Consider the following 72,089-nt stretch of genomic DNA (forward strand, 5'->3'; position numbering starts at 1 on the left):
AACACACAACAAGTTGTCAGCAACAAATATAAAACAAAATAACTACAATTATACAACAACTTTTCTACAATTAACAGTATATATTTAGTTTGATGGAATCAATGATTTGATGTTATTGGCTATAACTTACTCTTATCTTCTGTGATAATGTCATGTTGTTCTCCAACTCTTTGTTGTATTTTTTCCTAAGGTATGTGAATGTACTCTTTGCATTCAATAACTTTTCATTAGTCCAACGTTCAAGAATAGTCCTCATGTACTCTAATAGTTCTACTACGGGCAGCTCTCTTGCATCTTTGGTTACCGCATTCAATGACTCGGCAATGTTTGATGTCATTGTCCACCATATGTTCACTATAGCATGTATCCGAGACCATCCGTGATAGCCAATATCGTATAGGTATGCTTTAACATGTGTGCCGATCTCTTCAATCTTTGACATTCTTTGATAAAATTCATCAAGCGTGTATGATCGTGCCGTGGCAAAGTACAATTCGCTTAACTTTAAATGACCCTTCTTGAACTTTAACCTTACATTTGTCCAAATATGCCACATGCAAGCATAATGTGGTATGTCGGTATAAAAAATAGATGTTGCATTCAAGATACTCTCATTCTAGTCCGAAACAACACACATATTTGGTTTTTCACCATATGAATGTTTGAATTACTCAAAAAACCACCTCAATGATGCGCCATCTTCTGAATCAACAACGGCGTATGCTAGTGATAATATGCTACTTACCACACATGTGGCAAAAAGAAATTCAATTTCTGTAATAAAACTTAAGAATATAAAAAATCTAGTCTCAAAAACAACTTTCTAATAATATTTTTATAATTAGATTACCTGTTGCATCCATTGTGCTAGCTGTTAGCATGATTCCCCTATATGCCGAATTCAAGAATGTGCCATCAGCTACTACAACTGGCCTACAATACTCCCATCCTTTGATGGACGTACTAAGTGCAACACATGCATACAAGAAACAGTCATCTTCAGTCTTCTACAATTTCACTACCGACCTGGATAAGTCTTCTCCAGAATATACAAAAAACTCTGCAATCGGCTGTAGGAATCAGCAAGATGATCTCTCAAAAAATCCAAAGCCTTTTCATTTGCTCTCCAAGCTTGTATGTATGTATGTTAAGTTCACACCATGACCCGACAACATGTCAGTTTGTGTGTCTTTTGGTGTGTATATTGTCTTAGGATTTGCATATTTTGGCATCACCATGCTGCCAACTACCATGGCAGTTGGTTTGCGTTGTATGTATGTGTTGTCCATCAAAGAGTATGTGTGCAAGCTATTGAATTTTTGAACCTTGAATAATGCTAATTCATTTATGCTGGTGGACTTGAAGTGCCACGTACAATTGTCACCAACACATACGAGGTAGTAGCTACAGAATAAAAACAATTCAAAAAATGTTATGAAAATTGTAGCTACAAAATACGAGGCTATTTATGCACAAAAACTTATCTTAAACAATTTATATACAAAAAAACTACAACTTATCCACAATATGAATTTGACAAATAAAATGTTCATACCTTCTTTCACTAGACCTTTTCACCCTAAATTGAAACTTATGCATGACATAATAATGCTTCATTGCACTAACAATTGCTTGCTTGTCTTGGTAAACTTGAGCTAACTTCAATTACATTTGGCGTATGATCTGTTATGATGATACTTTCATATTCCACAATTGCCGGAGATGTTTGCATATCAATCAACTTCATTGTTCATGATACTTCTCCAATTGTGTTACGATTGCTTGACAATTGTACCATGTTAGTATTACGATAATCAGAAGAACACGCACTCAATTAAAAGTATAGCAATTCAGATCTATGTATATTCATGTGTTCAGTATTTGAAATAATACTTGTAGAGACATAACAGTTGAACTATATTTGTTATGTAGTAAAATTGTAGAAAAATTGTAAAATACTTGAAATTGAAAAAACATCAGCATTAGAAAAATAGAACAAACCTGTAATTGTGCGCGCATTCGACATACTGCATTCCAAATCAAAATCACGCACGGTTATACACAACGGATACACTCCTAAGTTTTTATTTTCCTTTTTCGTCTCCATATACACTCGCACTCCCATATCGCTCTGAATTTCCATTGGAGGACAACGTTCATTGACAGTGTATTTGATTTCGATGATTTTTGTGGAGGTATCGATCATTAGATGCTCTGCAATTGCGAAATTCAATTGACTATAATTTGAATCGTCATTAACAACAATTCCGTCAACATCAAAATCTTTGTATCTCCCAACGCTATCCCACCGCCCATTGAGTTGAAGCATAATCGCTAATTTTGACATTATGTCGTGAAATTCAATTCGATTGTAGCAAATTTGCGTAATAGAAGGATTCTATGAATATGTTGCATTCATAATTGGTGCGAGAATTACGTCAGTAAAATTTCTAAGCGATCTCAAAAATCTCGCACCTAAATAAGGAAGACTATCGCAGAAAGGATTCTAGTTTAAACAAATGTATAGATTTTGTAGATAAACTGTGTTTAGGTCGGGTAAATTCATAAACATGGATATTTTTCGTAATAAAGTTTGAAATGCTGTATAGAAACTAAAAAATCCCAATTTTAAATATGTTATAGCCATACAACAAATATTATGACATGTTTCTATTTTTCTTTTAACTCAACATAAATTTGCCAGCGAAATATATGGCAACGTTATAAAATTTGGGAAAGAGGTTTCTAGGGTTAGGGTTAAGAAGAATATCTCTCACATTTTCAGCAGCTTCCGATTCCGATTGCAGATGGCACCTCCAGAGAATGATGGCCGAGGGAAAAAAAAGTTGGAAGAGGAGAGTAGTAATGGAGTAGTTGGGTCAAATGTCGCTGATTCTGATTCTGATTCTGATCACGATTATGGTATGTATGTCGACGGTCGCAGTATGTCCCGGAAACTTCGGGAGGAATATAATCGGCAGGTGGATGAGAGCGAGGTGCGTACCCTGCCCTCCTTTCATACTTAAGACCTCTAAATTCTAGGATAATTATTGAATTTAATTTTTTTTACTTATTTCATGAATTTCTAAATACAAATACAACATTTGGACGAAAGCTACTAGTTAGGTTGAGCCCGTAGATAACCCTTCGTACTTATTCGTCTGATGCATGTTTTTTATTTATTTTTTGACTCGGCCCTAATGGTAAGAAATCACCTTGTGTTTTTCTGCAAGCATATCGGTAAATGTCTGATATTTGTACCAAAAACAAGTCGATTCAAGCAATTTTTGATTCCTTGACTGTCTCAAACAGTAGAGCTAACAATTAATGCCAATGTAAAATATACAGTATTCTTGTAGATATATGAGGTCTTTTTAGGTTTAGTTTACTTTAGACGACGTGTAGGTCTCTGTAGTTTTACTTTATTTTAGACTTGAACTCCTACTCAACAGTAAGTTCATGCAAGGAATCTGTTGATGAAGGGTGATGTGACTAAATTTATTACCCTATTAGGTGTCGGTTTAGTCTAATCCGCTAGACTTATTGAAACTGAGACCTCATGGTTCTCATTCCACTTCATTGACTACTAGACCACACCATTGGATGTGTGCTTTTTCTACTTGTCTAGTTTTTTTGTTTTTTTTTTTGATTTGTCCTTTTTGTTCGTGTATTATGCAAAATAGGGGTTTGATATCAATTTGGGTTTGCCATTGGAGGTTAGTGTGGTAGCTCCAATTAATCCACAATGGGGTTTCGAGAACATCCCAAGATATACCGAGCTGTCTCACATGGCCATTGATGATTTCAATTCACAGAATGTAAGTAAAACCTTCTTATATAATCGCATTATCCTTGGAGAAAAATGTTATTTTGTCTGCCCCTTTTAATTTGGCTTTCTTCTATTTGTTAGAATAAACGGTACGAATTTGTCAAAAATTTGACTGTGAACACATCACTTGCTGCTGGGTTTTGGTGTCGTATCACCTTTCAAGCCAGGGATGCTGATGCTGCTGCTTCTGATGCTGTAAAGACCTTTCAAACATTGGCATGGTGGGGAATTGATGGAGACAAAGAAATTATATTTTGCAGGCTTAAGAAACAATCCAGTGGTGAAGGTAAACCTTTTAATATGCATCTTCTCCCTTGTTACTTACAATCTTATATATGCAACGTGATTATGCTAAATATAAATAAACTTCCAATATTTGTGCGCTCTTAGGATTACCTTGTCCCTTGTGGGGGTTTTTTCTTGCATTGACCGGCATGTGTTTTTTTTTTTTTGGGGGGGGGGTGGTGGTGGTGGTGTGGTGTATGTTACTACCCATTAATTTATGCATGTGCATTTTGCTACACACCAAATTACAACAACTATGCCTCAATCCTGAGGTCCGTCGTATTGCTATCCATTTCACTCCATTTGGATCTGTTATATTCGAATATGCCAAAATTTATTGCCAATATTGTAAAAATTATGTTGCTATTATTGTGTGTGCTTGCCGGCAACATCCAGTGCACCAAAAGGATAACTGCTCAAATCTTCGTTGTCAGACCCAACCAACATCATGCATTCTTTCCATATTGTTAAATGAGAGAGAGAATGAAAATAGATGCATTCTGATCTTTAGTTATTTAGCAGCAAGGATGTTATCTTATTCACTTTTAAGAGCTTCGCTTCCTTTATAGGCTGCGGGTAAGGGTTGGCGGCCACGCGAGTTTCTGGGTCACCAAAAAAAGTATCAGTAGTCCAATTGACGATAAGTTTAACATCAAATAATTAACATCTCCGTGATGTTTTAGCTCATCAAAGACCAACTTAAGTGAAATCATCTTTGTGGAATATCTTTCTATCAAAATGGCTTCCCAAGCAACTGGCATTTTGGACTATTTCGATACTCGTGGTTTGATCTGGCTTGGTGGATATATTTGTTTGGTCTGTATCGGAACTCACAAAGGCATTTTGAAGTCTTTGGTCTCTTTCACAATTTCGAAATCTAATGCATAGCCTTCTTTTGCTATGGAGACTTGAGATTCTTGAAAATTCATGTCCATGTGCATAAAAGTCGTGGGTGCAGCTGAGTGTGATGTCTTGGACTGTTGATGGCTCTTTTAGCTGTCTCTGACCTTACCTCGTCTAATTGCACTACAAGAAATGAGGGCTTTTGTGCCAACTAAGTCATTACTGAAGCTCAAAACTTGCCTCGAATGACCTTTAGTGGCGACTTTGCAGTCGCTATAGTTGAGTAGCTTTTAGTGGCGACTTGTGTAATAGTGTATATTAGCTGCGACATCAGTTGCCACAAAAAAACATTCCTTTTCAGTGGCAGCCCTAGTCGCCACAAATAAACCTCTGTAGCGGCGATCCTATGTGGTCATGGGTATTTATTGGTTTATTGTAGCATACATTTGGTGGCGCCTGCGGGTTGCCCCAAATACCAATTTCATTTTAATTAATTTATATCAACTGTATGTTCCTATTAGTTTGCCCAACAATATACCAGCGACCATCACCAATTTGCAGACATTTCTCAATAAGTCTTTTATGAACTTTTCATTGATAAAAGTCATGATATAGAGTACACAACACTTCATAGTATAATTATCATTATAGAGAAACTTCATAATACATTTTAATTGTATGTACACAAAAAGAGAACCACAAAGCTTTCGAGGATCTTATAGACTTAGACTTAGCCTCTTTCTTTGTATTATGGTCAAATTGATCTGGGGAATTTAGTACTTAGAAATTGTATCTACATTTTTTCACTTTACCATAACTATAAGTGCCCTTGGGAATATTCTTGTTTATAAGAGAATTCACATGATTGCATTGATCAATGCTGTTGTGATATGTGTTATTCTTTGTTTTGCCATTCTTTGTTGTGTCAAGAAATGAATTTTAGCTGCAGTTTTGATGTTGTTCAGCTAGAAACATTACAAGTCTCCCATGAATAACAATTTTTAGGAACACTGTCTCCTCATAAATTAAAGGGGAGCCTTGGAGCAACGGTGAAGTTGCCTCTGTGTGACCTGTACGTCACGGGTTCGAGCGTGGAAGAAGCCACTAATGCTTGCATCAGGGTAGACTGTCTACATCACACCCCTTGGGATACGGCTCTTCACCGGATCCTACGTGAATGCGGGATACTTTGTGCATCGGGCTGCCTTTTCTTTTCTTTTTCTTTTTTTTTTTTAAAAAGCTCTTTGCTCATAACAAAGTGGATTGCTCTGATGGTAAGCATCCTCCACTGCCAACCAAAAGGTTGTGAGTTCGAGTCACCCCAAGAGCAAGGTGGGGAGTTCTTGGAGGGAAGGATGTTGAGGGTCTATTGGAAACAGCCTCTCTAACCCAGGGTTGAGGTAAGGTCTGCGTACACACTACCCTCCCCAGACCCCACTAGTGAGATTACACTGGGTTGTTGTTGTTGTCTTTCCTCATAACATTTCCCTCTCTTTGCTATAAATGTGTATTTCTATCTGTCTTTTGTCAAAAATTTCTCATTTTATTATGAGTTTGAGCTTGTCCTTGACGGGCAATTTTTTTTTTCATTTTCATCATGATTATACCCTCCTAGAACCAAATGAAAGATCTCCACTTTTTTTTCCTTCTTGATGATGGCAAGGATCTTTTGGTACTGAAGAAAAAAACAATTCATTCAAGAGTAGAACTAAGAGAATGTGTAGCTTTTCTTTTCCCATCTCATTTTTTCTTTTCTACCAGGAAATGATTACTCATTCAGATTCTCACGAAAACTGTTTTCTAACCTAGGGAATCTGATGTTATAAATTACTCAAAGAGTACATGATTCATTGCAAGAGCTTCTTGCATTAGCGAAAAGATTCCAGCTTAACTGGAAACAAGGACCAAACGAAGGGACTAGGTCGCCCCAAATGCCTATCTTGGTGACTTTCGGCAGGTCACCACGAAAACTTTCCATGCCGAATATTTCAAAATATTTCGTTTTCAGGGGACAAAAATTTAGCCTATAGTCTCGATGACATGTGACTACTTTTCAGGTCTAAACTCTTTACTTTTCATGCAACTACATGTCACGAAAAACCCTTGATTTCGTGGCGACTTCGTGGGTAAAGTCTGTTTTCGCGTAGTATAGTTAGGTTCCTTTGGAAAATTCTTTAGTAGGACAGAAGTTTTGTTTCACATCAAAATAATGTTATACCTAAAACATTCAACTCCCTTGTCGTTGCAACTTGTCTACTCGATCACAAGGTCTGCATTTTCTGGTCAAGCTTTCAAGGTGTTTGCTTTGTGCAGTTTGGAACTTCCAAATTGTTTGCATTTTCTGGTCAAGCTTTCAAGGTGTTTGCTTTGTGCAGTTTGGAACTTCCAAATTGTTTTATATACAGAAAGATGAGAAAATTGATGCTTTAAATTTATTTTGGGTCTGCCCTGCTCTGCTTTTCTTTGTTGTAATTATCATTTTATTTTTGGCAGGTGGTGAGCGGCCTCCGGATTCCAATGTTGATGTGAAAGCTATGCAGTGACCTAGTCCTCTCTTTAAACTCTTATCTACCATCTTAATTATTATTGAGAATGTAGTGTCATTTAGTTGTGTTATTACTAAGACATGAAAAAAAAAAAGTGTTGTGATTTGTCATCTACGCTCCTAGTTATGTCTTTAAGAACGTAGGGTTATCTGTGTTTTATTACTAAGACAAGGAAAAATGTGTTCTGATATGATTCTGGTTATGTTTGACGATGAAGCTTTTATTAGAGTAACTTGGTGTTGAGAAATCCTCTGTAGATGGTTGGTTGTTTCGCTTTGATCTATGGTAGTGCACTATTTTGGTTAATTTTGGGTTCTCTAAAGTTGGCCTATACTATACTGCTCCAAGTTGTTTATTAGACACATATTGAGTGAGGTTGGGGTATCTAAAGGTACATGACTCAGTTGAAGTAGCTAAATGAAAATAGTGGCCTACTTCAGGGAGATGTCTATACTTTGCCTTAAATTTTATTCTAATCACGAGTACGTGGATGGTGTGATAAAATAGCTACTGTTGAGTGTAGTCTATATAATCATTGGAACACCTCAACTGTTAAAATGAGATATTTACTCTGTTTAAGCCGAAAATTCAAAAAATAACTAATGATACTGAATCTTTTGTGTGTAAATAAATGTTACTGATCGCGGACTTTTAATGATTTTGTTTTGTTAAATGTAGCTATCCCTAATCTACAAAACTGAGGAGAGTGATCTTAGTGCAATTGAGACGTCTTTTCTGAAATGACCATGAACTAAAAGAAACATGGAAGTTTTCACATGAAACATAACTTATAGCAGTGAATGCCGAAAGGAGGGGAAAGAAAAAGGCTCGCTAGAATATTCATAGGGTTATAACGCAGATAGACTGGCTAAATACTAAATAGTAGCCTTTTTAACGTTGGTACACGATAGGTTTTTTTTTTTTTTTTTTTTTTTGGATTTCTCGCCCGGTGTTCTTTATTCTCATTGGGGCTTAATTAAATTTGGATTCATGCCGAAAAATTGTATATTGGGATAAAGTGCTTCCTAATAAAAAAAATTTATATCTAGGTGTTCTGTATCCGCATTGCCGAGAGTTTATTGAAAATAATCTCTCTATCTTCACTAGGCAGGGGTAAGGCTTGCGTACACACTACCATTCTCAGACCCCACTTATGGGAATACAATGGGATTGTTGTTGTTGTTGTTGTTGTTGTTATTGTTCTGTATCTGAATTGAAGCCTAACTAAATTTGGATTTGTGCCGAAAAATTGCATATTGGGGGTAAAGCAACCTTAAACTTATGGCTTGAAGCTGAGACATCTGGTTAAGGATGAAGGGGTATACATATACTATTGTAAAAGCAGAAAGCTCCATAAATATTTTTGCTTTGAATAATCTTTAGGATTTTGGAGTTTATTATGAATTTTTCACGTTGGTTTTTCTAAACTTATGACCCTTCAAATAAAAAATGACCAGAAGTTTACTTTTGATGTTTCGTTGTATGTGTTAGTTTTTCTAAAAGGAAACTGAAAAAAGTCGAATAAATCTATATGAATAAAATATATTATATGTATTAAATTTAAAAATGACAAAGCATTAATAATTTTGACATTGAACCTTGGGATGGATTCTCTACTACTATCGAACTCTATGTGTCTAGTTTCCAACTCTTCAAACCGTTCGGCATTTGGACACTCCTACACGAAGTTATGACCAAATTACCAAAGTCTGGAAAAAATGCAATTCTGCGACCAATTATGCGATTGCAAAACTGCTTCTATGGCCGCAAAACTGGTCGCAGAATGGACCAGAAGAGCCCAGTTCTGGGAACCAATTTTGCGATCAGTTTTTCGGCCCGCATTCCCATTCTGTGGTCCATTATGCGATCGCAGACCTGCTTTCGGAGGGTTAATTTTTTTATTTTCATAACTCGACCCCATTTTGATAAATAGGCTTTGGGCTTATTTTGGGATATTTTTCTGAGGGTTTTAGAGAGAGGTGAGAGAATTTTAGAGAGAGGATGAGGGAATCTAACATTCTAATCATCCAATCTTCAAGAATCAAGGAAGCTATCACAAGATCTTCATCAAAGAGGTAAGATTCAACTCCTAGTCTTCAATTTCGAGTTTGGGGTAAATGATTGGTGATTGGGAGTATGATTCTTGGGTGTAAGAGTATTATTTATATATTCTTGTAACAATAAGGTTTGTGGGAAGATTGTTGAGATCAAATAAGTAAATATTGGGTTGTGGAATGAAGGAAAATCTTGTAGAAGAACCTTGTAACCAAATTTGCACACCTAGTGTTTGATAAAATGCTCAAATGAGCTAGAACCATGAAAATCTTCCTAATTATGGTTCACTTTTGTTATGCTTCTAAATAGATTGAAATTGCTAGAATTTTTCGGAACCTCATAGAAATGTAAGGAAGGCTCAAGAAAGATTGGAGCCGTCCGGAGGTCAATTCAAGCAAGAAGGCGATTTTGGAATATTGGCCTAACTTTTGTCACGACCCAATTTTTCCTCTGTCTGGGTATCGTGATGGTACCTAGTCTTAGAGACTAGGTAAGCCTAACAATAATTAAAACAATATTATTTAAATAGAATCTCTTAAAACTCCCAAAACTGGTAGTACAAGTCATAAGCTCGGCAGAGTGTTTGCTAGAAAACTTCTAAATACAACTGTCTAGAAATAAGAATAAACAGTGCAAAATGAAAAGTTGAAGGTGACTCCGAAGCTTGCGAACGCAACAGTGGGTTTACCTTGAGTCTCCAAAGTAACAGTCCACACAGATAGTTAACGAACAAGTACCTGGATCTGCACAAAAGAAATGAGCAGAAGAGTAGCATGAGCACACCACAACGGTGCCCAGTAAGTATCAAGACTAACCTCGGTGAAGTAGTGACTAGGACTAGTCAAGACACCCACTTGTCTAACAAACTGAACAAGTATAAGTATAGGGATGACAGAACATGACATCTATCTAAGGACCCCGCAATATGGCTAACAACATAGCAACTGCAATAAGGAAGGAAAAACATCAAGTAACAGCGGAACACCAGAATAAGACACAGAAGAATGAACGAAAACATAACCCAATCCAAAAATCATAATACAGTAAAGGCAAGTAGTAACTCAGCAGCTGCAATAGTTTTCACATCAGGTCTCAGCCAACAACCCCAATAAATTAGTCAAATCCTTCAAGTGTAAACTTTCACCCGTAAGTTTTAAAAAAAAAAATTGAAGTCTTTAGAATATAATACTTTCCAATAAAAAATTATTTTTTTGAAATATACTTCCTTCAAATAAATATCTTTCAAACATAATTCTTTCAAGATAAAACATTTCAAATATAAACTTTTCAAATAATTAGCCTTCAAACATAGTTCTTTCAAGATAAAACCTTTCAAATATAAACTCTTCAAATAATTAGCCTTGAAACATAGTTCTTTCAAGATAAATACTTTTCAAATATTATCCTTCGAGCATAAGTCACTATGTGACACCTAAGCATGAAAGATTAGCAGCTCTGAACACAGATATAACCACAAGGGAAATCTACCGGAATACCTGTTACACCCTATATTTTCGTATATTTTCGTATATTTTCGTGAAGGTGATTACCGTTCATCAAATTAGTTCCCATTTTTGTTAATTGCTTAGACAATTCTTTTACTATCACATCATTGGAGCTTGCATTATCAACTGTGACAGTGAAGATCTTATTTATCCCCCACTCACGTAAGCATCTACCAATACCATTTTCCATATCTTCACCTTTATGACTAACAATAGGACAAAAATTAATTATTCTCTTATGCATATTCCATTCACTATCAATCCAATGGGAAGTGATACACATGTAATTGATTCTTTGTATAGAAGTCGAAGTATCAGTGGTAATACATACTCTTTGTTTCGTTTCTATAAAAGACCTCTTCAACTTTTGCTTTTCTTCATTAAAAAGATCAAAACAATCTCTAGTTATAGTACTATGGGAAGGGATCCGAAAATAAGGTTACGCCACTTTCATAAAGTCTCTAAAATCTTATTTCTCAACAAAGCTAAAAGGAAGTTCATCAACTATTACCATACGACATAACGCCTTCCTACACTCTTCTTGATCAAATTTCCAAGTAACAACAACTATGTCACTCCCCCCCCCCCCCCAAACATATTTAAAGCCTAAATTTAATTATTTTTTTATCAATAATAGCAGGGCATTTAGGACACTTAAACATATTAGAAATAAGTTTCGACATACCGTCTTTGGTTTTAAAAGAATACTCAATAAAGAAATTGTCACATCTACCGTCTTTCGCCTCATCTACTTTTGTAGTTGAAAATCTGTTTTTACGGCCTTTGAACAGATCTATTCTCTTCATTTTCCCTCTTTCTGTTTTATTTTGTAACCAAGTTGTACCCCTTTTTCCTTTTCGTCGTCACAGGTTCGTAATAAGAATCACATATTATGCTGGGCATGCCAGAATTATTATTGTTACCTTTGTAGAAAGATGTCCGGTTTGAGCCGAGGGTCTATCGAAAACAGCCTCTCAGTGCAGGTAGGGGTAAGGCTGCGTATTTATTACCCTCCCCAGACCCTACTTATGGGATTACACTAAGTATGTTGTTGGTGTTGTACTTTTGTAGAAAGATAGTGAAGTGAAGCTCCCAGCATTATGGACCTAAGGGCTGCAAACAACACACTGCTGAATAATTGGAAAGAACGTTTCAATTCAAGGGGATCTTCCCGAAATCTTTATTGTTCTTGTTCATTGAAGTCCATGTTCCTCGTACATTCTTATGCCAAAGGTTGATGTTTAGGATCCTAGCTTGTCGCCTGAGGAAGGTCGTCTCGTGTGATATATTACATATTCAAAGCTATTGTAAGTACAAATTGTAGTAGCGTACACATGATTTTGTGCAAGTGAGTTCATCCAAAAACTGAGGCAGAATTAGCCATCTTGACAGCAGGAACGATTCCGGCACAAGCAGATTTTAACCACAGTTGTTTTTCCTTCCCAAAGGTAAAAGAGTGTTGTTGAGAGTACTTATAGTTGCATAAGTTTTATCATATTCTTTTTTTCCTTCATATGACTGTCAAAATTGGCTTTACAGAAATTTAACCATTTCTGTGTGCATACTTGTTGTAGAATGTGGATAGAGACGGAGTGATAAAATAACTGAACCTTAATATATTTTTCACTGAGATTTAATAAGTTATTTTATCATTTATTTGTTTTTAAAAAAATTTCATTAAATTGGATAGTTGTTAATTTGCTTACCTAGCGGGTTGGGTTAGGTGTCATCACGACTAGTTGAATTTTGGGTCGTGACAAGGAATTAGGGGTTGGGTTAAAAGATGGTTGGATTTTATCGGATTAGACATGGTTAATTATACATAACGAGGGTTAAAAGAAATGTAGGATCAAGTAAAGAAGAACCAATAATATAAAGACATGTGGCAAAGGTGGGGTCGTAGCTATCACCGAAGGACTCATCTTCTCCTGTGTGATTTATATGGCATTTTCACAGCAGTTGTAAGTGGATACAATAGCGTACGCAGAATTTTGTGCAAGTTCATTTAGCCAAAACTTGAGGCATAGTAAGGGCGACGCCGGCAGAACCATCAGATTTTAACCACTGATTTTTTTTCAAGAGATAAGAGTTTTGCTGAGTTTAAAATTATCTTTGGGGTAGGTTCATATAATTCAGTGTCACAAGTTACCATTATTCTTTTTTACTTTTTGTGGCTGTCTTGAAGCAATAGTAAAGTTGTATCCGTATGACCTATACCCCAAAATCAATCACTAATGTTTATATTTAGGTAAACTGTGTACATCACACCCCTTGGGGTGTGTCCCTTCTCAGATCCTACGTGAAGAAGATGTCTTGTGTACCAGACTGTAATTTTTTTTTTTTTTTTTTGTGGTCATCAATTTAATGTCCGAGAGAAATATCTTCAATGCTGTGTTGCATACTTATCGGATGGAGAGGGATATGTTTATTTATGTGAACTTTTAAGTGACAAATTGATAACATCCGAATTGAAATATGTGAACATGGTTTATTTGCTATTGGACCAATGGAGCTTCTTCATTTAGAAATTGCTTACCAGTTGTGATTTAACTTTTATGTTTGAACGTCTAAATGAACAAATTTTAAAATAAAAAGTGGACGTGTTTGATAAAAAATAGATCAATTACAACGATACAGTATAATTTCACAAGTGTGTCTGAGGATGGTAGTGTATACACAGACCTTACCCTACCCCGATGGAATAGAGATGTTATTTTCGATAGATTCTCGGCTCAGGAATGATAAAAAATAGACCAATTCTACTATTTGCAACAAAGATAAATTGTAACTAACAATGAATTTAATTATAAGAAGACTAGGGATGTGAATATAGTTTTGTTTGTAACGAGTCTCATTTGTTTTACTACAACAGTCCTCCATTATTGTGTCTGATTTTGATAGTATGAACAAAACTTTATAATACTATTACTAGTATTTGGGTACGCTCGTATCTCGAGTTCATTATTCAAATAGTCACGTTCCGTCTTGGAAATTACATAGTAACATCGTGCTTCTTTTGTTTATAAATGAAAAGTCATTTAACTATGCATATTGTACTTAAAAAATCACTCAATTAGATTTCTTAAATTTTTTATGGTCAATTACTACCCTCTAAATTATTAGGTGTTAAATAAGTTATATATAGTCAATTTGTAAAAGAATTAAAATTGGCTTCTTTTATTAGATAATTCGAACACTAAGTTGTTAGTAGTTCTCAACATAAGGGAGCCCACAAATTGAATGCATCTGGTGCGTCTCATGTGTATGTTACACTAGCCTTAACTTTAGTAGAAGTGCATAAGTTGCACCCCGCCCGCTATTTTTGATTGTCTTGATCGGAAAATTGAGATTTTCTTCAGGCTAAGATGTTGACTTTGCTATGGAAAGAGTAATGAGAGGAAAGCCTTGACCTTCCCTTGTTCTACCCTTCGAACTCGGAGATTGAAGAAGATCACTTTATGTAGCGATACCTTTACTTCGATTCCGCTCAGTTGTTTTGAGTTAATTTGGTTAGATTTAATAGGTTTTTGGTGGATTATATAGAAAAATTACACTTCTTCTATATACGATAAAACAAAAAAATATTTTCGATAAAGTTCACACTTATTTTTAATTAAAAACTAATTTATATGGGATATGTGTTGCCTCCCACCAGCAACAAGTACCATGTAACTCTATGGATAGACGAGAAGAAACCACCTAATATTTTTAACCTCTGCTAGGATTTAAACTCGAGATCTTATGATTCTCAACCACTTTATTGATCACTAAGCTACATCCCTAACATAAGGCATCTAGATTCCAAAGGAATGATATTTTTCAAAATTTAAAATAACTTTAACTTTTAAATTTTTTTATTGTACCTTTAATAAAAAACTTTTATAGTTATGTTATAAAAAAGAGCATCACAAATTTTAAACCATACAACAAATATTATGATATATTTCTATTTTTCTTTTAACTCAACATAAACATTTGAACCGCTCATGTAGAAAATACTTATCATCCCCGCCCCCACCCCCCTTGCCAGCGAAATATATTGGAAATCTCAACGTTACAGAATTTGGGAAAGAGGTTTCTAGGGTTAGGGTTAAGAAGACACTCTCTCTCGCATTTTCAGCAGCTTCCGATTCCGATTGCAGATGGCACCTCCAGAGATTGATGGCCGAGGGAAAAAAAAGTTGGAAGAGGAGAGCAGTAATGGAGTAGGTTCAAATGTCGCTGATTCCGATTCTGATTCTGATCACGATTATGGTATGTATGTCGACGGTCGCAGTATGTCCCGGAAACTTCGGGAGGAATATAATCGGCAGGTGGATGAGAGCGAGGTGCGTACCCTGCCCTCCTTTCATACTTATACCTTATAGTTCTCGTTCCAATTTATTGACTACTAGACCAGACCAATGCTTTTTCTACTTGTCTTTTTTTTTTTTTTTTTTTTTGATTTGTCCTTTTTGTTGTTCGTGTATTATGCAAAATAGGGTTTTGATATCAATTTGGATTTGCCATTGGGGGTTCGTATGGTGGCTCCAATTAATCCACAACGGGGTTTCGAGAACATCCCAAGATATACCGAGCTGTCTCGTATGGCCATTGGCGATTTCAATTCACAGAATGTAAGTAAATATTTCTTATATAATTGCCTTATCCTTGGAGAAAAATGTTATTCTGTCTGTCCCTTTTAATTTGGCTTTCTTCTATTTGTTAGAATAAAAGGTACGAATTTGTCAAAAATTTGACTGTGAACACATCACTTGCTGCTGGGTTTTGGTGTCGTATCACCTTTCAAGCCAGGGATGCTGATGCTTCTGATGCTGTAAAGACCTTTCAAACATTGGCGTGGTGGGGAATTGATGGAGACAAAGAAGTTATATTTTGCAGGCTTAAGAAACAATCCAGTGGTGAAGGTAAACCTTTTAATATGCATCTTCTCCCTTGTTACTTACAATGCTTTTATATGCAACGTGATTATGCTAAATATATATAAACTTCCAATATTTGTTCCCTCTTAGGATTACCTTGTCCCTTGTGGGGTTTTTTTCTTGCATTGACCGGCGTGTGTTTGGGTTGGGGGGGGGGGGGAGGTGTGTGGTGTATGTTACTACCCATTGATTTATGCATGTGCATTTTGCTACACAACAAATTACAACAACTATGTCTCAATCCTGAGGTCTGTCATATCGCTGTCCATTTCACTCCATTTGGATCTTTTATATTCGAAAAAGGTATCAGTAGTCCACTTGGCGATAAGTTTAACATCAAATAATTAACATCTCCATGATCTTTTAGCTCATCAAAGACTAACTTAAGTGAAATCATCTTTGTGGAATATCTTCTATCAAAATGGCTTCCCAAGCAACTGACATTTTGGACTATTTCGATACTCGTGGTTTGATCTGGCTTGGTGGATATATTTGTTTGGTCGGTATAGGAACTCATAAAGGCATTTGAAGTCTTTGGTCTCTTTCACAATTTCGAAATCTAATGCATAGCCTTCTTTTGCTATGGAGACTTGAGATTCTTGAAAATTCATGTCCATGTGGATAAAAGTCGTGGGTGCAGCTGAGTGTGATGTCTTGGACTGTTGATGGCTCTTTTAGTTGTCTTTGACCTTACCTCGTCTAATTGCACTGCAAGAGATGAGGGCTTTTGTGCCAACTAAGTCATTACTGAAACTCTAAACTTGCCTCGAATGACCTTTAGTGGTGACTATGCAGTCGCTATAGTTGAGTAGCTTTTAGTGGCAACTTGTGTAATAAGTATATATTAGCTACGACATCAGTCGCCACAAAAAACATTCCTTTTCAGTGGCAGCCCTAGTCGCCACAAATAAACCTCTGTAGCGGCTATCCTATGTGATCATGCCGTCACGCGGTATTTATTGGTTTATTGTAGCATACATTTGGTGGCGACTGCGGGTTGCCCCAAATACCAATTTCATTTTAATTAATTTATATCAACTGTATGTTCCTATTAGTTTGCCCAACAATATACCAGCGACCATCACCGATTTGCAGACATTTCTCAATAAGTCTTTTATGATAAAAGTCATGATATAGAGTACACAACACTTCATAGTACATTATCATTATAGAGAAACTTCATAATACATTTTAATTGTATGTACACAAAAAGAGAACCACAAAGCTTTCGAGGATCTTATAGACTTAGACTTAGCCTCTTTCTTTGTATTATGGTCAAATTGATCTGGGGAATTTAGTACTTAGAAATTGTATCTACATTTTTTCACTTTACCATAACTATAAGTGCCCTTGGGAATATTCTTGTTTATAAGAGAATTCACATGATTGCATTGATCAATGCTGTTGTGATATGTGTTATTCTTTGTTTTGCCATTCTTTGTTGTGTCAAGAAATGAATTAGAAAATCACTTTTAGCTGCAGTTTTGATGTTGTTATTACAAGTCTCCCATGAACAACAATTTTTAGGAACACTCCTTGGAGCAATGGTGAAGCTGCCTCTGTGTGACCTGTACGTCACGGGTTCGAGCGTGGAAGCAGCCACTAATGCTTGCATTAGGGTAGGCTGTCTACATCACACCCCTTGGGGATACGGCTCTTCCCCGGATCCTACGTCAATGCGGGATACTTTGTGCATCGGGCTGTCTTTTTAAAAAAAAAAAAACTCTTTCCTCATAACACTTCCCTCTTTCTTTGCTATAAATGTGTATTTCTATTTGTCTTTTGTCAAAAATTTCTCATTTTATTATGAGTTTGAGCTTGTCCTTGCCATAATCTATTTTTTTCATTTTCATCATGATTATACCCTCCTAGAACCAAATGAAAGATCTCCACTTTTTTTTTTCCTTGATGATGGCAATGATCTTTTGGTACTGAAGAAAAGAAACAATTCATTCAAGAGTCGAACTAAGAGAATGTGTTGCTTCTTTTCCCATCTCATTTTTCTTATCTACCAAGAAATGATTACTCATTCAGATTCTCACAAAAACTGTTTTCTAACCTAGGGAATCTGATGTTATAAATTACTCAAAGAGTACATGATTCATTGCAAGAGCTTCTTGCATTGGTGAAAAGATTCCAGCTTAACTGGAAACAAGGACCAAACGAAGGGACTAGGTCACCCCAAATGCCTATCTGTGGTGACTTTCAGCAGGTCACCACGAAAACTTTCCATGCCGAATATTTCAAAATATTTTGTTTTCAGGGGACAAAAATTTAGCCTATAGTCTCGATGACATGTGACGACTTTTCAGGTCTAAACTCTTTACTTTTCATGCAACTATATGTCGTCACGAAAAACCCTTGATTTCATGGCGACTTCGTGGGTATAGTCTGTTTTCGCGTAGTATAGTTAGGTTCCTTTGGAAAATTCTTTAGTAGGACAGAAGTTTTGTTTCACATCAAAATAATGTTATACCTAAAACATTCAACTCCCTTGTCATTGCAACTTGTCTACTCGATCGCAAGGTCTGCATTTTCTGGTCAAGCTTTCAAGGTGTTTGCTTTGTGCAGTTTGGAAGTTCCAAATTGTTTTATATACAGAAAGATGAGAAAATTGATGCTTTAAATTTATTTTGGGTCTGCCCTGCTCTGCTTTTCTTTGTTGTAATTATCATTTTATTTTTGGCAGGTGGTGAGCGGCCTCCTGATTCCAATGTCGATGTGAAAGCTACTCAGTGAACTAGTCATCTCTTTAAACTCTTATCTACTATCTTAATTATTATTGAGAATGTAGTGTCATTTAGTTGTGTTATTACTAAGACATGAAAACATATTGTTGTGATTTGTCATCTACGCTCCTAGTTATGTCTTTAAGAATGTAGGGTTATCTGTGTTTTATTACTAAGACAAGGAAAAATGTGCTCCGATGTTATGATTCTGGTTATGTTTGAGGAGGAAGCTTTTATTAGAGTAACTTGGTGTTGAGAAATCCTCTGTAGATGGTTGGTTGTTTCGCTTTGATCTATGGTAGTACACTATTTTGGTTAATTTTTGGCTCTCTAAAATTGGCCTATACTATACTGCTCCAAGTTGTTTATTAGACACATATTGAGTGAGGTTGGGGTGTCTAAAGGTACGAGACTCAGTTGAAGTAGCTAAACGAAAATAGTGGCCAACTTCAGGGAGATGTCTATACTTTGCCTTAAATTTTATTCTAATCATGAGTACGTGGATGGTGTGATAAAATAGCTACTGTTGAGTGTAGTCTATATAATCATTTGAACACCTCAACTGTTAAAATGAGATATTTTCTCTGTTTAAGCCGAAAATTCAAAAAATAACTAATGATACTGAATCTTTTATGTGTAAATAAATGTTATCTGGAACTTCAAATTTTCCAAGCAAGAGCATATTGGATCGAGTATATAAAACTTAAAAAGTGAAAATTCTCGGCCTTTTAATGACTTTGTTTTGTTAAATGTAGCTATCCCTAATCTACAAAACTGAGAGTGATCTTAGTGCAATTGAGACGTGTTTTCTGAAATGACCATGAACTAAAAGAAACATGGAAGTTTTCACATGAAACTTAACTTATAGCAGTGAATGCCGAAAGGAGGGGAAAGAAAAAGGCTCGCTAGAATATTCATAGGGTTATAACGCAGATAGACCGGCTAAATACTAAATAATAGCCCTCTAGACCGACTAGCTAGTGTCATTTCTACATGAAACATGTTTAACTTCGGTACCCAATAGCTTTTTTTTTTTTTTTTTTTATTTCTCACCCGGTGTTCTTTATTCTTATTGGGGCTTAATTAAATTTGGATTCATGCCGAAAAATTGTATATTGGGGTAAAGCGCTTCCTAATAAATTTTTTTTATATCCAGGTGTTCTGTATCCGCATTGCCGAGGGTCTATTGGAAACAACCTCTCTATCTTCACTAGACAGGAGTAAGACTTGCATACACACTATCATTCTTAGACCCTACTTATGGGAATATAGTGAGATTGTTGTTGTTGTTGTTGTTATTGTTCTGTATCCGCATTGGAGCCTGACTAAATTTGGATTTGTGCCGAAAAATTGCATATTGGGGGTAAAGCGACCTTATATTTAGGGCTTGAAGCCGAGACCTCTGGCTAAGGATAAATAAGTATACTTATACTATTATAAAAGCAGAAAGCTCCATTAATATTTTTGCTTTGAATCATCTTTAGGATTTTGGAGTTTATTATGAATTTGTCACGTTGGTTTTTCTAAACTTATGACCCTTCAAATAAAAAATGACCAGAAGTTTACTTTTGATGTTCGGTTATATTTGTGTTAGTTTTTCTAAAAGGAAACTGAAAAAAGTCGAATAAATTTATATGAATAAAATATATTATATGTATTAAGTTTAAAAATGACAAAGCATTAATAATTTTGACGTTGAACCTTGGGATGGATTCTCTACTACTATCGAAACTAAATTCATCCGAGATTTTAAGCAGTAAGCTACCAAAATATAAATAAATTGGCAAAATATTGTTTTACTGTTGCCTGAAATATTTTTGTTATTGGTACATTAATACTTAATATAATCTTGTCAACAGTTGTGAGCTAAAATTTAGTCAATTCTTTTTGTGAAAATAGCCAAACTTGGAACGCTTATCCGGCACTTTTGTTGCTCTTTATCTGAGAGATTGAAGAAGAGACGAGGATAATGAGAAGACATGAAATTCGTCCTAAGAAGTCTCAAATAGTTGATGAAAGTAATCAAAATCTTTCAGAAAGTAGTCCTTGCAATGATTTGAACTGAGCATTAAAATTATTTCAAGAGGCTTCGATCTTGAGGTGAATGTGCTTGTTCAACAGCACTTAGAAGACATAAGACATGAAATGGAGCAAAAATTTGAACAAATACCAAAATGTAGCGACATGGGAAGACCTACATATAGCAAGAAAACAAACATCCACTTTCAAGAGAAAAATAAAAATGGTTGTTTCTCAAGACATAGCTAAAACTCCCCGTCATTACATTATTAAAGACCTTGCTTTTACGAAGAATAATGTGTTTTTCATCATTACGTAGCACCAAAAAAACTTAGGGAAATATCCTGCTTCCTTAAATATTTTGTCACAATTGATTCTTACCTGCTAGTTTCTATAACAATATGCATAGTAAGAGTGTACCAGCTCTAACAACAAAAACATAAACTTAAACATAAACATATACTAAAAACAATAATCTATCGGGCTTTCTCCTTCCCTTTTCTGGATCCACCACTGCTAGGAGCACCTTTCCCCTTCTCCTTTTTGGTTTCACTGCTGCCAGGAGCACATTTTCCCTTCTCCTTTTTGGTTTCACTGCTGTTATAATCCTCATAATGGTTACCAACTTTATCAACGCCTTCAGGATAAGTCAACATGTATACTAAGTCCCTTCTTACTTTAGCATATCCTCCGTCCCCCCAGTTCTCACCCCATGTGTTCTTAATCAAGTAGTATTCTATTCCATCCTTAATGCCCCATCCTATTATGAGAATAGAATGTCCACCTTGATTCCTTTCCTTAGCAATGCGTCCCATATAGACACCCTACAATAATGAAAACAATTAAATTTAGCTTACATAATAAAAACAAATTTAGTAATTCTTTTAACAATTAAATACTATGTATAAGAATAAAAATAGTACATACATCTCCCTTGAAGTTGGCGAAACTGTCATAGATATCGATTGCACCAACCATAGGTTGGTATGCCAACACTCGATTAATCTCTTCTGCAGTGACTAATCTCTCAGAATCCTTCCTATGTGGATCCCCAGCAATACACACACGATTGGCATGTCCAATTCGATATCTCGGTTTCTAACATGTGTTACAAAAATAAAGAAATAAGTTTAATATTTTCAGAATATAAAATATTTTTGAAGAGGAAGAAACATACATACATCAGGGATAGGAGGGATATCATCTTTATTTCTACTCCCTCTTCTGGGATAGTCACATTCTTTGAACAAACCAAAGTCTCTTGCGTATAGAAGAGCATCAACATGCGAACCAAAATAACACCCGACTTCATCTGTTCTGTGAAGTCTATTTTCGTAATTAAAGTTTATTGGCAATAGATCTGCGATTTGTTGTATAGAGAGTTCAACAGGAGGTTCACTGAATTCTTTTGCAAATAGAGCCGATACGGCTTCTCCCGTGCTATATGCATAGCACACATCTATAAAATTAAAATAGAAACTAATTAAAACAAAGTCAACTAACTGTGATGAAGCGAAAATTTTCTTTTGAGGAACGGTAACATTTCATTCAAAACAGCAGCACAAAGCTAGTTTGTGTGGTAAAAAACTGAGTTCAATCGCCATATAACAAAATATAAAAGGGCATCAACAGACACATGCAATAAGAACATTAAAGCAGAAAATATGCGGATCAGGTCGGATCGGGTCAAATATGTACGGGTTGACGGGTTATGTAAAATGGACAATATATAAGTATTGGACGTGCCCATATTTAAAATGGATAAAAAATGAGCTAACATATCTTTGTCTGGTTTAGTGCATCTACTCGATCGGAACCATCTTAGTAGTAATTAACTAGTACTATAAAATTTGTATGATTATCAGTTTGCATAAATCTTCAAGATTATTTAATAGTGGGTTAATATAATTACCTAATGAGTTAAATTGATCTCACGTCTAACTGTACTGCTCAACCCATCAATTCGTATTAAAAAAGTATAAAATAATTGATATTTAATTTATCACATAAACATAGGTCATACTTACTCATCCTGCCTTGTTTTCGGACGTTCGGAAGAAGTATCCCACTATCTTTCAAACTAAATTCTACATCTGCCATTATGACTACAAAAGAAAAAGGAGAACGTAACAAACAACACAGAAAATGAAAGAAACGATTCTTGAAAAACACCATAAATGGGTAAGTATGTTTAAGAAAAGAGAAAATCATGAAGCGATGTAGGGTGTGTTTTGTTTCCTTTTTTATAAATCCAAACCATGAAACCCCTTAGTACCAAAACACTACAAGAAATCCATTAACAATATTTTGGCAAACAGATCAGTTTCCAGGATGCAACATGGGTAAGTATGTTGCATCACTTTTTTCTGTTTTCCAGATTTTCGAAAAAAACAAACATTTTTGTCAACCTAAAAGTTTCTACTAACTTGTATAAACTCACAAACCCCAAAAGTTCAAGTAAGAAAGATTGAGCTTCAGAAACAAAGAGAAGAAGTAAAATTTAAAAGGAGAAGGTGATGGTTTTTCTGGACTGCAACTGCAAGTCTGCAATGCAAGGGACGGAATTTTGTGCAGTAAGTAGTAGGACGTTATAGGGGTTGTACAATTCTATTTTGTTTTTACAAATCTTGTAAAACACCATATTTAATTAAGAACAGTGGTTTATAACTCCCCTAAAACATTCTTTCTTTGATATTTGGAAAGACATCTATCTGTATGGCCTAACCACAATCATCAACGTAAAAAGTTGTCTAAATTAAATTGCTTCAAATATTTCTAAAACGGGCAGAGATTATGAGGAGATTCTATAGCTCTTAAAAATAGAAAAAAATGGGGAGTTTTATGACACTACAAGAAATCCATTAAAAATATTTCTTACAATATTCTTAGTGGTCGTCAAGAAACAGATCAGATTCCAGGTCGCAAACCCTAAAAAAAATTAAAGGTGCAGCATGAGAAAGATTGAGCTTAGAAAAGCGAGATAATGTAGATTTTGGTTCAAAATAATACACTCAAATTACGCATGCTAGGAGTATTTTAGATTTTAGCTAGAAATGTGTAATATTTTTTGGGTACCTTGTTAATCTTCCAAACTAAACTGATAATGGTGAAAATATTCAACCTCAGTAGCTTTGGAAAATGGAAAAAGTGAAGAGACATTGAGCTTCAGAAAAACAAAATAAAAAAAATCAATCAAACATTTTTGTCAACCTAATAGTTCAACTAAGAAACATTGAGCTTCAGAAAAATGAGAAGCTCTTGAAAAACAATTCTAGAGAGAGAGAGATAGGAGAGCTTACCACTCAATGGAGTAACCTCTATATTCCTCCGAAGCAGGGGTAAGGTCTGCGTATACACTATTCTACTCAGACCCTACTTGTAAAATTTTAATGGCTTCTTGTTGTTATTGTAATCTTGAAAAATAATACTAAGCCGTTTGTTATGACTTTTAATCAGTTAAACTCTCTTTCCTTTTGGGCTGTTGTAATTTGTAAACTCTCTTTTTTTGGTGTTCAATACAAGGGGGACGCCACCTTAGGCGTAATTATATATTTTTTTAAAAATCAGTTAAACTAGACATAATAAGTATTTACACAGTTTGAGCTATGTCATACTCCATCTCCTAAGGAAAAAAATAGAGAAAGACATATAAGATAAATATTCTAAAGTAGTATAACAACCAGATTGATTTTCCCCTCAATACTTAATTTAATATTTATGTTAAAATTTCTTAGATCAAATTATTGGAGATATTCTTAGTGATAATCAAGGACGTACATGCGTATTTAATTTCAATTATATTTATATGCTATTTGTGTGTATACATATGTGTGTGTGTATGTGTACGTAAACATTCCAACACTATTTCCTCGCTTCAATTCTAAATGATACAGAACAAATTTAGTGGTTAAACTTTTTTAATTTTGAAAACGACTGCCCTGGCTCAATTCATTAATGTTTAAGACAAACTCATTTTGGGGTTTACGTAAAAATAGTGTTTATTTTCGTGTGCATATGTATGCATGTATACATACGTGCATGCACATGATTTTTCTAAGATGAAATAGAAAGACATAGAATATTCAAACAAATTATATTGTTTTTCCCGCTTTTCATCAAAAAGAAAATTGAATCAACTGTGGGATTGTTTGGTACCTTTGGGAAATATTTTCCTTAGAACTTACTTATTTTGATTTGACGTTTGGTTAGGTAGTAAAAAATATTTTTGAAAATATATAATTTAGGCAAACACAATGGGAGACGAAATGGATAAGGCCATGGGAGGATGGTAGGTCAGGATCTATGACAAAAAGAATTCGTGATACATGATAATTCTTCTTTTTCATAAATGTAACAAAATTTTTACATTAATATATTTCAAGCTTAGCTAGAATTTTGGGTCGTGACAGACTCCTAGATAATATGGTTCGTTTATTCTAAGATTGTAAATAAAAAAATATCTCAAAATTGGTAAAGGTATATATACACCATATGTATGAGCTAAAAAAATTCTGGCTTGAAAGAACAAAGAGCTATATTAGAGTATTTAATTAAGACTTGATAAAAAAGTGACCATATACATTAGAATCAAGCATGGAAAGTTTACAATACTTATACAATAAATAATTAAATCCCAAAAATAGATCGAAATATGACTAAGCGAATATTTTCTTAAAAATTATTTAATTTTTCACTTTGTTTGGAATTTATACAGTTGGAGTTGAAGATGGAGTTGTCTTTGATTATATATATATATATTTGCAAAGGAGAGAAAAGAGCACCTTATTTAGAATTTATGAAGATGGAGTGGAATTCTTTATTATAACTGTTGTGATTTTGCTTAATTGAGCCGAAAGTTTTTAAGCTATATATATATATGTATCGGTTTAGTTTGATGTTTAAGTATCAATACCAAATCAAATACATGTCAACCTTTTAAATCAATTTAATTCAATTTGGAACCAAGTCAAACTACTTTAACCAAGTCAAATATATGTCAGCCTTTTAAAGTTTTACCTCTTAAGTCTTAACTAAGCTCTGAGTTTTTTGCTGAAAATCGCGGACAAAGGCTCTGTGCTTAACATTAAAGTAGTACTAAGGTGAAAAGCTTTAGACTTTTCTCTCTCAACATTTAAATTTACTAGTATTATCATCTTCGTTCCTTATTTGTATTAAGTATTATTTTGAGTAAAAGAAATCAACTCCTCCAATCTATTTACTTTTTCAATATTGTTTCATTTAGAAAAACTGCTGACAATTCGTAGCTTCAATGAAAGTTCAATTTATCTACATATTTAACTATAACAAGTTTTTACGCACGTGCATTATATTGTTATCTACTACTATATTCTTTGACAATTATTTTATATGCAAAAAATCTTATTAAATTTATAAAGGCATACATTTATTATGAAAACATTGTTTTGAGTTATAGAAATAATGAAGTATAAAATGCAACTTTTTGCATGGTACTATGATGTAATGAAAGAATAGAAGGTCCCGATTACTGCACATATTAGCTGAGTGACCACAAAGTTCAGTAGTTAAAAATTAGTCGAAAAATTATACTGTTAATTTTATTATGTATGTAAATTCATTAAATTTTTACTTCTTTATATTTTGAATCTCTCTGCCTTACTAGACAAGGATAAGGTCTCTCTGCTTAACACTCTGACTTACTCATAGCCATGAGATACGGTCTTTAAAGGATCCAACTTCCAAGTAAAGATTGGTCAAACAATTATCTTTTGTGAAATAACAAATATGCGTATTTTTATAAGAATTAGAGTTTACTTGTACTGCATTTATTCATTATTATTACATTTTCTTTTGTATATTTGTCTCCTTCCAAAAGCCACCATCATTATTTACCTATGCCAAGAAAGCACAACCTTAGCATAGTCTGCTACTTTTTTTTTTTTGAAAAATAAAAAGTTTGCTAGATTTGTCTTTCTTCTTTTACATTTAATATATTTTTATCAATTGTCTAATATAACTATATTACGGCCAATTTTTATCTATAAAAAATCAGTATCATCATTTGAGATAAAATAGAGTCTATTAATTTGGAAACAAATATGCAAAGGAAATGAAAGCAAGTATGTGTATATGTGATGTTTGGCTATAATTTCATATTTTTAGTGCATTACTTTCCTTACATTTTGGGGCTTTAATGTTAAACTATATTATATTTGTGCTTAATTGAGTTTATTTCATGTGTAGGTTCTTTGAAGACGAAATTGGAATCAAAGTTGAGATTTTATGTGTATTTTATACACTACAAGAATGGTAGATGAGTATTTAATTATTGTACAATGATTTAAGGTTAATATTATTTAAAAACAAAAAGAGAAAAAAAAGACAAAAGAATGAATTGGAAAGTTAAGAAACGAAAGTCATTGGAATTGGGCAATGATTGGCTATGGCTAGGAAATAATGCAAAGGATTTTTGAAAAAGAAGAGAAAACGTGACTTTGAAGAGTTAGGCAGCAGAATTGAATTGATGAAGCAACAGGCGTAGCGAAGGAATTTTCTCGCGAAACAGCTCGCGTCGCCAGGGCTGCAGCGAGATGGAGCTAGCGTTTGAGCTGCGCGGTATGCGGCGAGTGTGTTTCGGGTTTCAAGCCTATTTTATCTCTTTTTTTATTTTGGACTTAGTTATTTCGTCTAGGTCTTTTTCTTACACATATAAATAGTCATTAAACACTATTTTTAGAGAGAGAAGACCAACTTTGGAGAGACTTTTGACGAAGGAAGAGCACGGAGCCGCCGTGGAGGCCGGAATTCATCAGATCCCATCTTTCTTCCATCAGATTTAGTAATCTTTACTTTTTTTCTTGGTGATTTGTTGTTTTGCTACCATGTCTATGTGGAGCTAAACTTCACGTTCTAGGATTGTGGTTGTCATGGATATTGAAATTTATTAATTATATTACCGTTAATTCGAGTTATCATCTTTGGTTGTTTCTTTAATTCTGTGTATAATTGCTTAATTGTTGGCCATCAGTTGAGTTATTCTATTTACTATCTATGCTATGCTTGGGAAAGCCGTGTTTAGATTAGAGTAGAATTTGAGAGAGCTTGTTTCTGAACCCATGGCTCGGGGAAAGATTTCGCAGATAGGATAGGAATATACCTAATAATCTTGCTTAGTTGAATACCATACCTTATTCATTCATGATAGATTCAAGACCATAAGAATATAGGGTTGATATATTATGGATAGACGGATAGTATTGTGGGAACATACTATTTATATAAACGATCCGTCACATCAATAGTTTTAAAAAAGAAAATGGATCCAAATTAATGAAACAAAGGAAAGCTCTTCGAATTTTAAACAAGTAGGAGTAGTAGCTTTCTCTGATATGACACTTTTAATAAAATCTATTATTATTATTATTATTATTATTATTATTATATATATATATATATATATATATATATATATTCTTTTTTTTTAGACAAGAGCATCTTTCAACTAGTAGTAGTAGAATAGTCAAATTGGTATACCAAAATGTCAGAGACAATACCCACTTCACTTATAGTTTGCTCTAAGTAAGACAGAAATTGGTGCTTTTCAGTTTTTTGGTACAGCTAGAAAAGGAAATACTTATTGTCCCTGTAAAAGTTTGCATGCTTTTATGCTGAGAAGCATAGCATAGGTTTCTGTAAAAGTCAGTATCTTTTTATTTTTTGTCTTCTCTTCCTTTATTTTTAACGTACTCTCTCCATTCATTTTACTAATTTCGAAAAACCAAGATAAATATGAAGTTTAAAAAATGGAAATTAACTAACTTTATTGGGAAGGAAAATGAAAAAAAGAAATTCAAATCACCTACTTATCCTAGATTAAAACCAATATTCCTATATATAACATGAAAATTGCAAGCGTCTGCCAAAATTTCTAGAATGATGCAAAATTAGAGAAAATATATTTTTCTAAATTTTCTTTTCCTGGGAAAGCATATATAAAAGGGTAACAACTATAATGATATAAGCTAACCTATTTCAGATTCAAGATACAATCTCAATTTAAAACAATTAAAGAGACGAGATAAGTTTTGTCCTGATATAAGTTGTTGATCCGCCCTGCCCTGTCCTATTTACTAATTTTTTAAACTTTTATCCTGCCCTCATACGCCCTATCAAGCCATGTCCCGCCCCATTTAGACTCTCCTTTATTTTTTATTTTTTATATTTTGTAATATTCTATTCAATTTTTATTAATTTTTTGACCTTTTTAATATAATATTTAAAATTAACATGTGAATAAGAGTTGTCTATGTATATTAAAAAAGTAATATTATTTAGTATAAATATAAATATCAATGTTACAATGGGCAAAAGTGAAACAAAACAATGCCAATAAAATTTAATAACCTTTAAAATGTGATAACTGTTTAACATAAGAGAATTTTAACAAACAAACAAATTATCAATTTTATTAAAGGGAATATAAATCTTATGAAGTACAAGCTTTATTAAAGGGAAAATAAAGATTGTACTTCATAAGATTTATATTTACTTGGAATTATACAAGTAATTGAAAAATATTAGAGTACGTCGGTCAAAAGAACTATTTTTGCTTCCTCCGAAAAAAATATTAGGTTGACTCAACAAATTTTCAGGGAAGTTTAGAGTGAAAAGTGCCAGAATATAAATTGGAAAAGGAGATATGGCAATATTATCTTCTTTTTGGTCCAAAATATTGTAGTATTATCATTTCAAAGACTTGCATGGAGAAAAAAAATATATTTTACAAAAGAGACTATTACAGGATAATTGTCCGTTCTTGAAACTTTAATTTGAAGAATTAATAAAATATTTAAGCCTATATTAAACTAAAATGCAAATAAATAATTAAAAAAAGAAAGAAAGAAAAAAAAAAAAAAGCAAACTAAGAAGTTATTGATACTTTGCCCATTAAGCAACTCATTTTTGCATAGCACAGACCCTGCATTCAAATTTCGTAGTTATAGAAACAAGAGTTTCTTACAATTTGTTTTTGACCCACCCTACCTTGCCCTGCTTTGCCCCATTTAAGTATTTCCCTGCCCCGTCCCGTTTAAATATTTCCTTGCCCTTCTCTCATAGACCGTTTACAGAATTTAAAGTTTATGGGTTCTGAATTTGCAATCAAATTTGTAGCTCGTTAGTTACTGGGTTCGCAATTAAGTATCTATACATATTTAATAGATATTCTAATACAAATATAATGTCTAAGCAAAAAGGTTACTGGGTTCGTCCGAACCCGTAAGATAATACTTTCCCTCCGCCCCTGCCTGCCCCGTTAAGACCCTGCCCTACTTTTGCTTATGCTTACTCTAACCTCATTAATAAAAATAAAAGGGCAGTCTGGTGCACTAAGCTCCCGCTATGCGTGGGGTCCGAAAAAAGGTCGGACCACAAGGGTCTATTGTACCTAGTTTTACCCTGCATTTATGCAAGAGGCTATTTTCATGACTTGAATCTGTGACCTCCTGGTCACATGACAACAACTTTACCAATTACGCCAAAACTCCCTTTCAAAAGAAAAGAAGAATATTATTTTATGATGATACATTGGCAATTCAAGGGTCGCCTTACTTTTAATTTATTTGTTGATAATTAAATTGGACATGTAATTATAGTGTATTCACAAAGAATTTTTGTTCTCTTTTACATTAGCTTTGTTGGGAGCCTTTATATGACATGGTGGAAGAAGGAAACGAAACCAAAAATATAACTAATGTATTCATCCAAAATATGTAAAGGTGATTCTCAAATAGTTATTGTAATGCATAACGTGTTTTTAAACCAAATGTCCCCCTACTGCAGTAAAACTAAACAAAATAAAAGGTGAAAATAATATGGGCGAGCCAATTTTCGGATTGATAATTAAAAAATAGCTGGCGTTTGTAAAGTCATTAAAAAATAATCACTATTTTAGTTAAAATACGGAAAGTTCCAGCATAATATACTAAATTATAGAGTTCTCGCGTATAAACTTTCAACATATTATGTTGGAACTCCATCACATTATGAAATTCCAGGACATTATATTGGAATCTTAAATGTAAAAAATTCGAACTCCAGCATATTATGATGAAATTTTTCCGACTTTTAAAGGATGTTTTTATTTATATTTGATTAAAATAGACTTTGAACACCCTTACATAACCCACTGATAAAGATTTGAATTCCCTTATTGAATTTCCTGACTTCGCAACTGCACATAACCAAAGTAACTAACGAAGATTAAGGCTCAATCATGTTTCAATATCCTCACGTTAGTGTTCAAATTTTCATGTGTCAATAGAAATTGTTCGGAACTTTTGGTGTGAGAAAATCGTTAGTCATTAAATAGTGGAAATGGACATGTCTAAATAAGGTAAAACAATCCCACAAGCTTTGTCGTATTCTTTTACGGTCTTTTACTAGAACAGAACCTATTCTATTGGCTCGTACAACTGTATTCTTTAGTTCTGAAGTTTTGTCATATCCTTTTTATATGTCTGTCGAAATTTGCCGCACAGAAATTTCAGTGTGGACAATGGACATGAATATATTTTACTCTTTGTTCGAATTTGTCAATAACTCTCTAGCAGTGTTACTTCCTCATCGCGTATAACTCTAGCGGTCGTTGCAAATATAATTTGATTTACAAGTCTGTAGTCAAATGCCACAAGGAATTAACCTACTAATCTGTAATAACTCGACTTGTCGTTTTAATAATTAACGCCCCATTCAACGACTTAAGATTCCGGGCAACTTCATAATATGTATTATGATCCGCGGGTGTGGTCGAGTTTGATTTTCGAAGGATTTAGAACTTAATTGAAAGAGAAATTCTCATTTTGAAGCTTAAATGGAAAGAGTTGACTTTTGAGCAAACGAACTCGGAATAGAATTTTGGACTTCGGCGCGCGTTCGGATTTGGATTTGGAAGTCCGTAAGACAATTCGACGCATTTTGGCGAAAGTTGGAAAATAGACGATTTTCGGAAAGTTCGATCGAAGGTTGAATTTTTGATAACGAGGTCAGAATATGATTCTAAAAATTGGAATAGGTCCGCTATGTCACTTATGACTTGTGTGCAAAATTTGAGGTCAATGGACTTGATTCGATAGGTTTCGGCATCGAATGTTGAAGTTGAAAATTTCATAATAGACTAAAGTTCAAGTGAGTTCGCATAAGACCTAACTTCAAACGAACATACCTCTCTTGATATGAAGAGTTATATAGTGTGTTACCTATCAAAAGAAAGGTATATGTGTCTAATTTTCAATGCTTCAAACCATTCGTCATTTGGACACTCCTACACAAAGTTATGACCAAATTACCAAAGGCTGGAAAAAATACAATTCTGCGACCAATTATGCGATCGCAAAACTGTTTCTGCGACCGCAAAACTGGTCGCATAATGGACCAGAAGAGCCCAGTTCTGGGACCGATTTTGCGATTAGTTTTGCGGCCCACATACCCATTCTGCGGTCCATTATGCGACCGCAGACCTGCTTTCGGAGGGTTAATTTTTTTATTTTCATAACTCGACCCTATTTTGATAAATAGGCTTTGGGGCTTATTTTGGGATATTTTTCTGAGGGTTTTAGAGAGAGGTGAGAGCATTTTAGAGAGAGAAGGAGGGAACCTAACATTCTAATCATCCAATCTTCAAGAATCAAGGAAGTTAATCACAAGATCTTCATCAAAGAGGTAAGATTCAACCCCTAGTCTTCAATTTCGAGTTTGGGGTAAAAGATTGGTGATTGGGAGTATGATTCTTGGATGTAAGAGTATTATGTATATATGCTTGTAACAATAAGGTTTGTGGAAAGAGTGTTGAGATCAAATAAGTAAATATTGGGTTGTGGAATGAAGGAAAATTTGTAGAAGAACCTTGTAACCAAATTTGCACACCTAGTGTTTGATAAAATGCTCAAATGAGCTGAAACCATAAAAATCTTCCTAATTATGGTTCACTTTTGTTATGCTTCTAAATATATTGAAGTTGCTAGAATTTTCGGAACCTCGTAGTAATGTAAGGAAGGCTCAAGAAAGATTGGAGCCGTCCGGAGGTCAATTCAAGCAAGAAGGCGATTTTGGAATATCGACCTAACTTCAAAAAGGTAAGTGTCTTGCTTAACCTCGAGTGGAGAAATTTTCCCTTAAGCATTAAGTCTTATGTGCAAATTGTGTAATTGAAAACCATGTACACGAAGTGACGAGTACGTACTTGGTTTATATGTGCGAATTTCATTGATTAAAAATCCTTAGATGCCCTTATGTATTAAATTAGAAATTATTGGCACTTATTAAATCCTCTATTTGTCATGCCTAGATCCTTGTTTGTTGAAATTATTTTAATATGATGATTTGGTGTGATTGCCACCTTGAATTTATGTGAAATATATTTTGTTAAGATTTTGTACACATTATGGTCGAGCCATGGACTCCTTATTGTGGAAAATGATGTATTGTTGATTTATGTGGCAAGTTGTGATATGTGAGCACTTGATGTGCAGTTGTTGAAATCATATTTACTTTGGGACTACGGAACGGTATTCCGGGAGATCCCCCTGCCCTGCACATTTACTTTGGGACTACGGAACGGTATCCGGGAGATTCCCTTGCACATTTACTTTGGGACTACGGAACGGTATTTCGAGAGATTCTCCTGCACATTTACTTTGAGACTACGGAACGGTATTCCGGGAGATTCTCCAGCATATTTACTTTTGGGACTACGAGGCGGTACCTCGAAAGATTCTCTCTGTCTTGCATATTTACTTTTGGGACTACGAGTCGGTACTTCAGGAGTGCCCTTTTGTTGATTTTTTCTATGGATGCATTTGCCTTTGGTTATTTTGTTTTTCCGTAATTTGTAAATTCTTGTATTTTTCGTGATGTATTATTTGACTTAATATTAAGTGTTTTGTATTTCTTGATGTATTGTGTTGACCTTGACTTTTTCGTACAAGACTTTGAGGATTTGTATTTTTGGGTTGTACTTATTTTTGATGATTGAGTTATTTTAAATAAAAGAAAATTTTCTAGTATGTTTAATTTAATAAATTCTATATCCAAATCAGTAGTTTAGTTGATGCTTTATTTTAATGGAAATGTCATTTTTCCTCACTCAAACGATTTCTAAAATAAACTTATCTTTTTATTGATTTCTTACTTGATTTAAAGATTTTTAACCTTACTTTATTGAAAATAAATTGATCATGCGAATCTTATATACATTGATATTTTGGTACGTGAGTTGTCCGTACAGTTATGAAAATAATATAGGCATGAGGTGCCGGAGAAAAATATAATGATTTTATTATTGACACGTGAATTGTCGGTGTGCTGGTGATAGAAATATGGGCACGAGGTGCCGTGGAAAATATGAAGGTGGGCTGAGACCCGTAGTTTTTATGATTGTGAAATGAGGTATCACATGGTGACTTTTACTTGAAAATATATTTATTGAAAAGAATTATATTTGAAAGATAGTTATTCAAAAGAAGTATATTCGTAAGATATTTATCTTAAAGAATAATATGTGAAGGATTTATATTTGAAGGACTTGACTTGTTGATTGTACTTGTGTTCCTTATTCGCTTGAGTAATAATTATGATGCTCTTATTGCCTTGTTGTTATATTACTAGTTGAGTTTGTTGTTATCATTACTAGTTGTTTTCCAGTACTATTGTATACTGCTATATTGTACAGGTTATTTGACTAGTGAGTGTCTTGACTGTACCTCGTCTCTACTCCATTGAGGTTAGTCTTGATACTTACTGGGTACCGACTGTGGTGTACTCGTACTACACTTCTGCACATTTTTGTGCAGAGCCAGGTATTGGAGGTATCGGACCTGGACAAAGTTAGAGTGTGATCGCAAGGATTCAAGGTAGAGCTGCTTGGTCGTCGCAGTCCATTGGAGTTAGTTCATTTTATTGTACTGTTAATTTTTAATCAAACAGTATTGAGTATTCGATCATTGAGATCATTTCATGTATTATGTTAGAGTTCATGACTCAGTACTGCCAGTCTTGGGAGGTTGTTATAATTATTTTCGTTGTTGGTTTCGTTTATAAAAACAAAGTAAACAAAAAAAATGGCTTTGAAATGTAATGGAAATCGGCTTACCTAGTCTTAGAGACTAGGTACCATCACGACGCTTGTGGTGGGATTTTGGATCGTGACAAGTTGGTATCAAAGCTCTAGGTTCATAGGTTCTACGAGTCACGAACGAGTTTAGTAGAGTTTTGCGGATCGGTACGGAGATGTCTGGACTTATTTTCGAGAGGCTACAGAACTGTTAGGAAATTTTACTTCTTTCATTCCTTATCGTGCGGCATTTATTCGGCTTGAAGCATATATCTTATGTCCTTTTGTATCCACTCGTGTATGAAATTATGCACTCGGTATCAACTATGCGCCAATGGTTCATGATACTATAGAGGGGTTATAAGGGAGCTAGGGTTGCTCAACCATTATTACAACGCGTCGTCCAGATCGAAGATGTGAAAGTATTGAGAGATCATTCAGTTGTGTACATTGAGGTGCCGTAGGTTCTGACATCTGGTTGATAAGTATGATATTAAGAAGGTTTAATTAATTACCTAATCATCACAATTGTGATAGGGTCACGAGGTGGATGTAGATCTGAAATAGTTGGTGATATTAGAGACTATGTAGTTAGTATGAGATTTCTATTTAGCGAAGGGTACATACGCAACCAAGGCACTGGAGGAAGCGAGTTTACCTGTCACGAGGATGACATGCGCCAAATAATTGGCTTGAGGTGTCTTATGACTGGTGTCCTACGAGCGATGAAGGTTAGTATTGTGGATCATCGGAATGTGTCATATGGCTCCGCAACAAATGAGGGAGTCCACTATAAACGATCAGATTGAGGGGTCATGTGTTATATGAGATTCGGCCTGAGATGTATTTATGTGGTATTGAAAGGTTCTCTGAAACTTGTATATGATTAAGAGCTGAGATTAGTATGGGATGATGCTGGGACTTGCGGTATCCCCGCGTCGTTAATAATTCTACATTTCAGTATCAACTGGGTCATGAAAACAATTTCAGAATACTCGGAGTGTTCCAGTAAGTTCTTTAATGCACCACCAGCACGGGGTTCCTATAATGATTATTCCAGTTATTCGGCACAGACTCAGTGTGAGCAGCCGAATCCTCATATGGGTTGTTATGAGTGTGGTGACACTAGGCACATCATGAGAGATTGTACCAGACTTGGGAGGGTGGATTTCATCAGAGCACTCCAGTTACAAGCTTTATTCCAGTTAATACTCCACATGCACAGTCAGTTAGAGGTGGAGGACGGGCGGGTAGTGGGCGCTTGAGAGGTGGAGGTCCGACCCGTTGATATAATCGATATGCTTTGGCTGAGGCCGATACACTAGATGGTGTCATTACATGTATGATCCCGATTGGTTATAAAATAATATTTTCTCTTAATTTGATTCGAATCCGAATATTGAGGTGAGTTCTCCTATTATGCTCTACTTATGGGTAAGGTTCAAAATTTTGTGAACCCCTCACATGTGTATCCCTGTTGGGAGGTTTGATGATGTTAGCCTGTGTCTATCATTCTTATTTTGTACATCATTGAGGGCTATAAGTCCAAACGTGACTTTTTATTTCTCACTACTGTGAGTTTTGATGTGATTTCGGAATAATTGATTTTAATTTTATGAATTATATGCCCTACCTGTATGAGGGTTCATTATGTGTTGTGAAAACTGTTTATAAAATATACTGAAAAGAAGAAAGAAAGGAAATTGAAATTTCAGTTGGCACACTGTGCAAAATATTGTGATTTGGAGTTGAGGACGAGATCCTCGCATTGTATATATGATGTGAAATATTTAAACCGGGCTACAAGTCTTGGTGGAAGTTATATAAGGACGAGATCCTTGTGGTGAAATACTTATGAGTTAAAAACTTTTCACTTTGTGAAATTTAATGGTACAATAATATTAATAGGGAGTCGTGCATGTTAGGCTTATCTGATAATTTTTGTATATTTTATGTGCATATTCAGTCATTTTCGTGCTGTAAACATTGAGTTTTAACCTACGAGATGAGTGCCCAGGTGGCGTTAAATGTGACTCATCAATCTGAGTAAGCAATCATGAGGTCTTCATGCCTTACATTCTGTTGTCGGTGTTGTGAAAATTTGAAATGAGGTGGTGGTTAATATGAGATTAATTGATGATACTGGAATTAATTATGAACAACTTTTAACACCAGAGATGTGGTGATGAGCATACATATGATGTGCTTCATGTCCTGATATCATTATGATAATACAGTGCTTGTAATGCTGAGATTGGTGCTATTGATATATACCTTGTGGTATTTTGTTAGCTTGTGGATTTGTTGTTAGGAGTAGTTTTGGTGTTACTCTGGCAGGTGGATAGGCCCAATTACAGTAGGGGGACTCTGCCGAAATTTCTGAAAAATTTGGGAGTTAGTAAAATTTGGAGGATTGAGATTTACAAAGAAAGAGATAAATATGTTATGTGTTTGAGGGCGAATGATCCTAAGCGGGGAAGAATGTAGCAACCCGAAAAAACCATTTTGAAGTACTTCAACACTATCAAGAAAGTTGATGTGTGTGTAGGCACGAGTTACTATAACCAGTTGAGACTAATACCGTGTGTCGAAGTGAAACTCAGGCCTTTTGGAAATGATTGGAGAGTTAGGGAATTTGCTTTAAAGCTTATAAGAATGGAGAAAGAATCTCAATTGAGATGGTGTCGTCGGACCCGTGTTAAATTGCGGGAATGTAGAATCACCTACAAGTATGTGTGTAAGAATACACTCAGTAATTTAAAGTCCCCAGAAAAATTCTTGGCATGTTCGAGGACGAACGTATGTTTAAGAGATGGAGAATGTAACGACCCGACTTGTCGTTTTAATAATTAATGCCCCATTCATCGACTTAAGGTCCCAGGCAACTTCATAATATGTATTATGACCCGCGGGTGTGGTCGAGTTTGATTTTCGAAAGATTTAGAATTTAATTGAAAGAGAAATTCTCATTTTGAAGCTTAAATGGAAAGAGTTGACGAAAGAGTTGACTTTTGAGCAAACGACCTCAGAATAGAATTTTGATGATTTTAATTACTTCGTATGGTGATTTTGGACTTAGGCGCGCATTCGGATTTGGATTTGGAAGTCTGTAGGACAATTCGACGCATTTTGGCGAAAGTTGGAAAATAGACGATTTTCGGAACGTTCGATCGAAAGTTGAATTTTTGATAACGAGGTCAAAATATGATTCTGGAAATTGGAATAGGTCCGTTATGTCACTTATGACTTGTCTGCAAAATTTGAGGTCAATCGGACTTGATTCCATAGGTTTCGGCATCGAATGTTGAAGTTGGAAATTTCATAATAGACTAAAGTTCAAGTGAGTTCGCATAAGACCTAACTTCAAACGACCATACCTCTCTTGATATGAATAGTTATATAGTGTGTTACCTATCAAAATAAAGTTCTATGTGTCTAGTTTCCAACTCTTCAAACTGTTCGTCATTTGGACACTCCTACACGAAGTTATGACCAAATTACCAAAGTCTGGAAAAAATGCAATTCTGCGACCAATTATGCGATTGCAAAACAATTATGCGATCGCAAAACTGCTTCTGCGGCCGCAAAACTGGTCGCAGAATGGACCAGAAGAGCCCAGTTCTGGGAACCAATTTTGCGATCAGTTTTGTGGCCCGCATACCCATTCTGCGGTCCATTATGCGACCGCAGACCTGCTTTCGGAGGATTAATTTTTTTATTTTCATAACTCGACCCCATTTTGATAAATAGGCTTTGGGCTTATTTTGGGGTGTTTTTCTGAGGGTTTTAGAGAGAGGTGAGAGCATTTTAGAGAGAGGATGAGGGAATCTAACATTCTAATTATCCAATCTTCAAGAATCAAGGAAGCTATCACAAGATCTTCATCAAAGAGGTAAGATTCAACTCCTAGTCTTCAATTTCGAGTTTGGGGTAAATGATTGGTGATTGGGAGTATGATTCTTGGGTGTAAGAGTATTATGTATATATTCTTGTAACAATAAGGTTTGTGGGAAGATTGTTGAGACCAAATAAGTAAATATTGGGTTGTGGAATAAAGAAAAATCTTGTAGAAGAACCTTGTAACCAAATTTGCACACCTAGTGTTTTATAAAATGCTCAAATGAGCTAAAACCATAAAAATCTTCCTAATTATGGTTCACTTTTGTTATGCTTCTAAATAGATTGAAGTTGCTAGAATTTTCGGAACCTCATAGAAATGTAAGGAAGGCTCAAGAAAGATTAGAGCCGTCCGGAGGTCAATTCAAGCAAGAAGGCGATTTTGGAATATTGGCCTAACTTCTGTCACGACCCAATTTTTCCTATGTGTGGGTATCGTGATGGCACCTAGTCTTAGAGACTAGGTAAGCCTAACAATAATTAAAATAATATTATTTAAATAGAATCTCTTAAAACTCCCAAAACTGGTAGTACAAGTCATAAGCTCTACAGAGTGTTTGCTAGAAAACTTCTAAATACAACTGTCTAGAAATAAGAATAAACAGTGCAAAATGAAAAGTTGAAGGTGACTCCGAAGCTTGCAAACGCAACAACGGGTTTACCTTGAGTCTCCAAAGTAACAGTCCACACAGATAGCTAACGAACAAGTACCTGGATCTGCACAAAAGAAATGTGCAGAAGAGTAGCATGAGCACACCACAACGGTGCCCAGTAAGTATCAAGACTAACCTCGGTGAAGTAGTGACGAGGACTAGTCAAGACACCCACTGGTCTAATAAACTGAACAAGTATAAGTATAGGGATGACAGAACATGACATCTATCTAAGGACCCCGCGATATGGCTAACGACATAGCAACTGCAATAAGGAAGGAAAAACAGCAAGTAACAGCGGAACACCAGAATAAGACACAGAAGAATGAACGAAAACATAACCCAATCCAAAAATCATAATACAGTAAAGGCAAGTAGTAACTCAGCAGTTGCAATAGTTTTCACATCAGGTCTCAGCCAACAACCCCAATAAATTAGTCAAATCCTTCAAGTGTAAACTTTCACCCGTAATTTTTTTTTTAAAAATTGAGGTCTTTAGAATATAATACTTTCCAATAAGAAATTATTTTTTTGAAATATACTTCTTTCAAATAAATATCTTTCAAACATAATTCTTTCAAGATAAAACATTTCAAATATAAACTTTTCAAATAATTAGCCTTCAAACATAGTTCTTTCAAGATAAAACATTTCAAATATAAACTCTTCAAATAATTAGCCTTCAAACATAGTTCTTTCAAGATAAATACTTTTCAAATATTATCCTTCGAGCATAAGTCACTCTGTGACACCTAAGCATGGAAGATTAGCAACTCTGAACACAGATATAACCATAGGGAAAATCTACCGGAATACCTGTTACACCCTATATTTTCGTACATAAAACTGCGTCGTGAGCAAACTAATGTAGGACCCAAAAAAAAAAGAGATCATCTTTGAAAATATATAAAACAAGTTAATCATGTTACCTTGGAAGTTACAAATATTGAAGATCATAAACAACAAGTACAAAGAGGGTTCGAAGGTTCAGAAGCTAAAGGAATTCAAGAAAATAATGTTTCGTCGAAAGACGACAAGTTGGGAATGTTATAACATGTACTTTTGGGGTGAGACCAGGGTGTTTAATATGATAATGAGGTTATGTTATGATTTATGTTATTCGTATGATATTCGTGTGTTATATTTTGAAGTCAAGCGAGTGGTGGAACAAAAGTCGATGAAAGTCATCACAAGTTACGTTCATAAGTTTTACTGAAACTTTGGGTCAAATATAACTGTGATTTTCTCACAATATATATAGAGTTATGGGATGGTCCACCATGACAATAAAGATCTGAGTCTATTTTCCAATGCATTAAACCATTTGTCAATACGATATTGGAGTAGAGAGATATGGACAGTTTTGCGAACCTACGCAGACTGTCACCTACTTGCTTAAACGAGAATCCAAAATTGGGCCAGTTCGGGTCGTTCAAAGAGGCCTTTTTAAAGGCCTATCCCCTTCATATATTAGCATGATAATAGGAAAAAATAACCAGACTTAATCTCTGCAAAAATCCTCCCAAACAATTCCCCACAAACCCCAATTGATTTTCTCTCCCTTTTAAGTTCTAATTGAAGGTAAAGCCTAGAGTTTGAAGAACCAAGATAGGAGCTGAGTTATCCCACAAATAAGGTAAGTTTACTTCTATTTTTCATCCATTCTTTACAGTTGTAGATGCATGGTAAGTTGTTCTATATTTGTAAGAACTCACGGGGCGTTGATCGGAAGCCGAGTTCGAGTTATTCACTTCTAGCGAACTGTTTTATGGATTATTTTGTGGACTGTTTGGTGTTGCTGTTGGGATGCGTGATTTACTATTGTTTTTTGGAGTTTTGGAGGATGAAGGGTGTGGAGAAACACCACATAAATGCAGGATGTTGGGCTAGTCATTTGTCGTAACATTAGTTGTTGACACTACTACGGTGGTCGTTTTGTGTATGAAAAGATTGGGGTGTGTTAGGCTATTTTGTAGTATTGTGTGGTGTACATAAGGTTATAAAATAATGTATATATGTTGTTATTGTTGTTTTTGGAGTTTTTGGTGTATCTTGAATTTGGAGGAAGTAAGGATTATAGGGGAAATGATGTCTGTTTTAATACAAAATAAGCATGTCATTCGTTGTGCGATAGTTATACGTTTCGTAACTAAATGATAGTATTATTATCATTGTTGTAGATTAAGGTGAGAAGAGGCGAGTTCAAATTGGCGATTGGAAAGATTGTGATAAGGTATGTTAAGACTAAGCCCTTCCTTCATTTTGGCATGATCTCGTAGCTACATGTGTTAATAATAAGACATAAAGAGAAGTTCGTATTCATGAATTTATTCACATTATTCTAGTCTCATAAGTTACAATATTATTCCTTATCGAGACTCTATATTCAATTTAGTATTGTCTTCTTTCAGTCAAGAGAGTAGAGAGACTATACATATACAGTATTACAGTATTTTCACCACCATCGAGCTATAATCGGTGGACAGGCCCCTATTGGGCAACCTTTGATCAGATGGTAAGTTATATATACCAAGCCTACTGTGGCCGAGCGGCTATGAGCGAGCCCAGGATGGCCGAGATATAGAGCCTAGTATGGCCGAGCGCCTATAAGCGAGCCTACTACGGCCGAGCAGTTACACGTACCAAGCCTTATAGGGCCAGATATTTATTTTACTTAATATATTGAAGGAGTTAAGTCAGTATTAGCAGGTAAGTATATCTCCAAATCATCTTTGACTCCCTGTTACTTCCAGTTATTATATTATCAGTTCAGTTTCAGTTTTCAGTTATGTTATTGCCTTACATACTCGGTACATTATTTTGTACTGACGTCTCTTTTTTGGGGACGCTGCATTTCATGCATGCAGGTTCAGATAGACAGACGGGTAGACCTCCTCAGTAGGTGTTTCCAGAGTTCATCCTGATCGATAAGCTCCACATCCTTCAGAGTTATCGGGTCTAGGTTTTCGTGTACATATTCTGTATATATGTATATATATTATGGGTAGGTCGGGCCCCTGTTCCAATCACAATATATCTATCAGTAGAGGCTTGTAGACATATCCTGTTGGTTAGTGCAGTATGTTGGTTTTGTAGGCCTGGCATGTATATTTTGGTGGTTTGTCAACTGTAGTAGTTATGATGGCCTTGTCGGCCTAGCTTTATATTGATATTTAGTTAGCGCTAATTTCCATTCAGTTTTATATTTTTCTTCACAAATTGTCTTGCAAGGTGGCCCCATGGCCGAATTATAAAATTATATGTTCAGAGTCCCTTAGTCGCGATTTGGTATGCCAGGTTAGGTGAGGCACCGGGTGCTGGTCTCGCTCCCAGGTTCGGGGAGTGACAATACTGCCCCGTAATCCCAAAATAAATATGCAGTGCTAGGGGATCTCTTGGAATACGTCCGTAGTCCCAAAGTAAATATGCAAGACAGGGGGATCTCCCGGAATAAGTCTGTAGTCCCAATTTAAATATGCAGTGCTGGGGGATCTCTCGGAATACGTCCGTAGTCCCAATTTAAATATGTAGTGCTGGGGGATCTCCCGGAATACGTCTGTAGTCCCAATTTAAATATGCAGTGCTGGGGGATCTCCCGGAATACGTCCGTAGTCCCAAAGTAAATATGCAAGATAAGGGAATCTTCCGGAATACGTCTATAGTCCCAATTTAAATATGCAGCGCAAACAATAGAGATAACAACTATAACACGACAGAAACCTCGTAAATCACCACAACGAGTACAAAAGCAACAATGACAATAATGCAAAATACGGCGAGCAAATCAACTCAAGAATTTAAATCACAAGAACGGTATAACTCATTCGCAAGGAATAACCACAGTAAAGAATGTTAGGCACAAGGAGAACAACTTAACAAGGGAAAAACAAAACACAAATGTAGCAATGATTCCACAATCCACAACGATTCCACAATCCGGAAAAAAAAATATAAATGTAGTTCCAAATAATGGCAAGTCAACTAAGATATAGGTTATCTAAACTCCTTTTGAAGTTGAGCAATTACGAGAAAAATTCAACAATTCAAGTAAGGATAAGCAGTGGAAGATAATCATAACTCCAATTAAGACTAAACAATTATAGGGTGAGAAAATAATGATTTCAATTAAAGATAGGCAATTATGAAAAATATAGCACGACGACAGAAGAGGTAAAATCTTTGGTTAAGTCGAATAGGGGTCAAATAGACAGTAAGAGTGAATCCTAAAGCAATTATCTCTAATCAAAGAATAAGAACCCTAAAAGGCCAACTTTTCACAAATAAGTCCGAGCACGCACTCGTCACCTCGCGTACACAGACTACAATCAACATAGATGACTCAAATCCTAAGGGGTAGTTCCCACACACAAGGTTAGGCAAGATACTTACCTCGAGTGAAGCTCAATCAATCCGTAAGAATGCCCTTTCCACGAATATCCGGCTCTGGATGGCCCAAATCTAGCCAAAAGTAATTCCATATCATAATTACAACAATAATAGACTCATCTAATTAACGAAATCAACATTTTAACGAAAATTCCGAAATTAACTCAAAATCGTCCGTGGGGTCCACTTCTCGAAATCGGGTCAAAGTCATAAAATACGAAAGCTCATTCACTTATGAGTCTAACCATATCAAATTTACTAAAATCTGACACCAAAATCTCGATCAAAATCCCAAAATTCGGCCTAAGAACTTTTCTCAATTTTTCACCCCAAATTCGAAGTTAAACGATGAATTTGAGCATAGATTAGTGGAATATAACCATAAGGGAGTTAAGAATAATTACCCAAAAACTTCCTCCAAAAATCTCTCCAAATTCCGCCTTCTACCGAGCTCTCAATCAAATTTGTGAAGTGAACTTCAAACCCTCGAATCTGCCCCTTTTCTGCCCAGTTATTCCGCATCTACAGACCTTGGGTCGCACCTGCGACCTGCGGAATTTCCTTCGCAGGTGCGGAAATGACTTAAGAGGGCTGGGTCCGCTTCTGCGAAAAAAGGGCCGCACCTGCGAGTGCGCGCCTGCGGACTATTGTCCGATTCTGCGATCTCCTCCGCTCCTGCGTGTCCTTTAGCGCATCTGCGGGCATCGCAGATGCGGTATTTCCCTTCGCACCTGCGACCCCTGACCACACATCCCAAATCCGCTTCTGCGCTTGCCTCTTCGCGCTTGCGATCACGCACCCGCGGTCTCCCCAAACGCAGGTACGAAAATGACAGATGCCTGAAGACTTCAGCAGTAACACAAATCCAACTCTTGATCCGTTAAGCACTCGAAACTCACCCGATCCCCACGGGACCTCAACCAAACATACCAACCAATCCTAAAACACCATATGAACTTAGTCGAGCCCTCAAATCACATCAACTAATGCTAAAATCACGAATCACCTTCCAATTCAAACTTAAAGAACTTGAAACTTCAAATTCCTACAACCGATGCCGAAACTTATCAAACGACGTCCGAATGACCTCAAATTTTGCACACGTATCACAAATGACTTTATGAACCTACAGCCACTTTCGGAAATCCATTCCGATCTCGATATCAAAATTTCCACTTCCACTATCGGCTGAAATCGCCTAAAATTTAACTTTAGTCAATTCAAGCCTAAATCTACTACAGACCTCCTAAACATATTCTAGATGCGCTCATAAGCTCAAAATCACTCAACGGAGCTAACGGAGTTGACGGAATTCCATTCCGTATCCGTCTTCATACAGTTCCGACTACGGTCCAAATTCTAAGACTTATGCTCTCATTTAGGGACTAAGTGTCCCAATCCCCTTTGAATCACCCGATAATTGAATTTAAGCACGCACGCAAGTCAAAGCACATAATACGAAGCTGCTCAGGGCCTTATGCCATCGGATAGGACTTAAATTCTCAAAACGAACGGCCGGGTCGTTACAACTTCAAAAAGGTAAGTGTCTTGCTTAACCTCGAGTGAGAAAATTTCCCCTTAGGCATTGAGTCTTATGTGCAAATTGTGTAATTGAAAATCATATACACGAGGTGACGAGTACGTACTTGGTTTATACGTTCGATTTTCATTGATTAAAAATCCTTAGATGCCCTTATGTATTAAATTGGAAATTATTGGCACTTATTAAATCCTCTATTTGTCATGCCTAGATCCTTGTTTGTTGAAAATATTTCTATATGATTAATAGGTGTGATTGTCACCTAGAATTTATGTGAAATATATTTTGTTAAGATTTTGTACACATTATGTCGAGCCATGGGCTCCTAACTCCAAATTTAGCACCAAATCAAATAAATTCTCAAGAACACTTTAAAATTTCTATTTTCTCAACTGGACGTCCGAATCACGTCAAATCAACTCTATTTCTCACCAAATTTCACACACGTCTTAAATATCATAATGAACCTGCATCGGGCTCCGGAACTAAAATACAGACCTGATACTAACAATGCCAAATATCAATCAATTCTTAAAAACAAATAAATTTCAAACTTTTAATTTTCATCAAAAATTCATAACTCAAGCTAGGGACCTCGGAATTCGATTCCAGGCATACGCCCAGGTCCCATAATTCGATACGGGCCTACCGGGACCGTCAAAGCACGGATCCGGGCATGTTTATCAAAAATGTTGACCGAAGTCAACTAAAATCAACTTTTAAGGCAAAAATTCTTATTTTCATTAGTTTTCAACATAAAAGTTTTACTGAAACCTGCCCGGACTGCGCACACAAATCGATGAGGGTAAAAATAAGATTTTTAAGGCTTAAGAGCGCAGATTCGAGTTCTAAAATATAAGATGACCTTTTGGGTCATCATATTCTCCACCTCTAAAACAATCGTTCGTCCTTGAACGGACATAAAAGTACTTGGGCTGGTGAAAAGGTGGGGATATCTATAAGGTGGGGATATCTACTCCTCATATCGGGCTCAGACTCCCAAGTAGTTGCCTCAATAGGCTGACCGCTCCATTGCACTTGAACTGAATGGTAACTCTTTGATCTCAACTGGCGAACTTGTCGGGCTAGAATTGCCACCGGCTCCTCCTCGTAAGTCAAATCCTTGTCCAATTAGACAGAGATGAAATCTAATACATGGGATGGATCACCGTGATACTTTCGAAGCATGGACACATGGAATACCGGATGAACAGCTGCTAAACTGGGTGGCAACGCAAGCCTATAAGCCATCTTTCCCACTCTGTTCAGAATCTCAAAAGGTTTGATATACCTAGGGCTCAACTTTCCCTTTTTTCTGAACCTCATTACACCCTTTATGGGTGATACCCGAAGTAACACTCTCTCTCCGACCATGAGTGCAACATCACGAACTCTACGGTCCGCATAACTCTTCTGCCTGGACTGAGCTGTGCGAAGTCGATCCTGAATAATCTTGACCTTATCCATGGCATCCTGTACTAAGTCTGTGCCCAACAACCGAGCCTATCTCGGCTCGAACCACCCAACTGGTGACCGACACCGCCTACCATATAATGCCTCACGGAGAGCCATTTGAATGCTCGACTGGTAGTTATTGTTGTAGGCGAACTCTGCAAGGGGAAAGAACTGATCCCACGATCCTCTGAAGTCTATAACACAAGCACGGAGCATATCCTCCAAGATCTAAATAGTACGCTCGGACTGCCCGTCCGTCTAAGGATGGAATGTTGTGCTCAACTCAACCCACGTACCCAACTCACGATGTACTGCCCTCCAAAAGTGCGAGGTAAACTGCGTACCTCGATCAGAAATGATAGACACAGGCACACCGTGAAGGCGAACAATCTCCCGAATATAAATCTCTGCTAACCGCTTCGAGGAATAGGTAACTGCCACATGAATGAAGTGCGTTGACTTAGTCAGCCTGTCCACAATAACCCAAACTGCATCGAACTTCCTCTGAGTCCATGGGAGTCCAACAACAAAATCCATAGTGATAAGCTCCCACTTCCACTCAGGAATATCTAACCTCTGAAGTAAACCACCAGGTCTCTGATGCTTACACTTTACCTGCTGGTAATTTAGGCACCGAGCTACATAGGCAACTATGTCATTATTCATTCGCCTCCACCAATAATGCTGCCTTAAGTCCTGATACATCTTGGCGACGCCCGGATGAATAGAATATCTGGAACTGTGGGACTCCTCATGGATCAACTCATGAAGTCCATCCACATTAGGCACACAAATACGACCCTGCATCCTCAAAATTCTGTCATCTCTAACATTAACCTGCTTGGCAACCCCGTGCCACACTATGTATCTAAGGACAAGTAAATGAGGATCGTCATCCTGCCGATCTCTGATGCGCTCAAACAAAGAAGACCGAGCAATTGTACAAGCTAGAACATGATTGGGCTCAGAAATACCTAACCTCACGAACTGGTTGGCCAAGGACTGAACATCCAATGCAAGCGGTCTCTCACCAACTAGAATATATGCAAGGCTACCCATACTTACTAACTTCCTACTCAAAGCATCGACCACCACGTTTCCCTTTCCAGGATGATATAATATAGTGATATCATAGTCTTTCAATAGCTCCAACCACCTCCTCTACCTCAAATTGAGATCCTTCTGCTTGAACAAATACTGCAAGCTCCGATGATCAGTGAATACCTCACATGGCACGCTATAAAGATAGTGCCTCCAAATCTTCAGCGCGTGAACAATGGCTGCCAGCTCTAGATCATGAACAGGGTAATTTTTCTCGTGAACCTTCAGCTGCCGTGAAGCATATGCAATAACCTTGTCACCCTGCATCAATACCGCACCCAAACCAATACGGGAGGCGCCACAGTATACTGTTTAAGATTCTAAACCTGTGGGTAACACCAATACCGGTGCCGTAGTCAAAGCAGTCTTGAGCTTCTGAAAGCTCATTCCACACTCATCTGACCACCTGAACGGGGCACCTTTCTGGGTCAATCTGGTTAACGGGGCTGCTATGGATGAAAACCCCTCCATAAATCGACGGTAATAACCTACCAAACCCAGAAAACTACGGATCTCTATAGCTGATGTGGGTCTAGGCCAGTCCTGAACTGCCTCAATCTTCTTAGGATCCACCTGAATACCCTCTGCTGATACAACGTGACTTAAGAAAGCAACTGAACTCAACCAAAACTCGCATTTTGAGAACTTAGCATATAACTGGTTGTCTTTCAGAGTCTGAAGAATAATTCGAAGGTGCTGCTCATGCTCCTCTTGATTGTGGGAGTAGATCAAGATATCATCAATAAACACAACCACAAAAGGAATCCAAGTAGGGTTTAAACACTCGGTTCATCAAATCCATGAATGCTGCTGGGGCATTTGTCAGCCCAAATGACATCACTAGAAACTCATAATGCCCATACCGAGTCCGAAAAGTTGTCTTAGGAACATCAGATGCCCTAATACTCAACTGATGGTAGCCAGATCTCAAATCAATCTTTGAAAACACCTTGGCACCCTGAAGCTGATCAAATAAACCATCAATCCTCGGCAATGTATACTTGTTCTTGATGGTGACTTTGTTCAACTACCAATAATCTATACGCATCCTCATCGGTCCATCTTTCTTCTTCACAAACAACACAGGTGCACCCCAGGGCGAGTCACTAGGTCTAATGAAGCCCTTATCAAGCAAATCTTACAACTGCTCCTTCAATTCTTTCAACTATGGCGGGGCCATGCGATATGGCGAAATGGAAATAGGCTAAGTACCCGGAGCCAAATCAATGAAGAAATTAATATCCTTGTAGGGTGGCATCCCTGGCAGGTCTGCAGGAAACACCTCTGGGAAGTCACGAACAACCGGCACTGAATCTATGGAAGGAACCTCCGCACTAGAATCGCGGACATAAGCCAAATAAGATAGACACCCTTTCTCGACCATATGCTGAGCCTTCACATAAGAGATAACCCTGCTGGCAGAATGGTCAAGATTTCCTCTCCACTATAATCGAGGCAACCCCTGCAAGGCTAAGGTCACTGTCTTGGCGTGACAATCTAATATAGCATGATAAGGTGACAGCCAATCCATACCCAGTATGACATCAAAATCAACCATGTCGAGAAGTAGGAGATCTACACGAGTCTCAAGACTCCCAATAGTGACCACACATGAACGATAAATACGATATACAATAATAGCATCTCCCACTGGTGTGGACACATACACAGAAGCACTCAAAGAATCACGGGGCACAACCAAATATGAAGAAAAATATGATGACACATAGGAGTAAGTAGATCCCGGATCAAATAGAACTGAAGCGTCTCTACTGCAAACTGAAACAATACTTGTGATAATAGCGTCAGATGACTCAGCCTAGGCCTGGCTGGGAAAGCATAACACCGGGGCTGGCCCCCACCACCCTGAACTACGTCCCTAGTACGACCTCAAACTGGCTGGTTTCCACCTCTAACGGCCTGACCTCTATCTCTAATAGTCTGGCCTCTACCTCTGGCTTCCTGACCCCTGCCTCTGGCTGGCTGAGCAGGTGGTGCAGCAACTGGTGCCGGAACCATGGCACGAGAACTCTGATGATGTGAGCTGCCCGTTGCCCGAGGGCAAAATCTAGCAATGTGCCTCGGATCATCACAAGTATAACATAACTTCGGCTGATGTGACTGCTGACCCTAAAACTGACCCTATCGATCTGAATAACCACCCTGATAACTCTGGAGTGGAGGTGTACTAATAGGAGCTGGTGGTGCACTGTAGGCTAGCTGGTTGGAATAATGCATATGAGGGCCACGACTACCTGAGGCATCGTGGGATGCCTGGAGAGCTGAATGAAACGGCCTAGGAGGATGGCCTCTACCAAAAGTATTCCAGCCTCTAGATGAGGCATCGCTAAACTCACCGGAATGATGAGGTCTTTTGTCAGACCCCTGACCTCCCCGAGTAAGAACCAATTCGACTCGTCTGGCGACATTAGCAACCGCCTGAAAAGAAATCTCACTCCCAGTCTCCTTAGCCATCTGCAATCTGATAGGCTGAGCAAGTCCATCAATAAACCTCATCACCCTCTTTCTCTCGGTGGGAAGCAGAAGAATAGCATGACGGGCCAAATCCACAAAACGGGTCTCATACTGAGTAACAGTCATACTGCCTTGCTGGAGACGCTCAAACAGACGGCGACGCTCCTCTCTCAATGTGATAGGCAAAAATTTCTCTATGAAGAGCTGAGAGAACTGGTCCCAAGTAAGAGCAGGCGACCCAGCTGGTCTGGTCAACAAGTAATCTCTCCACCATTTCTTGGCGGAACCAATCATCTGAAATGCAGCAAAATCAACCCCATTGGTCTCCACTATACCCATATTCCATAAAACCTCATGACAGATGTCAAGATATTCCTGGGGATCCTCTGAAGGAGTACCACTGAAGTGAACAAGAAAGAGCTTGATAAACCTATCCAATCTCTATAAATCCTCAGAAGACATAGCTGGCCCATCTCCAAACTGTGCCGCAATAACCAGCTGAACTAATCCGACTGGCTGAGCTGCTGGAGCCTGATACTGGGGAGTTATCTGCTCCGGAGCGGGAGTGGTGGGAGTCGGGGCTCCTCCTCCAGCCTGAGAGACTGCTGGTGCCATGGGAAATGCGCCAATCTGGGCCACACTCTCCATAAGGCCCACCAAACGGACCAAAGCATCCTGAAGTACTGGGGTAACAATGAACCCCTCCGGAACCTGAGCTGGTCCAACAGGAACAGTCTGGGATGGAACCTCCTCGTCAAGCTCTATCTGAGGCTCCACTGCTGGGGCTGCTGCTCGGCCCCTAGGCTGAGCCCTGCCCCTACCTCGGCCTTTGGCACGGCCTCGACCTCTGCCCCATAAGAGATGTCACTGGAGGCTCTAGCTGTTGCTCAGCTGAGGAAGCGGTACGTGTTCCCGCCATTTGCGAGAGAATAAGAGTAGAAGAGTTCAATCAGTATTGAGAAAGCAAAATCGCACGACAAAGAAGAATATAAGTGAAACTTGTTCCTAAACTTCATAGCCTCTGGAAGATAAGCACAGACGTCTCCATACCGATACTCCAGACTTTACTAAGCTTGCTCATGAATCGTGAGACCTAAGCAACCTAGGGCTTTGATACCAACTATCACAACCCGAAATTTTCCACCGACGGGACCGTGATGGCGCCTAACATTTCACTTGCTAGGCAAGCCAACATTAGAAAATCGTTAAACCAATTCCTTATTTCCATTCAGTAAATAACAATAATTAACTAAGATGAAATATAATAAGTACGGAATATTATAAAACTGTATTAATTACTACCACCCGGATCTGGAGTCATAATTCACGAGCATTCTAGAATTTACTACAAGTAATAGTCTGGAAAAAAAATACAATTGTCTGAATGAAAGAAAACATTAGGACATAAAAGATAGACGGGGACTTCAAGGTCTGTGAACGCCGACAGATCTACCTTGAGTCTCTGGACAACGGACCAATAGCAAATCTCGATCAACCTGAGCCAATATCAAAATCTGCACAGAAAGTGCAGAGTGCAGAATCAGTACAACCGACCCCATCTACTGGTAAGTGTCGAGCATAACCTTGGCGAAGTAGTGACGAGACTAGGACAAGATACCCACATATAACCTGAACAATATAATCATGTTGGTGGCAACAACAGTAAATAAAGAAATAATGCAGAAATAATATGAAGGGGACATATAATGGAGAATACAACATAACTAGTGAGAATAATGAAAAGACAGAATTAAACAAAAAATCCTTAAACGAACTGAGCAATTAAAACGGCAAAGGGAAACTGCACGGCATCACCCTTCGTATTTTTACTCTCAACCTAGAAAGTTACCAAATCTTAGTGAAACCAGATATGAGTCACCCAACATTTCAAATAACCCGCTAAGCATGGATAGTAGAATTTAAGCCTACAAAATAGACAAGAATAGAATTTCACTCGCATGCTATGACTCGACAAAGACACATAGATGCTCGTCACCTCACCTATACATCGTATTTAACAACCAAACACGTAGCAAATGAACATGTAATACCTATTCCCTCAAGCCAAAGTTAGACACGACACTTACCTCACTCTGAAGGCTACTTAATTCTCAATCACACCTTTTCCTTTGGAATTCACATCCAAACCAATCGTATCTATTCAAAAATAACCCAATAATATCAAATATTGCTAAAAGAATCAATTATATTTCATAAATTAAATTTTCCAAATTTTACTCTAAAAAGTTGAAAAATCGACCCCGGGCCCGCTTGGTCAAAACCCGAGGTTCAAACTAAAATCCTTTTACCCATTCACCCCTGAGCTCGAATATGTAATTAGTTTTGGAATCCGACCTCAAATTGTGGGTCTAAATCCTCAAATTTTTGAAATTCCTAGTTTCTACCCTAACCCCTAATTCTACCATGAAAACTCTAGATTTTTAGGTTGATAATTCATAAAATGTAATGGGTAATTGAAAAAAAATGGTTTAGAATCACTTACCAACACTTTGGGGAAGAAAATGACTCTTGAAAATCGCCTCTACCCGTTTGGTTCTTGAACAAATGTTGAAGAAATGGCTTAAACTCGTGTTTGGAGTATGTTTTAAGTCACTGGACAGGCCTTCATCTCATTCGCGAGTGGCCTGTCGCGATAGCGATGCACAGCGGCCTAAGGCCTTCGCGTTCGCGAGTCTATCTACGCGTTCGCGTAAGGCAGCTCCCCTCAAGCCTTCGCGTTCGCGTAAGGCAGCTCCCCCAAGCCTTCGAGTTCGCGACCCAGTGGACGCGTTCGCGTAGAAGAACATGACTCCCTTCCCCCAGGTCCCTTAGACTATCGCGTTCGCGTGAGACAGGTCGCGTTCGTGAAGGGTACCACCCCCAACGCTTCGCGTTCGCGACCAATCCATCGCGTTCGCGAAGAAGAAAATTCCCATGCCCCCACTTTACCTTTCGCGTTCGCGACACTACCTGCGCGAATGCGAAGAAGGGCACACCAGAACAGCTGTTGCAGCAAAAAGCTCAAATTTTCTAAGTCCAAAACATCCCGTGGCCTATCCGAAACTCATCCGAGCCCTCGGGGATCCAAACCAAACATGTACACAAGTCTAAAAATATCATACGGACCTGGTTGCGCGATCAAATCGCCAAAATAACACCTAGAACTCTAAATTTAGCACCAAAATTAAAATGAGGTTCTCAAGAACACTTTAAAATTTCTATTTTCTCAACTGGACGTCCGAATCACGTCAAATCAACTCTATTTCTCACCAAATTTCACATACATGTCTTAAATATTATAATGAACCTCCATTGGGCTCCAGAACCAAAATACGGACCCGGTACTAACAATGCCAAATATCAATCAATTCTTAAAAATAAATAATTTTTAAACTTTTAATTTTCATCAAAAATTCATAACTCAAGCTATGGACCTCCGAATTCGATTTCGGGCATACGCCCACGTCCCATAATTCGATACGGACCTACCGGGACCGTCAAAGCACGTATTCGGGCCAGTTTACCAAAAATATTGACCGAAATCAACTAAAATCAACTTTTAAGGTAAAAATTCTTATTTTCATTAGTTTTCAACATAAAAGCTTTCCGGAAACTTGTCCGGACTGCACACGCAAATCGATAAGAGTAAAAATAAGATTTTTAAGGCTTAAGAGCACAAATTCGAGTTCTAAAATATAAGATTACCTTTTGGGTCATCACATCTTTCTGGCTTCCTTTAGTGTTACTGTTTCACTGTCTCTCTCCATCGTCATGCGCCGAGAGTCTATCGAAAACAGTCTCACTCCTCCTACGGAGTAAGGGTAAGTTATGTGTACACACTATCCTTCCCAAAAATTATACTAGATTGTTGTTGATATTGTTGTTGTAAAGTAACAATATGGTACAATACAATAGGTAACGTCACTGAGAGTTAATATATTCGTGGACTGAAAATAAAAGATAATTCAATAGGACTAAACTAGTTTCCTACAAAATTAGGGCACAACGAAATAGCACACCAATTCACTTATTATTCCCAAATTGGGGAAATTCCTTGAAGATGACGAGAATTTCTGTGCGTTACTCTCTTAATGGTATTTCCTTGATCTCATCCTTTGCTATTTCACATTCTGGTTTGGCAATTACACTTAGAGATTATTCTTCATATCATAGCAATACATCCATTTCCATAAATGGTAGTAGTAAAAAACATAGGGTTACTAACAAGTTTGAGAATGTCAAATGTTTAGCTGATGCTGTGAGTCTCTTCAATCAAATGGTCAGAACACAGCCTCTTCCCTCTGTTATCGACTTCTCGAAATTATTTAAGATTATGATAAATATGAAGCATTATTCTGTTGTTGTTTCTAATTTGGGAGAAATACAGAAATTAGGTATCCCGATTGATAAAGTCATGTTGAGTATGGTGATTAACAGTTATTGCTTAATGCATCGTGTTGATTGTGGATTTTCAGTGTTAGCCATTTACTTTAAGTGTGGCATTCCATTTGATGTTGTCACTTTAACCATCCTAATAAGGGGACTCTTTGCTGAAAATAAGGTGAAAGATGCAGTTAATTTGTTTAAAAAATTAGTGAGAGAGAATATTTGTGAGCCTAACGAAGTCATGTATGCAACTGTAATGAATGGGCTTAGTAAAAGGGGTCATACTGAAAAAACTTTTGGTTTGCTCCGGTTAATGGAACAAGGGAGCACTAAGCCCACTACATGCATCTACAACATTGTTATAGATGCCCTTTGCAAAGATGGAAATCTGGATGTCGCTGTCGACCTTTTGAACGAGATGAAACTGAAGGCATTCCTACGGACGTATTCACATATAATTCATTGATTGATGGTTTCTCTAAGTTTAGTCAGTGGGAAAAGGTCAGGAATTTGTTCTTTGAAATGGTAAATATTAATATTTATCCGGATGTATTCACATTCAACACAATTATACATGGACTATGCATAGAAGGGAAGGTTAAAGATGCCGAAGAAGTAATGAGACACATGATCGAAAAAGGTGTAGAGCCTAATGTGGTCACTTACAATGTGATAATGGATGGATATTGCTTGCGTGGTCAAATTGATAGATGTAGGAGAATCTTTGGTTCCATGAAAGATAAATGCATTGAGCCTGACAATATTAGCTATAAAATAGTAATAAGTGGATACTGTAAGAAAAAAAAATTGGATGAGGCCATGCATTTGTTTCTTGAAATTTCTCGAAAGGGATTTGAACCTGATATTTTTACTTGCAATACTATCTTGAAAGGTCTATTTGAAGTTGGAAGAATCGGCGCAGTGCAAAAGTTTTTTGATGAGATGCTATCTGCAGGGCAAATACCTGGTCCAGTCACTTATTGCATTTTGCTTGATGGTTATTTTAAGAATGGACTTGTTGACGAAGCTATGTTGCTATTTCATAAGTTGGAAAGAAAGAGAGAAGATACTAATGTTGACCTCTATAATGCCGTCATTGATGGATTGTGCAAAAATAGAAAATTTGACAAGGCTCATGCTATTTTTAAGAAACTTCCTCTAATAGGTTTACATCCTGACGTGATAACATACACTACTATGATTAATGGATTTTGTCTAGAAGGGTTGTTAGATGAAGCTAAAGGTCTGCTAAGAAAAATGGAGGACAATGGTTGTTTGCCAAACAGAGTAACTTACAATGTTATTGTGCAAGGATTTCTCAGAAGTAATAAAATTATTGAAATGAAGGCTTTCTTAAAGGAAATGGCTGGGAAGAGCTTCTCATTTGACTCAACTACACTAGAGTTACTGGTAGACATTATTGCAGAGGATTCTTCTTTGCTTGACTTGATATCAGATTTTATCCCAGAGAATTAGAATTTAATATCTATTTTGCTTGGTTAATTCAATTACATTATCGTTAGAGTGAAAGTCTTTTTCTTTTTTTCCTCTGGAAATGAAGTCACATGCAATGCAATTGGGGAAACTGAAAATCTGACAATTGGAGCATTACTTGAGCTTTCCAGGCAAATCTATTGAGGAGGTAATTTATTTTTTCTTGATAGATTATTTAGAAGGTAAATAACTTCTTAATTTTGATTGTGTTGTCGCTCTTTATCTTGGATAGTAGATGTTATTGTATTCTTAACATGAGAAATAATGTATAGCGTCCTTATGTTAACATTTTGTATTCATGCTTTTTGAATTTGCTATATGGTGTAAAAGTGTTATGCTGTCCATGTTCAGCTTTTTACTTGGCGGCTTTCTATTTTTCACTTTAAGTGCATGATACCTTTATTCTATTTAACAAAAAGAGAATTTGTCCTCGTTTTGAGAAAAAAAACTGAAATTATTGAATTAGTTATACTAGTTATCTCCTTGGAAGGGTCTAGTTTATTGTAGGCTGCATCAAAGCATGTGAAGCTGTTCTTCTTATTTTCTTTTCCTTTTTTTAGATTCAGATTCCAATCAATTTTCTTTTCTATGAATTGCTGTGCTAATAATTACCAAGATATAGTGATCTAATAAATCTATCTGCACATATGGATGTTCTTGGATGTCTACACATACCCCAAAATATTGGTTATTAGAAGCTGTGGTTCTGACACCAATACTTGACATACACCTCATGGTCATGTTTGAGTGTATAACATACCTTTTAAAGGAGGCTGCAAAGGAACATCGTGGTTGTGGTTTCTAGCGTAGGTACTCTTTTAAGTCTGTGCAAGGCGGAGGGAATGAAGGGACCTGCAGGAGGCTGAAAAGCTGTAGTGCGCTGTATAAGTAGGCCCCCACACATGAGTTTTGACATGGAAACCCCAGAACCTTCCCCTCCCCCCCCTTCCCCCCTCTTCCCCCGGACCAACTGTGGCTTTCCCGCTTGCTCCATTGGTGATTTGAACCCCAACCTAATGGTCGGATGTGGATTGGGTGTGCTATGTTTTATGTTACTCAGGCAAAGATGTAGTGAGGCTGCGACATACCACAACACTGTAGTTCAACCGCAATTTCAGTATGTAAGTAGCTGACCAGATGATTAGTTGATGCTATTAATTTGATAGTGATGATCCGCTAAGCGATATGTATGCCATTACATCACTTTTGGAATTTTTAGACTTTATCAAGAACAATCAAGATGGTGTTGCGGACCACCTGTCTTATAGGAGTGCTGCTCATTTTGCTTCGAAGTTCAATACGTAAATTTGTTACAGCTTGCGCTTAACCGAGAATATTAAGGTTCGGGAACTGTTTTGAGAACTTGGCTAAAAAAAAAGCTCATCTACTTGGGTTGGCTTTATTTGTATTTTATTTCTTGATAAGGTGGTTGGCTTTATTTGTATGAGGCTGTTGTCGATCAAGTGATAAGTTGGTTGGCTTTATTTGTATGAGGCTGTTGTCAATCAATTGCTATACTTTTCTCTACTTGAGGTGGCTTACTTGTATGCGGCAATTTCTGCACTTGAGGCTATTGTTATTCTGCTTCCGTAACTTGTCTGTTTGGAAGGTACTTTGACGTTTATATCTTCATGTTTTTGATCTGTTGCATCAGGAGCGACAAAATTCATCCCAACTGAAAGATGACCAAAGGCACTGTGATTCGTGAATTGAGGGCTGCAATAAGATGGTGTCCAATAACTGCGGACAATATTTCTGCTATCGTTGTAATCAGGCGATTGATGGATATGAGCACTTCAGGTTGGTACAAATTTCGACTGTAGAATGGCTTCACATATATCGTATGTCCTCAGTCCGTGACCTTGATATTTCATTTGTATACTTATTTGAAGAGCTTTTTCTTGTTAAAGGGAGGGGAAATGTGAACTTTTTCTACCAGAAGCAATTCAGATGTGGGAAGAGAATGAGCCAATTTCTCGGTCGGATTCAAGCTCAAGTCTCTTTTAGATTATGGTCATCCGTGCCCAAATATTGCCAAATGAATGCAAAGGTAAGATGAGTTCTCAATATTTTTTTCTTAAAACCGCTGCATCATAACTCTTCATATATTTTGAAGTTGAAATGATAATGAAGAATGAGTTATATACACTGTTGGAGAAAAGGAAATGATGAGTGTCTGCGTAATTGAGCTTGTTCTAGACACTGTAAAGTAAACCGTTGGCTTCAGAAACATCTCAAATGTATGTAGGCTTTGTATGGGAGAAGTAGATAGCACTTGGACAAACATCATCACTGGATTTGGTTGTTTATTCATTCCTTTCCTGGTAAAATTGATCAAAGACAGAACTAGTGTTGAGCAGCTCTCCTTGAGAAGCTACTTCTAGGTATGTAGTTTTTCATATTTATGGATCAGTTTATGATAAATACTTATCAAAATAGTCTCACTGATAGATTTAAGAAGCACTTCAGCTTGATTTGAGGATTTGAGGATGATAAAATTTCATTGTCGAATGAGTAGATTATACATAGAGGTAGGAAGCAAGTGTTTGTATAAATTTGATAACATGAGTTTTCCAAGACCCTATGCCTGTTAGATAAGTAAGAAAGAAAATAGGGTAGAATTTTGGTAATTCACTTTAAAACAGAACTTGAAAACATCGATTCCTTCAAAGACGTGGCACTTTTGTTTGGAACATTTCACTCCTCTTAATTGTCTGGCCTATAACTAGAGATGATTTTATTCTGAGTTCTTTTTGCCTCACTCTTTCCTGAGTAGTATGATGGTCAATACTCATAGTTGTCGTATTTGATTATTGGCAGAATACATCGGCAGGCCATTTAACTTGTCCTCCCTTTTCACTTAGATACTTTATCTTAAGTCCGTTTCATTTGAACACTTCAACCACATCTCATATGTGCCATTTAGACACAAAAAGCTTATATGGCAAGGCAAGTGTTACTCACATTTTCCAAGCGCGTGACATGGTCCAAAAAACAAGCACCTCATCTTTCTTGCCGGAAAATGAATAGTTTTTACCAGAAATACTTTCCGATAAATGTTTCTTTTAATTTTTCATTGTTCACACCATTCTATCTCCACTGATATAATCACCTCCTCTACTCACCCCTTCCTCTATTCCTCCAGGCCTACTGTATTCCGACGAACGCGATGGAGAACTTTCCGACGAGCCGTGAGAAGAGAGAAAATGAATGATCGCAAAGGAGATCTACAACTTATAAAGGTTACTCGTGGGTTACAAAGGTTTTTGGCTTTTAGGGGCAATTTTAAGGATCTGCAACTTACAAAGTTTCCAACGACGTGAAAGTTTTTTGGCCGAACAAGTTCACTTCCAATCTGAAAATTTTGCAAAGTCGTTTCAGATTTGAGAATTTTTTATCAGATCTAAACGCATTTCTTGCTTTCTCGTTTCACATCAGATATGGGGAAGAAAACGAAGGAGGTGGAGAGTTTTTCGAAAACAAAGTAGGGGAGTAGTCGTGAAGAAGGCGAAAGGAGGAGTATCGTCGGGGAAGATGACCAAGGGGTGGGTCAGGTTCTTTTTTAAAAAAAAAAATTATTTAAGTTAAATCCACATGTCCTTGTCTTATTCGTCAGTCTGGTGCGTGAATTACACGCATCTTTTGTGTTTGGCTGCCTACAAATTTTGTGTCTAAATGGCACTTATGAGATGTAGTTGGAGTGTTCAAATGGAACGGATTTAAGATAGAGTGCTTAAGTGAAAAGGGAGGACAAGTTTAATGGTCTGCCGATGTATTCTGCCTTGATTATTCTGTAAGCACTGTTTTGCATTTTGATAACTAGTTTTTACACGTGTTGTGTGCATTATTGATTGCAAAAGTATATTAACCCAACTAATTTCAGATTTTTTGTTTCTTTTGAAATTTTGGGTTATTTCTCTGACCAATACCCATTCCAGCAGTTGTATCAATTGTAAAATACTCAAGAGTTGCCTTTTCTTTCATATGCTTTTTTTTTTTTATATGGAGCTCTCAAAGAAGCTAGCTTTTACAAAAATAAAAATCTTTGATAAAGGACTAGCTTTTACATTTTATTTATGAAATTGTGTTTCACAATGCCACGGAGAGGAAAATGGCGCACTGATATTGAAAAGATATTAGGAGGATTTTTTTTTTCCCCAACGGAGAGCTCATAAAACTAGCATAAGAACTTTTTGGATATACTAGCTAGAGTTGTCAAAAGCGAAAAGCGCACAAACACGCTAGAGTTGTCAAAAGCGAAAAGCGTACAGACACGCCAAAGTCTGGAGCGTTAAGCGCAATACAAGCGTGGGCTTTAGCAAAAAATTACCAATGAAGAAAAATAAAAAAATAGAAATGGATGCAAGAAAATATAACTATAAACACAAACAATAATTAATTGGACAAAAGAATGAAAAAACTATAATTAAGCTTTAAGTAAGTTGTTGTGTACTTAAAGACAGAACCCATCAGTCCACCTACAGTCCTACACTGAAGCGCCAATTACGCTAGGCGAAGCGCACACCAAGCTTCACTGCTACTAGCTTTATAGAAATTCTTGCATATACGTAAGCAATTTTGGTTCCTTCTATTGAGTTTATGTAAGAACTCTTAATCTTATCGGCATTCAGCTATTCTTTTTAGTCACAGGAACCTTCGCCTCATCTGCTTTTGTAGTTGAAAATCTGTTTTTACAGCCTTTGAACAGATCTATTCTCTTCATTTTCCCGCTTTCTGTTTTATTTTTGTAACCAAGTTGTACCCCTTTTTCCTTGTCGTCGTCACAGGTTGGCAATAAGAATCACATATTCTGCTGGGCATGCCAGAATTATTATTGTTACCTTTGTAGAAAGATGCCCGCTTTGAGCCGAGGGTCGATCGAAAACAGCCTCTCAGTGCAGGTAGGGGTAAGGCTGCGTATTCACTACCCTCCCCAGACCCTACTTGTGAGATTACACTAAGTATGTTGTTGGTGTTGTACTTTTGTAGAACGATAGTGAAGCGAAGATCCCAGCATTATGGACCTAAGGGCTGCAAACAACACACTGCTGAATAGTTGGAAAGAAACGTTTCAATTCAAGGGGATTTTCCTGAAAACTTTATTGTTCTTGTTCATTGAGGCCTCGTACATTCTTATGCCAAAGGTTGATGTTTACGATCCTAGCTTGTTGCCTGCGGATAGGTCTTCTCGTGGGATGTATTTCATATTCAAAGCTATTGTAAGTAAGTACAAATTGTAGCGTACACAGGATTTTGTGCAAGTGAATTCATCCAAAAACTGAGGCAGAATTAGCCATCTTGACAGTAGGAACGATGCCGGCACAAGCAGATTTTAACCACAGTTTTTTTTCCTTCCCAAAGGTAAAAGAGTGCTGTTGAGAGTGCTTATAGTTGCATAAGTTTTATCATATTCTTTTTTTCCTTCATATGGCTGTCAAAATTGGCTCTACAGAAATTTAACCATTTCTGTGTGTATACTTATTGTTGTGGATAGAGAGGGAGTGGTTTATTTGAATTAGAATACTAGCTTACAATGATATTTTTGATTGTAATACAAATCTCAGTTGCTTTAAACTTTATCTGTACTTGTGTAGTACATGTTTCAATTGAAAATTATAATAGGTTAGAATAGTTTACATTGTCTACCATTATTTCGCCCAAACAACATGAGTAAACTCATACCAGCAAGATTCAATAATATCTTGAAAATCGACGATTTAGTTATTTCAAATTTGATATATTTCATGTTAATTTTCTTTTAAAAGGTCCTTTGTTTGAGACAACTATATAGTATATACTGATGATTATATATTTTGGTTGTTTTAATAAGTGCAATTTTTTGATAATGTATGAATAAATTAAAATAATATTTGATAAAGTTCTAATACACTACGAAGGTGTAAGCGGAAACAAATCTTCATAGTCAAAGACATTTTATATTGCAAAACCAATGCATTGCTATCTGTGTAGCAAGCTAAACAATATATTTAAGACGATGAAAATATCATTGTTCCACTACTTTTTTATGAATATGTGTGTGAATTTAGTATAAATATACTGATGCAAACTTATAAAAAAATAACCAAATGGATTTTTTAAATCATGTAGGTATGACTAAGTTAGGTCCAAGTGTTACTAGGATTACATTTTAGTATTTAAGGAATTTTGTATAACAAAAATTGAGGAGTTCTAATGTTAGACTAACATAATGTTATATTACTTTTAGGAGGCAGATCTTAACATTCGGGATCCGTGGCGCAATGGTAGCGCGTCTGACTCCAGATCAGAAGGTTGCGTGTTCGATTCACGTCGGGTTCAATTCCCCCCGATTCGTATGATCCCATTCTTTTTTTTTTTAGTTCTTGTCTATTTCCTACCTAAAGAGAAATGTCCACGTTGATTTATCCCTTTATTTTTATTGTGGTTCAACTGACCCAAGTTGGAATTTTGTTATGCCGTACAAAATACACGTGCAAACAGTACAACAACAACATACCCGGTCTTGTCCCACACACACCGTGGGATCTGGAAGAGTAGTGTGTACGGAGATTTTATCCCTACCTTCTAAGGATAGAGAAACTATTAGCAAACAGTAGTAATTAGGAATATTAACAAACATTTAAACACCGAGATTTATGGCCCGTTTGGCCATAAAAAAAAAGATTCCTCTTTTTGGAATTTTTTCACTTTTTTCGAAGTAAGTGTCTAGGCATGAAATTTCGATTTTCACTTGAAGATCAATTTTGGAATTTTTCGAAAAATTGAAAAACTCCAAAAAACTATCAAAAATTTCACTTCAGATCACTCACAAAAATTCAAAAACAATCCAAAATTATATTCGTATCCAAACACAACTCTAATTTTCAAATACCATTTTCACTTGAATTTTTTTCCCATTTTTTTTTCTGAAATCTTACAATACTTATATCCAAATGCCCACTTATAGTCAGATCTTTCATGCAAAATTTGTGACTTCAATTCCCACTATGCTTTTCCTTTTCTCTCTTCCTGTTTTTCTATGTAGTATTACTTTTTAAAGACATTCAAACACTAATTAGCAAGACTAAGAGATTTTATATTATATCATGGTAGATAATTTCCTCTCTTAAAAGAATATAATCGTGCCTCAATTTGAGTAATTTAGAGTTGGCTATATGATTCTTATGCACTCTATTCAAGTTGCTAAGTCTACAACAATAACAACAATAACAATATATTTAGTATAATCCCACAAGTAGGAGTTACGAAGGGTAGTGTATACACAGACATTACTCATACCTTGAGAAGGTAAAAAGGATGTTTCCCACAGATACCCCGACTTAAAAAATGCATAATCACATCAAATAAGATAAGAAAGTACGACAAAAGGGGATTAATGTAAAGAGAAACATAAATCATAGTAAGAAAAGATAACCGGAGCAAACAAAAATAGTATTAGAAATTTAAGAAATGAAAATACGAGGATCCATTGATACTACAGGTACAAAAAAGGATTTATGTCGAAAACTGTCTAACTTGCTACAGTAATCTTCGATCTACACACCCTCCTATCAAGAGTTATGTCATCGATAAGCTGAAGATGTGTCATGCACTGCCTAATCAACTCTCCACAGTACTTATTCGGCATGCCTCTACCTCTCCTTGACCCCACCGCAACCAACCTATCACACCTTCTCATTGGGATATATGTGCATTTCCTTCTCAAATATTCGAATCATCTCAGTCACCCCTCTCACATGTTATCCACCACGGAGGTCACTTCCACCTTGTCCTGAATATATTTATTCCAAATCCTATATCTTCTAATATGCCAATGCATCCATATCATCATCATCTTTTCTGCTACTTTCATCTTCTAAATATGAGAGGTCTTAACTGGCCAACACCCCATACAACATAGTCGGTCTAATAAGCTTTTGTGTGAACTTACATTAAAGTCCCAGCGTCACTTTCTTATCACACAACACGTCGGATGCAAGCCTCCATTTCATCTATTTCGCTTCAATATGATGAGTGACGTCATCATCAATCTCCCTATTTCCTTAGATTCTAGACCCAAAATACTAAGTCTAATATAACAAAATTTAGTTTCTCTAACATCTTAAGAAATATACATTAAAGACACAAAATTTATCTTTAAATAGCTTACTCTATAATTTCACATAAATTAATACAATACATATATTATTTTATACCGCTAATCAAATATCGCATCAATCATGCAATGATTATTCCTTATAATGCTGCTAATTAAATATTGCATTATTATGTGAAGTTTTATGTGGAGATTAATAAGGCCAGTATCACAATCAAATGACCTAAGTGTAACTCTCAATCAATTATGTTCATTCTTTCCTTAATTCACTATTGATGGCTGATGCAGATCCATGATTCAAAGTTTATGAATTTAATTTTAAGGGTTTTAGCATTGAACCCATTATATTTTTAAAAAAATGAGTTCAGATCTATTATTTGTTTCAACTTTAATAAATTTTTACACATACATTTATATCATGCGTAAAAATTTATGATTTCAGTTGAACCATGCTCTTTTACCTTGCATCCGCCCTTGATTGAGGGCACTATCTCTCGGTCATATTAGACATTATTAGTCCCTTTGGCCAAGCTGTAAAAATCAGCTTATTTTGAGAAATATTTTTTTTTATTATTATTATTTTTTCATTTTTTTTAAAAAAAAGTACTTTTGGCGAGAAACAGCTTGTGTTTGGCAAGCTTATTTGAAATGTATTTCTGAGCAGCAATTAGTGTTTGACCAAGTTTTCAAAAACTGTTTCTAAGTGTATTTTTCTCAAAAATGCATTTCAAAAAAGTGCTTTTGAAGAAAAAACTAATTCTTTCTTCTTCTCTAAAACTGCCACTGCTTATCCTCAAAAATATTTTTTTCTTTTCAAAATCTTGGAAAAACAACTTAATTTTAGAAAAAAACTCTTTTAACCCCCCAAAAAACAAAAAAATTGTGACTCAGAAGAAGCTTTCGCGAAGAGCCTAATACACAACACACAAGAAAAAGAAAAAAGAAATAAAGAACGCAAAAGCAAAGGGGAGTGAGCGGCTTCACTTTTGCCCGTGAATTCCGGTCCAAACAACAAAACATAGGGATAAATTAGTCATTTCGTCTTTACCTCTGTCGTGGGCTCGTTGCCATTGCACAAATTAACTAATCCGTCCCATTTTCCTCCACCTGTCCAAATTTATTCAATTTTCTCACGCACACACGCACTCCAACCCCCCCCCCCCCGGTTCCCCGCCTTTTCTCTCTCTAAATTCACTCACTCGCACACACTTCTATCTCTTTATCTCTCTAAAAATTAGGGTTTTTTCTTTCCACCTCCATCAATGGTTGACATTCCAAACCCTACTTAATCCCTCAAAAACATCTCTCCGTACAAATTGTACATATCATTTCATATATAATAATGTGTATTTTATTTATTATCCAGAGTTTGATTTGATTTATTATTATCATTTTATCTTAAGCGCCGACGTAGTTATTGTGAATGACGTCCAATTCTTCCGCTGCCGCGGACGGAGGAGGAGGAGGAGCACCGCCGTCACAGCCGGCGCCGGCGCCTATGCCAAGTGCGAATGCGCCTCCGCCATTTCTGGTGAAGACGTATGACATGGTGGATGACCCGAGTACGGATAAGATCGTGTCGTGGGGCCCAGCAAACAATAGCTTCGTGGTTTGGGACCCACCGGAGTTTGCTAGGGACCTTCTTCCGAAGTACTTCAAGCACAATAACTTCTCCAGCTTCGTTCGCCAATTGAATACTTATGTATGCATTTCTTTCCCTTTGCCTTTTATTGAGTTTCATGAGTCATCTTTATGATGAGTTTCAGTTTGATGCACTAACTGTGTAAAGATAATTTAACCTGCTAGATCAAGTTACTTACATTTGTTGTATATAGGTACTAATTAATGCTTATTAAATGAAATTACCTTCAATTACTTTTGAGTGACCTGATGGTATAAAAAATCTTTGGACCGTCATTGTATATATGCGCTGACGGTGTAAAATTATAGAGCCGTTGGCTCTTTATTGGGTTCCATTTAAGTTCTTTATATTGACGGTGTACATAGATAATATGTACATTATCAGGTCATTTAATAGGTAACTGTAGTTAATTGTATATAATAAGCATTGGTTAGTAACCTAGAGTAAATGGTAAACAACCTGCTATAATAGGTATAAATCAGCTTATGGGGGATTAAATCCTTTTTGATATGATGCATAGGTTTAGTTGTTTTGTCTAAATTGAGCCAAATGTATGTGGAAAACGTGTATATCTGATCCCAATTAGTTTGTGACTGAGGCGTACTTGTTGTAGTTCATTTGAGTCATGTTGAGTTGGGCCTTAATATATTGTTATTTCCAGAAATTTAGATTCTTTTCAGCTGAAAATGTTCCAACTTCTTGTGCTATGTGGTCTCTTCTTTCCTGTTGTTTTGCGGATGCTAATTGGAATCATTATGCTCAACCTTGTGATTAAAATCTAATCAACTATCTTGTTGCATTAAAGAATGATGTTCTCGAGGACATGTCATTTGTTTTGCTATGTATATCATGTGCATTGTTTTTGTGACTTATTTCCTCAATTATCAACTTGAGGACATCTTTGAGTGTTGTGCCTTGCAACATATATATATTTTTTAACTATAGCTAGTGCCTAGTGCAATCTAACTTCGTGGATTAATTGAGTTTCAATCTTTTACTATTAAGATCAATATAGGATTTAGTTCCCCTAATATAATATAAAATATTACATTGAAGTTGTGCTTATTGTTGCCCCAGGGTTTGGTCTAGTGTAGAGCGCAATGTGTGATGTGTGGATTAGGCGCAAGTCACGGTGTTGAACAGATAAAGGTTTGGTATTTAAGTGGAGAAAGGTAGAGGGACAGATCCTTTATCCACCGAATTGCGAACCTTGCACCACTAGCCCTGGGGAATTTATCGATCATCCAAAATAGTTGCTCTTATTGTGTCATCAAGTAGATAATCTATCAGGAAGCATGTATATTTCTGGACCACAATAAAACTGATTATGGGACTGTCAATATCTGCATCATGTTTTGACAATGATAACTTATCTTGTTATTGCTGCCTTTCCATATTGAAAAGGGGGTCTGATATAGTAGCTTCAGTTTTTGATGCTCTTTGATGTCTATATATCTTTGTCCCTACTCCCTAGTGCACTTCGAGGCTTGATGATCTAAATTGGACTAAAGTTGAGTGATAAAGTAAGGTTCCTTACCCTGTCTCCAGTTCTTTAGTTCAGTGATAAAGTAAGGTCCTTGACCTTGTTTCCAGTTCTTTCTCCACAGAAAAGGTGGTTATGTTGCTTTTTGTGGATTTAAAGGTTGTAAAAGGTGATTGATTAGCTGTGTAGAGAGGGGGGATGCAGGAGGGGCTGAAGGGGAATGAGTTTGTGTAGCAGATATATGGAGGCCTTTGATCTATAGTAGGAATCCTCTTTGAAGATGCCAAAGCGAGTGAGGAATGTTTGGAGGAAGCAAATAGACAAATTTGGAGGTAAAGATGTTTGGAGGCCTTTCATCTCTAACTATCATGTAAAGATGAGATTTCGCTAGATTGTTAGGTAAATGGTCAAGGTTAAGACTTTTTGCACTTAGCCTTCAACCTTCAACAGGTGCCCTTTCATCCATGGTTCTCTTAGTAATCCTTTGATGCTCTTGCTGAGCATCCATATCTTAGATGCTTGTGTCCTGCCTTGGTGGTCAATAAATTTAATCTCCATGTTTTACTAGGGATGATCCTTCATCACTGGAAGAAAGGAATTCTTACTGGTGAAGAGTGACGCTAGATATTTTGTAATTTATCTGCTCATTCCTGTTATCACGAAAGAGGCTTAGCATATTAGGCATATGATAGGACTTCTTGATGAGAATGTGAAATCTTAACTCTCTCAATCTTTTCTCTGAACTTCCGCTTCTCTTCTCAAATTCTTTTCTTTGACATTTTCCATTTAGTCATAGAAGCCTATCATAAAGCATCCTTACTGATGCTGTCACATGCAGATCTATTGGGGGGAAAGTATTCCGAGGAAAGGAAAATAAAATTTGTGTAAGGTTAATCTTGTGACATTCTCCAACTTTTGTGCTGATTAAAAGATACAAAGAGGTAGAAAAAGTTACAGTCTCTTTAATGTAAGATATCTGTAGGAGAAGTCCCTTTTATATAGTGTAATTCCATTTACGAGAACCCAAAAGGAAAACACTTGATTCTTAATGGAATGAAAAAAGAAGTCTGGGAAGTAGCAAGACTGCCTTTCATTCCAATATGGTGTAATTCTGGAGTTTCAAAAATAAGTTGCTAATATTTTGTAATCAAAGCAAAATAAATGTTTCAAAGATGGCAGACAACATGAATCAAGGAACCGAAATCAGGAAGTGGTTGATACTTGAATATCTGTAGATTCCTCGACTGTTAGTGGAATCAAAATAGAAATTGAGAAGGAAGCAAGATGTGGAGTCAAAATAGAAATTGAGAAGAAGCAAGATGACCTTTTGTCCCATGGGGTACAATGTTGGCTGGTTAAAAGTAACTTGTTTAAAAGTATCTGTAGTTTAACTAAGAGTTAAGATTTTAGGTGGTTATAGGGAGGAAAGAAACTGTGGTATAGTTGGAACATCACCGTAGACGCTAAGGTAAGAAGAACGACAACAATAAAAGGTGTAAATTTATATCTCTATACCTCTGTAATTTCGGCCTCATTAGTACATCAAAAAAAGTGTGAATTTTAGGTTGAATAATTACTCAAGGAGACTTGTCATTCTATTGCTTTGGTGCTAATCATCATGTCCAGAACAGAAAGGTTTTCTCTCTTGCATGCTTGTGTGCATAATGCTTATTCAGATGGGGTGGATGATTTTAATATTTGTTATTCCTTATGTGCCCAAAGACACTCTATTTTTACCCTCCCCTTTTTAAGTTATTTAATTCTTGAATATGTACTATGTTTAAGTTTATCTTATGCAAAAATGAAAGAAAATATTTGTTTCAAGTTCAGATGTTTTATGAAGGAAAAGTATAAAATTATTTGTTGATTGATTTTTCTTTAGACTTTGGATACTTGATCGACCCACTAACATCTATTATGTCAATATTGATCACTACTGTTGGAATTATGGTTCTTATTTATAGTGATAATTATATGGCTCATGATCAAGGTTATTTGAGATTCTAACTTAGTTTGGGTAAATTATTTGTACAATTGTACTTCTAGAACTTCATTGAAGATAAAACAAAGAAAGAAGCTAGTGCACTTATATTTGTAAAGAAAATATATTTAGAGAAGGATTATTTTGAAAAGACACCATTTTAGTGGCGGATATAAAATTTATTTTCTATTCTTTTTACTTTCTTTTGCTTTCCTTTTCCTTTTCTCTTTCTTCCTCTCATTCTTTTCCTTTAGTCATCTTTTTTCGACTTTTTACCGTGATTTGTTTTACCAATAGCATCTATTATTCCCCTTTCTTTGTATTCCAAAGAACCCCTCACATCTTCTATCATGCGTTTTTGTGATCTATAAAATCTTTTGCCATGCTTAAAACTTTTTTTCAATCTTCTTTAGAAAGCTCTCCCATCTCTCATCACATCTCTATTTTTGGTCTTACAAGACTTCTTGTGTGCAATCCTATCACCGTTTTGTCCTCCCAAAGACATTTTTCCCTCTCTAAGAAATCTTCCTTTTATTATCACCTCTGCTCAAGAAATCTTCCTTTCACTATCGCATCTCTATCACCTTTTTGTTACTTTTTTCCCAGATACTACTTTTTCCTCTTCTCAAGAATTCTTTCGGTCACATATCTATCACATTATATCAAAAGAAGAAGTGGATAAGGAAATAGCTTCATATTAAGACTTGGTCATTGGTAATTTCCTTAACAGATGTTCTTCAATCAATTAAGAACAACCATCAAAGAAGAATAGCTTCTACCACAACTCTCAATCATTCCAAACAGTGGAAAAATGATTACTAAGAAGACAAAAATGTGCCCAAAAGGTGATAAGATATTAAGGTTAAATGACCTCTGAGTGATAAGCTCTTTTGGTGTGTTTCTATGCGAGTTGTGGTGGTTTTCATTACGAGAAGCTCTTCCTCTTTGGTCTTTCTTGGCTAATTGATAGAAGAGTAAAGATTGTTTAAAGTTATTTCATTTCCTCTTCTTCTTGTGATATCAAAGTGATAGAGATATGATGGTGAAATGAAATGTTCTTGAGAATAAAAAGAGTCTTGGGGGAGAGAGAGGTGACAAAAAGGTGATAGAGATGTGATGATGAAAAGAAAAATTATTGAGAAGAGGAAAAAGAAGTTTTAGGAGGACAAAAATGTGATTGGAGATGGGAGGAGTTCTTGAGAAGAGTGAAAAAGAAGTCTTGAAAAGACAATAAGACGATAGAGACGTGATGGGATGAGTTTTTGAGAAGAGCAAAAGAAGTCTTGGAAGGACAAAAAGGTGATAAAGATGTGATTGAAAGATATGAGAGCTTCTTGGGAAGACAAAGAAAGAGGGGAAAGTTATGGGTTATTGGTCGAAACAGGAATCCACGGTGAAGAGACGAAAAATGTGACAAGAGGAAGAGAAGGAAATGAAGAAAAAAAAGGGAATGAAAAAGAAAGAAAAAACGAAAAATAAATTTATATTTGCCACTAAAGTGATGTGTCTCGAAATAATCCCTTTTAAATATATTTTCTTAACAAATACATATGCATTAGTTTCTTCCTGTGTTTTATTTTCGATACAATTTTAAAGGAAGTACTAAAGAAATGTACCCAAACTAAGTAAGAAATACTTTTCGGCAAATATTATTTTTCCTTCACAAAAAGATCTAATCTTATCCAACTTAGGGAAGATATTCTCTCACTTTTTCGCATAAGATAAAGTGAAATAAAATAAAATTTAAAAATCAGATAACTTGAAAAACATAGGGCAATAATTTGGTGTACATGCCATTCTTGTCATGTAGACTTTTCTTTCAAGACCAGATCTGTTTAGCCTTGCTTGATCTTAGTTGATAGAATAACATTTTCTGAATATTTAGTATTATGAAGATTGAGCAAGATGCTTGTCTTTTGAAGTGCTACCGAGGGAGACATCTGTTGTATTCCTTTAAGGTTTCTGTTTTCTTGTGGAAGGTCGTGAAATTGGTTGCCTTAAAATCAGATTAGCTTGATGCATTTTAATGATGGACCCAAGTAACATTGATTGCTCAAAATGGGGACATGGAATTTGCAATGCATCTATTCTTTGTGGTCTTGAATCAATATCTTTCAAACAAAAGAACATTTAGCTTGTTTTCGAATTAATGTTTTCTATTTCCTGACACCATAACCTGTTCGGCGTTTTTTAATTGTAGTGCTATAGCGAACAGGCAAATTGGTAAATACACACAATCGTATATAGGTAGATTATCATATGCAAGTATTTTACTTTTGCAACGTTCACTTATGTTATTTATGTGTATGTCAAAATATGTGCACATAGTATGAAGACAGAGAGCTCGTGTATATTTATCTGTGTTATTAATGAATGATATTAGGCCACTCAAAAACGAAGTCATATTATCCTCCAATGTAGAGTTTAGAACTCTTTCAACCACTGCGTCATATTTTTAACACTGATCTTGAGGCTTACTGAAGGAGTAGACAAATTCCTCTCCAAAATACAGAGCACAGTAAGACCTGTTAGAAATAGAGAGCACAACCTTTTTACGGGGCTGACTCTACTGTCTAGTACTGAATGCGGTTGCAGGGATGGTTTCCCTTTCGCTGTCATTGAGTTTGATTTACTATTGAGATCCCATCTTTCATGTTGACAAGCTCATCGCACCAAATGATA

General features: G+C 36.4%; 4 protein-coding genes, 1 long non-coding RNA gene, 1 other non-coding gene and 1 pseudogene across 7 annotated transcripts in view; 6 read left to right on the forward strand and 1 right to left on the reverse strand.

The window, feature by feature from the left end:
* Positions 1-2,692: 2,692 nt before the first annotated feature.
* Positions 2,693-7,750, forward strand: LOC107820158 (uncharacterized). Its single transcript, XM_016646381.2, has 4 exons — positions 2,693-2,996; positions 3,684-3,818; positions 3,911-4,115; positions 7,451-7,750. The coding sequence occupies exons 1-4, from the start codon at positions 2,808-2,810 to the stop codon at positions 7,498-7,500; spliced, it is 579 nt and encodes a 192-aa protein (XP_016501867.1). The 5' UTR covers positions 2,693-2,807; the 3' UTR covers positions 7,501-7,750.
* Positions 7,751-11,762: 4,012 nt separating this feature from the next.
* LOC107820159 (uncharacterized) lies at positions 11,763-12,558 on the forward strand. The gene is made up of 2 exons (XR_001655867.2): positions 11,763-12,046; positions 12,135-12,558. It is a non-coding gene; the product is annotated as an uncharacterized LOC107820159 (long non-coding RNA).
* Positions 12,559-15,072: 2,514 nt separating this feature from the next.
* LOC142169409 (uncharacterized) lies at positions 15,073-18,974 on the forward strand. 2 transcript variants are annotated; one of them, XM_075230542.1, is made up of 5 exons: positions 15,073-15,391; positions 15,545-15,679; positions 15,772-15,970; positions 17,513-17,604; positions 18,675-18,959. In XM_075230542.1, the coding sequence occupies exons 1-5, from the start codon at positions 15,206-15,208 to the stop codon at positions 18,708-18,710; spliced, it is 648 nt and encodes a 215-aa protein (XP_075086643.1). In that variant the 5' UTR covers positions 15,073-15,205; the 3' UTR covers positions 18,711-18,959. The 2 variants fall into 2 exon arrangements, with proteins under 2 accessions (XP_075086643.1, XP_075086645.1); XM_075230544.1 differs by lacking the exon at positions 17,513-17,604 and having other exon boundaries at positions 15,077-15,391; positions 18,675-18,974.
* A 2,235-nt stretch (positions 18,975-21,209) lies between these two features.
* Positions 21,210-22,833, reverse strand: LOC107820157 (uncharacterized). The gene is made up of 4 exons (XM_016646378.1): positions 22,761-22,833; positions 21,915-22,192; positions 21,661-21,831; positions 21,210-21,557 (listed from the first exon to the last, which is right to left on the reverse strand). Exons 1-4 carry the CDS (start codon positions 22,831-22,833, stop codon positions 21,210-21,212), a joined length of 870 nt encoding a protein of 289 aa, XP_016501864.1.
* Positions 22,834-54,278: 31,445 nt separating this feature from the next.
* Positions 54,279-61,791, forward strand: LOC107809172 (uncharacterized; annotated as a pseudogene).
* A 661-nt stretch (positions 61,792-62,452) lies between these two features.
* On the forward strand, positions 62,453-62,524 carry TRNAW-CCA (transfer RNA tryptophan (anticodon CCA)). The gene has a single exon. It is a non-coding gene; the product is annotated as a tRNA-Trp (tRNA).
* A 2,928-nt stretch (positions 62,525-65,452) lies between these two features.
* The window catches only part of LOC107809170 (heat shock factor protein HSF8-like), an 8,362-nt gene continuing 1,725 nt past the window's right edge, over positions 65,453-72,089 (forward strand). The window contains 1 exon segment of the mRNA XM_016633764.2: positions 65,453-66,003. Coding sequence (XP_016489250.1) covers positions 65,725-66,003 — 279 coding nt within the window. The 5' untranslated portion in view covers positions 65,453-65,724.

Source organism: Nicotiana tabacum, chromosome 15, assembly GCF_000715075.1.
Source record: "Nicotiana tabacum cultivar K326 chromosome 15, ASM71507v2, whole genome shotgun sequence".
NCBI classification, from domain to species: Eukaryota; Viridiplantae; Streptophyta; class Magnoliopsida; order Solanales; family Solanaceae; genus Nicotiana; species Nicotiana tabacum.

Excerpts from the sequence above, each read along its gene's own strand:
- LOC107820158 (XM_016646381.2), top strand. The coding sequence starts at position 2,808 with ATGGCACCTCCAGAGAATGATGGCCGAGGGAAAAAAAAGTTGGAAGAG. Across the intron at positions 2,997-3,683 it reads GGCAGGTGGATGAGAGCGAG|GGGTTTGATATCAATTTGGG; the intron begins GTGCGTACCCTG and ends TATGCAAAATAG. Across the intron at positions 4,116-7,450 it reads GAAACAATCCAGTGGTGAAG|GTGGTGAGCGGCCTCCGGAT; the intron begins GTAAACCTTTTA and ends TATTTTTGGCAG.
- LOC142169409 (XM_075230542.1), top strand. The coding sequence starts at position 15,206 with ATGGCACCTCCAGAGATTGATGGCCGAGGGAAAAAAAAGTTGGAAGAG. Across the intron at positions 15,971-17,512 it reads GAAACAATCCAGTGGTGAAG|GAACACTCCTTGGAGCAATG; the intron begins GTAAACCTTTTA and ends AACAATTTTTAG. Across the intron at positions 17,605-18,674 it reads CCACTAATGCTTGCATTAGG|GTGGTGAGCGGCCTCCTGAT; the intron begins GTAGGCTGTCTA and ends TATTTTTGGCAG.
- LOC107820157 (XM_016646378.1), bottom strand. The coding sequence starts at position 22,833 with ATGGCAGATGTAGAATTTAGTTTGAAAGATAGTGGGATACTTCTTCCG. Across the intron at positions 22,193-22,760 it reads CCGAAAACAAGGCAGGATGA|ATGTGTGCTATGCATATAGC; the intron begins GTAAGTATGACC and ends TTAATTTTATAG. Across the intron at positions 21,558-21,660 it reads TCGCCAACTTCAAGGGAGAT|GGTGTCTATATGGGACGCAT; the intron begins GTATGTACTATT and ends TCATTATTGTAG.